Source organism: Triticum urartu, chromosome 4A (genome assembly GCF_056163025.1).
Source record: "Triticum urartu cultivar PI428250 chromosome 4A, HENAU_Tu73, whole genome shotgun sequence".
In the NCBI taxonomy this organism is placed as follows: domain Eukaryota; kingdom Viridiplantae; phylum Streptophyta; class Magnoliopsida; order Poales; family Poaceae; genus Triticum; species Triticum urartu.
The window spans coordinates 12,605,524-12,677,612 of record NC_141876.1 but is presented as its reverse complement, the minus strand read 5'-3'; the positions used below and the strand labels follow the sequence as shown (position 1 = coordinate 12,677,612).

Below are 72,089 nucleotides of genomic sequence, written 5' to 3'. Positions count from 1 at the left end.
CCCGGCTAGGTAGAGCATCTCCGGCACGGTGGGGGGGAAGCGGTAGGTTGGCCCGGTGTACTGCATGGCTGCGGCGGGCTGGTTCTTGGGGCTGTTTATGGTGAAGAAGAAGAAGGGCAGGCGCAAAATGCAGGTGGGAGAGTATGGGAGATGGATGAAGGGTGTGAGAGGAAGAGGAACATGATAGGTGGCTTAAATAGCCACCGTGGCAGTAATGGGGTCAAATGTGAACAAATTTCCCACCCACCGCGGCATCAGGAGTGTGCACGCGTGGGAAACTGTAGTGTGAATCAAAATGCGAAGTTTAAGTGCTGCCCTATATGCCATCGGTCGGGTCAACCGGGGACGGCTCTACGGCGCGTGCTCCTTCGCGTATGTGCACGCATGCAACATAGGCTGAAGCGGACGCATGCATGCAACCACATGCAATGTAGGCTCGCTCGGGCGCATGCAACGGCGGCGGACATCGCTCGGTCCAACGGGTGGGCTTCTTTACACAGCCCAATGACACGCATGCATGGCAGCCCACCCTCGAGCACAGAAAAAAATAGGTGCAGAAAAAAAACGTAAGTATTATATGATTTAGCGACATGAAAGCCCTAGATAATCCTTACAACGTCAAAAAGCTACAAAACTTGGCAATGATGCTAGTCATGTTGGTACAAGGTTGTTGGTCCACTTCAAGGATGTCGACAAAAACATGCTTCGAGACGGACCCTTCCCGTCCCGAAAGGCCTCCCATGAAGCAGGTTCAGAATGACACTGAATTTTGCCAGGATGTAAGTCCAATGAGATCAACACTTGTTCATGGTGGCCAATGTGGCACTGATCGTCGAAGGAGATAAAGATTGATACTTGTTCATGTGTGCCCATATTTTTTACATTTGGTGTCGATAGAACACAAAAAACAAACATGACTATATGCTTTTAGGTCTTCACCCTCCCCAATTTGTTGGCCAACTCAGCAGGTTTTTCCTTAAGATGCCACCTCTTTCTGTAAGCTGCAATTGTTGTGGTTTTGGAATGTTGGTTCTCTTTCCTGCAGAACAGGCATTTATAGCGACCGTTACGCCGGTACACAATCTTTGCAACCATGAGCCACTTGAAGATTTTCTTTCTGAAAGCTTCCCTCAGCTGTAGGTAGTTCTCCCATTCTTCCAAATCTGCAATCTGGTATTAGAAGAAAGAAAAATCTCATGCCAGCGAATTGTACATTATATCAAAGGCAGGCATAAATGGATTGTTTTTTCTTTGTATTGGTTTCCTAAAACTTTGGTTATATGAAAGACAGGCATAAAATGGAATACAAATGATCCATTCATCTAAATTTGCAAACCCTAGGACTGATAACCGTACGATTAATCAAAAAAAAGTGAACAGTACGATTGTCTATACGAATAGCGAGGAATAACAAGAGAGCAATTTCTAGGGTTAACCTCGAGAAGGAAAATTCTAGGGTTAATATCTGCAGACACTAACCGATTCGGCGTCGTTGGTGCAGTGTTGGACCAGCTGCGGCTGTGAATCGGCGGCGACGACATCCTTGTCGACCAGTTCTTTCATGGGGTCCACATCCGCCGCACGGAGTGCACCAGCCACGCACCCTCCCCCGACAGGTAGGATCATCCTCACCGGCAAGAATGTGGGCTTTTTGGCGGCGGCGAGTAGTGGGCGGCGACGAAGACATGGGTGGATAGGCAGAGGTGATCGAACGATGGAGGCGGGAGCAAGATTTAGGGAGTGAAAATTCAATTTGTTTGGGAGAGAGAGGTCAAGGCCGCGCACAATTCGTCACTTTTGAAATTTAGGTAGAAACATGCACGTATACGGCATCGTGCACACCCAGAGATTTGCCCGAACCAACCAATCAACCAACTAAGCAAAAGAAAAAGTGCACAATGTCAGTCCACAAACGTGGCAACATAAACCGAGCACCAAATAGTGTGTTAAAAACAGCAAAATAGGAGGGACATTTTTTTGTTTTGCGCAGCACTACTAAATACTAGAAGGGAGAACTACTGAAAAAAATACTAGAAGGGACAGTTGGCACATTTAATTTCACATGGCATCTAGCTTTTTTGTTCATCGTTGGCTATGTTGTACCAATTAGGTAAAAGGAATGGATAATTATTAAACCCTAGCTATTGTCAAGGTTTATCAGTGTGTGTCTACGTGGCCAAGTGTGCTTGCACGGTGTGGGTCCAGGTGAGTGTGATGCACGGGACGGACCTTTGTGGTTAGGGCCCACATGAAGCGGCACCAAATTTTGAGGAAAGTGAAGGAATGAGCCCCACACACCGTCCGCATGACGGACTTGTTCCCTCCCATTGGCTAGATCCAACATGCGATCTGGCCTCGTTTACACTTACCCCGCGTGAGGGTTTATGCATGCCCCTCTCGGTGTTTGACCATACCCTTCATGGGTCATATGATGAGACCATGCCAGGTCCCGTGATGCACCGCCTAGGCACAAACCGGGCGCGTTACCTCTCGGTAGCTAGATCCAAACCATGCACCCCCGCTGTTTAGACCCAAGTGGAGTAGCACCTAGACACATGACCCGCGACACTTGTGCCAACCCCCGAACCATGCATCCCTGCCGTGTAGACTAATATGTGGCCATGTGTGCATGCATGTTGTGGTTCCAGCTGAGTGCGATGCATGGGACGGTCCTTGGTTACTAGGTCTAACATCACGCGGCAACGAGATTTGAGGAAAATGAAGGAACGGGCCCCGCACTCCCTTCACAGGACGGATGCATTCCCACTCTGTGGCTTGATCCAGCATGGGATATGGCCCCAATTGCCCACAGCCTACGTGAGGGCCTACGCATGCCGCTCTCGATGTTTTACCACACCCTCTAGGGGTCGTATGATTACACTTGCGCTAGGTCCCGTGAATTTTCGGCCCCTCGATAATTTGCATGGATTATAACGGCAGCTGATGAGCATCATAGCCTAGAGAACGGCGTTGAGGCCACCCCTCCTTTTGGTAGCTTATGGTGCATATATGGACCAAAGAGCTTAACATGGGGCTTTCATCCCAATCCTTGCTATGATTTCATGTGGTCGCCGTAGATCTTGAACTTCCGATGTTACAACCCTAGAAATGCGGTAAATGTCCCGAATATGGGAGGGAGGGGGGAGAAAGGCCACACAATAAACTATCCCCATAATTTTATGTTTGTTTTATCTGGCAAGACAAACAAGTTTTTTAAAATAAGGATCTTTAGCATGTTTTAATAAGGATATTATAATTTCACATTATAAGGTGCTTATTTTTTCCTAAAACAAATGTGTTGTAAACGCACAAAGCTCCACATTGAGCCTCTCACCATCATGTTCACGTTGAACTCACCCTAAAATGAAGGAGAGGTAGATCGAATCTCCCCACGGGGGGCAACTTCCACCAAGTAGCTAAATATGGTTAGTTGAGAATTTCTCCCCAAGTCGTTTTTTGAGGCAAAATCACATTCTTTTTTTTCCTCCAATATTGTGGCGAAATACATGGAAGAAAAATCATGGGAGGCACGGTGGAACGAGTGCACCTGTTTTTCCCCTCCAAAAGTGCGCTAGTTGCCATATTGCATGTGAATGTGTCACCTGTACAAACAATTGAATTGGCATTTTTATTTTGTTAACAATTCCTAAATATTGAATTTCAGCATGCACCTACCCCATGTCAGTTAGGTCAAATTTGTTTTATCCAAGCTCCGCCAGCGACCGTGCAGATTCTTGTACCATGCACGTGCTGCTCCGGGCCTCTGGCGTCCGGTACCGGACAGGGGAATCTAGATGTGATGCAATACAATTCATGTTGACCCATATCATGCACCCTTAGCCAACCAAGCCGACAACATGCACCGCTAGCCACCTCGATCTAGACCATGCAGTAGTGTCCACAATGGGCAAAGATGCTCAGTTGGACATGTTTGTTGGCACTAGTGCATGATGCCCAATCTCGGTGTGCAAGACAGGTAGCCGTGTGTCGCTTTGACATACTTGGCTTACGGAGGGAGGGACACGTTGGAGAACTAACGAACCAAGATGGGGTCAAGGGTGGATGGATGGTGTGGGTTAACTTGGCTAAAGGGGAACGGTTTGAGGCCATTTGAACAATGTATGCCATGGCCATGGTCATGAGCTACCTCACTTGCCTTACCACAAAAATTTTCATAAGGAGACAGTGTAAACCTCAAAGTTTTGAGTTTTATTTTTGGATATCCCGTTAGTTACATTTATGGCACCATGTACAACAAATTTGGGGTTATTTTGGAGATGGTCAAAAAATCACTTCATTACAGACGGACCGTTTGGTCTCACTTAAGCGAGTTTTTCTAACAAGGTGGTTTTTTCGACCACATCCAAATCACCTGAAATTTTGTACACATGATCTCTTCATAAACATAGACAAAATTTGAAAGTTTTCCAATTTTTTTAGAATTTTATATAATTTATAGTGGCTCAGTGAAACTCAGGTACATACCTCTGACTTTACCTTAAGGGGATAGTGTAAGCTTCATTATTGCTGAATTTTCTTTGATAATCATGTTTATTACATGGATGTGACTGTGTAAAAAAATTGGGTGATTTGGAAAAGAAAAAGGCCACCATCTAACAGGAGATATCAAACCCCACGGCCTGCATACGACTAGAAACCCAACCATATGGGCCAGGATGCAGGCCCGTGGGATGTTGATTTCTCCTGCTAGCCTTGAAGCTTTCATGGTGATACACATTTCACATCTAACTGATTTTGTTTTAAGTTAATGCACATTCGTAGCTAACATATGACCTTCCACGTTCAGGATGAAGAAGACGGAACTGTTGCTGCAGCTTGCAAGGAGAGTGTCAAGAATGTTTCACAGCTTTATAAAGAGCTGGATGCTTCGCAGGGTGCTCCGAGTTTGGATTCGCGAAAGCATTCCAAAGCCACCACAAGCCTTGAAGCTTTCCTGGTGATGCACATTTTACAGTTAACTGGTTTTGTTTTTTTATTTCGCATAGATTGCAAGCTAACAAGTGCTTTATTTTGAATCACAGGATCCTCTGAATTTGAGGCACAATGAGAATGTGCAAAAGGCTAAAGAAAGAAGAGATCAAGATGATGAAGACGTCAGTATTGAGGTGGGGGGAGAGGCAGGTACCAAAAGCAAACACCAGTCTGCCAAGGCTAAGGCAATAAGGGAGCTGGAAGAGACCCATGTCTTCCCAGTTGATGAGGACAACTATGATGATTCTTTAGCAAAGTAGCGACAAGATAGTGTGGTTGATTCCATGCTACCAACTCGTGCGAGCATCCGGAAAAGAGTGGCATCTTCATTATTATGCAATGAAGATTATGTTCTGTACGATAGTGATAAGAAGAGAAAGAAAAACAGGACTCCGATCGGAGTCTATCAACGATTCCAAGGATACAAAGAATACAAAGAGGAAAAACCGTGCAAGCATTTTTAAAGATATAGACACAGGTGCTTCGAGGCTGGAGACCGACCTTGACAAGTTTCGACAGAATTACGTTGCCGAAATTGTCAACACCTCAGATCTTGATAAAAAATTGGTGGTAATTGATGACATTGTTCTGCTACAGAAGCATTTGCAATGCCTCACCATGACAGATGGAGTTTTAGATGACAAATGGTTGGGTGACGAAGTAAGATATTTTCCAAATTATTTTATCAATTTTCTTTTGGACAATACAATTAACTTGAATTTTGTTTTAGTTGGTTGATGCTGTGATTCAGATCATGTGTCATGATCATCCTAAGGACATAAGGGACGGGAAACTGGTTTACATTGAGAGGGTGGCCGGCGTTGCTATGCTCGAAAGAGATGGTAAGGTAGAGAACTGCCACGAGGCCGCTTTAGCGGGCAGTCATGGAACAACAAAAGGAGACAACTATCTCAGGCATGATCTGGTACCATCTAACCATGACATAAACACATTTATTTTTCTAATCATTATGCATGTTGATGTAATCATCTTTGTTGTCCAGGTTTTTCTACTTACGAACATGGCGAACACCCACTGGTTCCTTGTGGTCGTAAACCCCAGAAGGAGGGAGATTCAGATTCTTGATTCACATTTCAACTATGTAGTAACACAAGTGGTTCACGTGGTGAGATTTTAAACGTCTTTCAATATAACACAGGATTTAGCATCATACCTAACCATGAACCTTGAGCAACTTCTCATACCATGGACTTTGGCAGATACGTGGGGTGGAAGCAGATCTGAGAGCATCGCTGCAAATCAATGGGCCACAAAGCCATGCATGGCAAGACATTAACGTGACCCAATGGACAGTAAAGCATGTTCCAGTGCCAAGACAAGATGACAAGTCAGTCAACAGTATTAGCTTCTAAATATGTTTTTCATTGTTAATACGTGAAATAGTGCTAACAGAATTAATTGTTGTAGTTCTTCTTGTGCACTCTACATGCTGAAGAACATCGAATTCTTTACGGGAGAAGATCTTACGTTGCATTATGACCAAGTACGTAGAGTAACACCTAAAATTCTGTCAATTTTGTAAACATATGGAACGATGCTAACATATCCTCCCATGCAGGCATACATTGACAATTATAGAAGAGAGCTGCCTGTTGTCCTTCTTAATTCGCCCTACAACAAATTGAATTCCATGAAAAGGCTGAAGACGTACAATTCTAGCCTATCGGATGTAGCTGCGATTGAAGATCATGAAGATGCAAGCAGTTAGTCCAGCAGTGGTTGATTCTTAGATCTAGAGTGTACACTTGGTTATGAAGCAGTAGAGTAGGGTGTGGTTTGGTTTTAGTCCCGAAGGAGGTTTCCTAGCCATGTTCTTAGTATAGTGCGGATTAATCAAGTTGTAATATTTCACAGTACTGGTTCCAAATACTATTCTTGAAATAAATTTGCTCTGCATGGGAGACGCTGAAACATATATTTGCTTTTTACAACCAGAAATTTTGAAGCTTAGGAAGGTTAACTGAATTCTTAAATTTATATTTAAGTTTCGTCGGAGTCTGTACAAGATTCAGAACAATTACATCGCTAGTTAGAAGTCTCAGAATTTTTTTAACATCACTAGTTAGAAGTTTCAGAAAAATTTCAGCGAGTGCTGAAATTTTTTGGCCGAAATTCAGTGAGGCTGAAATTTTTTGGCTGAAAGGCAAATATTGCAGTGAGTGCTGAAATGAATGAAGTTCAGTTATTTCATCGAAATCTCACCGAAGTGAAAACCAGGGTGTCGTGCCATCTTGAGCAGCACCAGACATGGTTCAGTATTATTAACAAATTTTGGTCTCACATATACGAGGAAAAAAGGTATGAGCATGCGCATGCAAGATCGGATGGGCAATAAAATAGCTTCACAAGAGAGTAAAATACTTCACGTGTGAAGACTCAATCCTAGTTGACTTTAGAACCAGTTTTCATCCTAAAAGAGGTCCAGTGAACTACTTATAACCAAAAATAAAAGCGGTCCAGTTCTTTTCGCTGATTTTCAAAGAAACGGGAACTATATCTTTTTGATGATCGTGATTCTCAGGAGACCTACGTGTTGTTACACAACTTACCTTCGTTTTTTAAACCATAACTTACCTTTGCTAAACTCTCCACACGCCCCCCCTAATATTCAACCAGGTGGGTCCCTCCCTTGATTTCCTCCAACCGAAGAAATCTATACGTAGATATATGCCCGGGTTGTTACGATCCCTATAAATAGGGATCCTTTGAAACCTCGTAGATCATAGTTCGTCCTTCTGTGCCACCCAAACTAGCAAGACCGAAGGACGGAGCAACCCAGGAATCCAGCAAGACCGAACGACAGAGCCAAACATGAATTCTCTGGTAACTCCCCACGATCTCCTGCTACAGCCGCTGCTATTTTTCGTGGCACGATCTTCCTCCCATGATCTCTTGCTGCAACCCCACTAGATTGTTTGCATATTCATGTAACTCAGCATGTTTTTAAACAAATTAAGTTGGGGGCATTAGGGGAGGGCGCTAGGATTTGTTTCCTACCAGATTGGCAGTTCATTGATTAATTCCAGGCTAAATCTTAGCGTCTGGTCTTGTCGGTGCCAATTAGTGCAGCGGGCGCTTGCCTTCTTTTTTCCTTCCGCATGATTTATGGAAGGCATCGATGGCCCATGTTTTAATTCCATACTACTGACCATGATTAGCACCTAGAGTTGAGGAGGCCACGGTTGAATAGTTTATTATTTTCCAATCTTTATTTTATTTCAGATAAGTGCCTTGCAATGGAGATTACCTTATATGACCGTTCAAACGTAACCAAGCTGAATCTAATGATAGTATTTGCACATTCATGGAACTCAGCATGCTTGTACCTCATGCAGTAGCGTAGAGCACAATTTTTATGTTGGTATATATAAGTTTATTCGTTTGTATGAGTGTTTAAATTGTATACCATGCTGAATCTAATCACACTTGCACATCCATTGAACCCAGGATGCTTCTTTGCCGCCATATGAGGAGTTCATAAACGGATTAAACACACAGCAAAGGATGTACATCCAGTTGATAGGACTGGGTGGACTTCTCAAGACACCTAGCATCAAAATTAGACGTGTACTCTGCCTGGCCATCGCTAATTCATATGATGCAGAGTAGGATGCCTTTATCATCAATGGGAGACCATGTAGGATCACACTAGAAGATGTAGCGATATAACAGGCATGCCCTGCCATGGGAAGAAGCACGTCCCTTCAAATCTTGATGATAATATGGAGTTGTGGAAGAAACTGAAAGACCGTAATGACACCAAAATAACTTTCAAAGGATTGGTAGCAAAGATGAAAGTCGACAGCACACCAAATTTTTCAGGCCATTTGTCTTGTACACCATAGGCAAATATTTATGCCGGACAAAAGAGGAGTATGTGGATAACAAATATATTGGGATTGTTAGAAACGTTGAGACGATAAAGGGCACAAATCTTGGACAACTAATGCTTGACTATCTTATGGATAGCGTGAAGAATTTTGTAAATGGTGAGGCAATTCTGGAGGGGAATCTACCACTGCTGCAGGTAATTCGTAGTAGTACAATTATTAGTTACCTAACATACATTACATAATGTACGAGAATGTTTGTAAATTGTTTTTGTTGTCATGCAGATATGGTACTACGAGAAGTTCAGAGTGCACCAATTGGACTCTAGCATCTCGTATGAATCAAGGTTAAGGCCGCTGATCCAGAACTGGAGCAAGGAGAAGGCAAAAAAGGTTGACAATATAATCCAGAATACTTATCTGGGAGTTGGAGAGGTAAAATGTCAGCACATTGCCTGGATTATGTAGCATATATATTTTCTAAATCATACTAACGACACTAAACTGCAGTATGTTGAGGACCTGATGAGGCCTTTCATTCCATCACGAGATGGTACACTGGCCAAACCGAAGATTGGCGCTCAGGTAAATGAGTTACATCAGGCACAAATATATATTGTAACATTCCAACTAGTATGAAGTTATATGATTCTAACTGTTTCAAAGTCTCAGATTAAGGTACTCGTCGGACGTGCATTGACTGGTTTGCAAGAAGTTGCCTCCCTCGTGCGGGAGGCCAGTGCAGAACAAGTCCATAGGATGTGCACCCTTGAAAAGAAAATGGATGAGTGCCTTAGGCGTACCCAAACAAATGGCAAGCTCACGAAGGACCTCATCAAAGAATTGAACGTAAGCCTAGAATTATGAGATTAGTATATATAATTGGAATTTTACGTGTATAAGTTTTTTTAGTTTAGTTTACTATGAAAACACCCCAGACTAACATGTATTTTTTAAAGAAAAAACATGATGTAATATTTCCAGGAGTGGAGGACATACATCTATCTGAGCTCGGGGCACCATCACACCCAATGGAGGCCTCTGTTGACAATGCTGAGCAGGCTTCTGACCAGGGGAAACAAAAGGATGTCACGGAGGTCATTGCTAAGCACGATTGTAACCTGGGAATAAAAAATGATGACATGGAGGCCCCCATGAAGAACCTTGATGAAGATTTTGATGTATGCATGTTAACTTAATTATGAAACAATCATTGTCGTTTCAGAAATAACATGTGATCTTCCATGTACAGGATGAAGCATTCGAAAGAGCTGCTGTAAAAATCAAACAGGATCTCAGTGGTGTTCATAAGATTTTGAAAGAGGTGGATGATATCCAGGGAGCTCCTAGTTTTGATAAGCAAATGCATTCCAAAGCCACCACAAGCCTTGAAGATTTCCAGGTGATGCACATTTTACCTATAATTGAGCAAGAATCTGCTAAAGGCTAACACACGGTTTATTTCGTCTGACAGAATCCGTTCAATAGACGGAGTAAGTAGCACTCTGTGAAGGCTACGGGAACACGAGATCCTGAAGAGCCCCGTGCCTTCAAAGATGATGACAGCCATGATGGATCCTTTCAAAAGCAGCAACAAGTAAGTGTGGTTGAATCTACGCCACCAAATCATGGGGGTGAAAAGAAAAGGGTGGTATTGTAATTATTTAAGAATGACGAGTATGCTTCGTACGATACTGAGAAGAAGAAAAAAGGAAAAACAAGACTCCATTAGAATGTACAAATGATTCCGAGGACACGAACAGTAAAAAGAGGAAAATCGGCTCTAGCAACTTAAAAAAGAGGTCAGAAGTTCTTGAAACCCAGAGGGACCAGCTAGACGTGGTTCGACAGGATTTCGTGGCGTCACTGATCAACACTACAAATCGTGAAAAACAAATGGTCTTAGTTGATGACATTGTCGTGCTATCAAAGCATATGCAGAGCCTCACCCATAAAGATGAATCTGAAGATGGTGTATCGTTGGGTGACGAAGTAAGATAGTATTTCACAAATTAGTTTATGAATTTTCATTTTTGTACAATACAATTAACTTGATTATTGTTGTAGGTGGTTGATGCTGCGATCCAGCTCATGCGTCATAATCAACCAATTGACACAAGGGATGACCAACTGGTTTACATTGAGAGGGTGGCCGGTGTCGCTAAGCTCGAAAGAGATGGTAGGATAGAGGAGTGCTACGAGGACGCTTTGGCAGGCATTCCTGGAACAATGTAAGGCACCACCTACCTAAAACATGATATGGTATTTTAACCTGACGTAGAACAGATTTTTTTATTACTATGCACGTTGATCTAATTATGTGTGCACTCCAGGTTTTCCTACCCACGAATAGTTTAAACACCCCACTGGTTCCTTGTGGTCGTAAACCCTAGAAGGAAGGAGATTCGGGTTCTTGATTCACTTTTCCACTGTATGATACCCAGAGAAGTAAATAACATGATGAGAATTTCAACATATTTAATTATAAGAAAGGATTTAACATCGTATGTAAGTATTAGTCGTAGGCAACTTCTCATCCCATTGGGCTTGCAGGTACGTGGGATGGAAGCACATCTGAGAGCAGCGATGCGAGTCAATGGGATTGAAAGCAACAAATGGGAAGACATTAACGTGACGCAATGGCCAGTGCGGAATATTAATGTGCCAAAATCCGATGAGACGTCAGTCAACAATATTAGCTTTTGTTTTTGTTTTAGATTGTTAATATCTGAAATGCTGATCTAACAACATAAAATGTTGCAGTTCTTGTTGTGCACTGTACATGCTGAAGAACATCGAATTATTTACGGGAGTAAAACTGAGGTTGCAATATGACGAAGTACGTAGAGTAACACCTAAAATTCTGTCATTTTTTGAAACATATGGAACGATACTAACATATCCTCGCATGCAGGCCTACATCGACAAATTCAAAAGAGAGCTACCTGTTGTGCTTGTCGATTCACCCTACAACAAAATGAAATACAGGAGTAGGTTCAAGCAGTACCATGCTAGGCAATCGGATGCAGCTGCGGTTGAAGACGACGAGGACGCAAGCAGTTAGTCCAGCATTGTGGTTCATTCTTACATGTAGAGTGTACACTTGGCCATAAAGCGATAGAGTAGGGTGTGGTTGGGTTTTAGTCCCGAAGAAGGTTTCCTAGCCGCGTTCTTAGTCCATTGCACATGAGTCAAGTTGTAAAACTTCAATAATATTGGTTACTATATTTTTCTTGAAATAAATTTGGTCTCTACGGGATCTCGTAGAAATCTATATTTGTTTTTTACTACCATGTGACTGTAATGGTGCCTGGGGAAACCCTAGAAGAATAATGGATTATGATATGTCTATTTTCATACGAGAGAAAAAGGTATGAGCATGAGCATAGCCTCACAATAGAAGTCAAAAATACTGCCTAATTCAACATGCAATCCCAGCTATGCCTCGTAGGCAGGCCGCAAAGCCAAAAAAATAGAGCATAGGATAACAAGAGTAAAAGCACGTACCATAGGGGGCCTCTGCAGGTGCTGCAACGCTGAATTGAAGCGATCACCTTCTGGAGCACAGTGGTGTGGCCATGGTACATCCATCCTGCCTCAGGGAATCACATAGCATGTTCTGTCATAGCCCTGCAAAACAGAGGAAAAATTACTACTTGTACTAACCTTGTCAAGTGTGTGCATGTAACAAATGTTGGACATAACTAAACATGGAAGAATGAAATGCAACATATGGAAGAATGGAATGCTCATTCCTTTCTCTCTGCTTTTTGCGAGGACCATTACTGTCCCTTTAACAAGGCTAAAACATCATAATAAGACTTAACAACAATCTTGAAAAGGTGGATATCCCATGTGAATCTAATTTTTCATATAAAGCACATGCCAAGTCTGTTGATCCCAGTCCAGCAATTGCACAAGAAGAAGCGAGCATCATAAATATTGAGCAACATAAGCTATGAATTATTTATAGTACATTCCAAAATTAATAGCTTATCATCTCTATTGATCTCCAAATCTCACCTATCAGCCAAATTGAAATAATACATGTTGAATGCAATGATTGAACGTTCATAGATCATGCAGTCGGGGCTGGACGAATGGGGCTGGTGATGTCTACTACACAACCATCTTCTTGTAGACGTTGTTGGGCCTCCAAGTGCAGAGGTTTGTAGGACAATAGCAAATTTCCCTCAAGTGGATGACCTAAGGTTTATCAATCCGTAGGAGGCATAGGATGAAAATGGTCTCTCTCAAGCAACCCTGCAACCAAATAACAAAGAGTCTCTTGTGTCCCCAACACACCCAATACAATGGTAAATTGTATAGGTGCACTAGCTCGGCGAAGAGATGGTGATACAAGTGGTATATGGATGGTAGAGAATAGTTTTTGTAATCTGAAAATATAAAAACAGCAAGGTAACTAATGATAAAAATGAGCGTAAATGGTATTGCAATGATAGGAAATAAGGCCTAGGGTTCATACTTTCACTAGTGTAAGTTCCCTCAACAATGATATCATAATTGGATCACATAACTATCCCTCAACATGCAACAAAGAGTCACTCCAAAGTCACTAATAGCGAAGAACGAACGAAGAGTTTATGGTAGGGTACGAAACCACCTCAAAGTTATTCTTTCCAATCAATCCGTTGGGCTATTCCTATAAGTGTCACAAACAGCCCTAGAGTTCGTACTAGAATAACACCTTAAGACACAAATCAACCAAAACCCTAATGTCACCTAGATACTCCAATGTCACCTCAAGTATCCGTGGGTATGATTATACGATATGCATCACACAATCTCAGATTCATCTATTCAACCAACACAAAGGACCTCAAAGAGTGCCCCAAAGTTCCTTACGGAGAATCACACGAAAATGTGTGCCAACCCCTATGCATAGGTTCATGGGTGGAACCCGCAAGTTGGTCACCAAAACATACATCAAGTGAATCACGTGATATCCCATTGTCACCACAGATACGCACGGCAAGACATACATCAAGTGTTCTCAAATCTTTAAAGACTCAATCTGATAAGATTACTTCAAAGGGGAAACTCAATTCATTACAAGAGAGTAGAGGGGGGAAGATACATCATAGGATCCAAATATAATAGCAAAGCTCGCGGTACATCAAGATCGTATCATCTCAAGAACACGAGAGAGAGAGAGAGAGAGAGATCAAACACATAGCTACTGGTACATACCCTCAGCCCCGAGGGAGAACTACTCCCTCCTCGTGATGGAGAGCACCAGGATGATGAAGATGGCCACCGGAGAAGGATTGCCCCCTCCGGCAGGGTGCCGGAATGGGTCTACATTGGTTTTTGGTGGCTACGGAGGCTTCTGGCGGCGGAACTCCCGATCTATTATGTGTTCTGGAAGTTTTAGGATACGTAGGTATATATGGGTGAAAGAAGCACGTCGGTGGGCCGAAGGGGGGGGGGCACAAGGCAGGGGGCGCGCCCTAGGGGGGTGGGCGCGCCCCCCACCCTCGTGGGCACCTCCCTTCTTTCCTGACGTGCACTCCAAGCTTTTCCGGTAGCTTTCCTTCCAAAAATAACTTCTCCAGTTGATTTCGTTCTGTTTCGACTCCGTTTGGTATTCCTTTTCTTCAAAACATTGAAATAGGCAAAAAAACAACAATTCTGGGCTGGGCCTCCGGTTAATAGGTTAGTCCCAAAAATAATATAAAAGTGGATAATAAAGCCCAATATTGCCCAAAACAGTAGATAACATAGCATGGAGCAATAAAAATTGTAGATACGTTGGAGACGTATCAAGCATCCCCAAGCTTAATTCCTGCTCGTCATCGAGTAGGTAAATGATAAAAACAGAATTTTTGATGCAGAGTGCTACTTGGCATAATTTTAATGTAATTCTTCTTAATTGTGGTATGAATATTTAGATCCGAAAGATTCAAGACAAAAGTTCATATTAACATAAAAATGATAATACTTCAAGCATACTAACTAAGCAATTATGTTTTCTCAAAATAACATGGCCAAAGAAAGTTCATCCCTACAAAATCATATAGTTTAATCATGTTTTATTTTCGTCACACAAGAATGCTCTCATCATGCACAACCTCGATGACAAGCCAAGCAATTGTTTCATACTTTAGTAATCTCAAACCTATAAACTTTCACGCAATACATGAGCGCGAGCCATGGATATAGCACTATGGGTGGAATAGAGTACGATGATGGGGTTATGTGGAGAAGACAAAAAAGGAGAAAGTCTCACATCAACGAGGCTAATCAATGGGCTATGGAGATGCCCACCGATTGATGTTAATGCAAGGAGTAGGGATTGCCATGCAACGGATGCACTAGAGCTATAAATGTATGAAAGCTCAACAAAAGAAACTAGTGGGTGTGCATCCAACTTGCTTGCCCACGAAGACCTAGGGCACTTGAGGAGGCCCATTGTTGGAATATACAAGCCAAGTTCTGTAATGAAAAATTCCCACTAGTATATGAAAGTGACGAAACAAGAGACTCTCTATCATGAAGCTCATGGTGCTACTTTGAAGCACAAGTGTGGCAAAGGATAGTAGCATTGTCCCTTCTCTCTTTTTCTCTCTTTTTTTTATTTTTTTGGGCCTTTCCCCTTTTTTATGGCCTTTCTCCTTTTTTGGGGGCCTTCTCTTTTTTTATGGCCTTTCTCTTTTTTATTCCTCACTTGGGACAATGCTATAATAATGATGATCATCACACTTCTATTTATTTACAACTCAATGATTACAACTCGATACTAGAACAAAGTATGACTCTATATGAATGCCTCCGGCGGTGTACTGGGATGTGCAATGATTCATGAGTGACATGTATGAAAGAATTATGAACGGTGGCTTTGCCACAAATACGATGTCAACTACATGATCATGCAAAGCAATATGACAATGATGACGCGTGTCATAATAAATGGAACGGTGGAAAGTTGCATGGCAATATATTTCAGAATGGTTATGGAAATGCCATAATAGGTAGGTATGGTGGCTGTTTTGAGGAAGATATAAGGAGGTTTATGTGTGACAGAGCATATCATATCACGGGGTTTGGATGCACCGGCGAAGTTTGCGCCAACTCTCAAGGTGAGAATGGGCAATGCACGGTACCGAAGAGGCTAGCAAGGATGGAAGGGTGAGAGTGCGTATAATCCATGGACTCAACATTAGTCATAAAGAACTCACATACTTATTGCAAAAATATACAAGTCATCAAAAACCTCGGCACTACGCGCATGCTCCTAGGGGGATAGATTGGTAGGAAAAGACCATTGCTCGTCCCCGACCGCCACTCATAAGGAGGACAATCAAATAACACCTCATGTTTCAAATTTGTTACACAACGTTTACCATACGTGCATGCTACGGGACATGCAAACTTCAACACAAGCATTTCTCAAATTCACAACTACTCAACTAGCACGACTTTGATATTATTACCTCCATATCTCAAAACAATCATCAAACTTCTCCTAGTATTCAATACTCTGTATGAAAGTTTTTACTATTCTTGGATGCCTAGCATATTAGGATTTTAAGCAAATTACCATGCTATTTAAGAATCTCAAAATAATCTAAGTGAAGCATGAGAGTTCATATATTTCTTCAAAATAAAACTACCACCATGCTCTAAAAGATATAAGTGAAGCACTAGAGCAAATGACAAACTACTCCGAAAGATTTAAGTGATGATCGATGAGTAGTCGAATAATTATGCAACTATGTGAAGAATCTATAAATTTAATAATTTCAGATCTTGGTATTTTATTAAAACATCAAGCAAACCAAAAGAAAATGGCATTCTAAGAATGGCAAACATCGTGTGAAGAAGCAAAAACTTAGGATCAACCGAAACTAACCGATAGTTGTCGAAGAAGAAAGGTGGGATGCCAACCGGGGCATCCCCAAGCTTAGATGCTTGAAACTTCTTGAAATATTATCTTGGGATGCCTTGGGAATCTCCAAGCTTGAGCTTTTGTGTCTCCTTAATTCCTCTCATATCATGGTCTCCCTAAATCTCAAAAGCTTCATCCACACAAAACTCAACAAGGGCTCGTGAGATAAGTTAGTATAAACCATTGCAAAAACCTTATCATAATCTACTGTAGAAAATCACTAAAATTATTATTCAACATTGCATACTAAATGCCTCTGCATATTTAATATTCCTATCCTCAAATAGAATCATTAAAGAAGCAAACATATGCAAACAATGCAAACATAACAGCAATCTGCCTAAACAGGATAGTCTGTAAAGAATGCTGCAACATCCATACTTCCCTAGCTCAAAAAATTATGAAATAAAATTCCCACTGTAGTAAATTTACCAGATCTTGATATTCAAAAGGTTTCAACATTTTATCACATTCTGACTTTTCTAGGGAATTATTGCAACAGCGGTAAACTTTCTGTTTTCAAACAGCAATAGGTATACTTGTAACATAGGCATAGTGGAGGCTATCAATGCCACTTTTATTGAAATGAAAGATGCAAAACATTGTTCTAAATAACAGAAAGAAAATACTAACAAAATAAATTGATGCTCCAAGCAAAAAACATATCATGTGGCGAATAAAAATACAGCTCCAAGTAAAGTTACTGATGAACGAAGACGAAAGAGGGGATGCCTTCCGGGGCATCCCCAAGCTTAGGCTCTTGGCTATCCTTGAATATTACCTTGGGGTTCCTTGGTCATTCCCAATCTTAGGCTCTTTCCACTCCTTATTCCATAGTCCATCGAATCCTTACCCAAAACTTGAAAACTTCACAACACAAAACTTAAAGTAGAAAACTCGTGAGCTCCGTTAGCGAAGGAAAACAAAAGACCAATTCAAGGTACTGTAATGAAATCATTCTTTATTTATATGGGTGTTATACCTACTGTATTACAACTTCTCTATGGTTCATAAACTATTTTACTAGCCATAGATTCATCAAAATAAGCAAACAACACACGCAAAACAGAATCTGTCAACAACAGAACAGTCTGTAGTAATCTGTATCTAGCGCAATATCGGGAACCCCAAAAATGCTAAAATAAACTGATGGACATGAGGAATTCATATATTAATCATCTGCAAAAAGAATTAACTAAATATCACTTTCCAAATAAAAATGGCAGCAATTCTCGTGAGCGCTAAAGTTTCTGTTTTTTTACAGCATGATCAACAAGACTTTCCCCAAGTCTTCCCAAAGGTTCTACTTGGCACAAACACTAATTAAAAGCATAAAACCACATCTAAACAGAGGCTAGATGAATTATTTATTACTAAACAGGAACAAAAAGAAAGGAACAAAAATAAAATTGGGTTGCCTCCCAACAAGCGCTATCGTTTAATGCCCCTAGCTAGGCATGATGATTTCAACGATGCCCACATAAAAGATAAGAATTCAAATATAAAGAGATCATCAGGAAGAATATGACTAGCACATTTAAGTCTAACCCACTTCCTATGCATAGGAATTTTGTGAGCAAACAACTTGTGGGAACAAGAATCAACTTGCATAGGAAGGTAAAACAAGCATAACTTCATAACTTTAAGCACATAGAGAGGAAACTTGATATTATTGCAATTCCTATAAGCATATATTCCTCCCTCATAATAATTTTCAGTAGCATCATGAATTAATTCAACAATATAACTATCACATAAAGCATTCTTTTCATGATCTACAAGCATAGAAAATTTACTACTCTCCACATAAGCAAAATTCTTCTCATTCGGAATAGTAGTGGGAGCAAACTCAACAAAGTAACTATCATGGGATTGAAAATTGAAATCAAGATGACAAGTTTCATTGTTATCATTATTCTTTAAAGCATACGTGTCATCACAATAATCATCATAGATAGGAGGCATGCTTTCATCATAATAAATTTGCTCATCAAAACTTGGGGGACAAAAAATATCATCTTCATCAAACATAGCTTCCCAAAGCTTGTGGCTTTGCATATCATTAGCATCATGGATATTCAAGGAATTCATACTAACAACATTGCAATCATGCTCATCATTCAAATATTTAGTGCCAAACATTTTATAGATTTCTTCTTCTAGCACTTGAGCACAATTATCCTTTCCATCATACTTACGAAAGATATTAAAAAGATGAAGCGTATGAGGTAAACTCAATTCCATTTTTTATAGTTTTCTTTTATAAACTAAACTAGTGATAAAACAAGAAACTAAAAGACTCGATTGCAAGATCTAAAGATATACCTTCAAGCACTCAACTCCCCGGCAACGGCGCCAGAAAAGAGCTTGATGTCTACTACACAACCTTCTTCTTGTAGACATTGTTGGGCCTCCAAGTGCAGAGGTTTGTAGGACAGTAGAAAATTTCCCTCAAGTGGATGACCTAAGGTTTATCAATCCGTAGGAGGCGTAGGTTGAAAATGGTCTCTCTCAAGCAACCCTGCAACCAAATAACAAAGAGTCTCTTGTGTCCCCAACACACTCAATACAATGGTAAATTGTATAGGTGCACTAGTTCGGCGAAGAGATGGTGATACAAGTGGTATATGGAAGGTAGATAATAGTTTTTGTAATCTGAAAATATAAAAACAGCAAGGTAACTAATGATAAAAGTGAGCGTAAACGGTATTGCAATGATAGGAAATAAGGCCTAGGGTTCATACTTTCACTAGTGTAAGTTCCCTCAACAATGATATCATAATTGGATCACATAACTATCCCTCAACATGCAACAAAGAGTCACTCCAAAGTTACTAATAGCGGAGAACGAACGAAGAGATTATGGCAGGGTACGAAACCACCTCAAAGTTATTCTTTCCAATCAATCCGTTGGGCTATTCCTAAGTGTCACAAACAGCCCTAGAGTTCGTACTAGAATAACACCTTAAGACACAAATCAACCAAAACCCTAATGTCACCTAGATACTCCAATGTCACCTCAAGTATCCGTGGGTATGATTATACGATATGCATCACACAATCTCAGATTCATCTATTCAACCAACACAAAGGACCTCAAAGAGTGCCCCAAAGTTCCTACCGGAGAATCACGACGAAAACGTGTGCCAACCCCTATGCATAGGTTCATGGGTGGAACCCGCAAGTTGGTCACCAAAACATACATCAAGTGAATCACGTGATATCCCATTGTCACCACAGATACGCACGGCAAGACATACATCAAGTGTTCTCAAATCTTTAAAGACTCAATCTGATAAGATTACTTCAAAGGGGAAACTCAATTCATTACAAGAGAGTAGAGGGGGAAGATACATCATAGGATCCAAATATAATAGCAAAGCTCGCGATACATCAAGATCGTATCATCTCAAGAACACGAGAGAGAGAGAGAGAGAGAGAGAGAGAGATCAAACACATAGCTACTGGTACATACCCTCAGCCCCAAGGGAGAACTACTCCCTCCTTGTCATGGAGGGCACCGGGATGATGAAGATGGCCGCCGGAGAAGGATTGCCCCCTCCGGCAGGGTGCCGGAACGGGTCTAGATTGGTTTTTGTCGCTACGGAGGCTTCTGGCAGCGGAACTCCCGATCTATTGTGTGTTCTGGAAGTTTTAGGATACTTAGGTATATATGGGTGAAAGAAGCACGTCGGTGGACCGAAGGGGGGCACAAGGCCGGGGGCGCGCCCCCCACCCTCGTGGGCACCTCCCTTCTTTCCTGACGTGCACTCCAAGCTTTTCCAGTAGCTTTCCTTCCACAAATAACTTCTCCAGTTTATTTCGTTCCGTTTCGACTACGTTTGGTATTCCTTTTCTTCGAAACACTGAAATAGGCAAAAAAACAACAATTCTGGGCTGGCCCTACGGTTAATAGGTTAGTCCCAAAAATAATATAAAAGTGGATAGTAAAGCCCAATATTGCCCAAAACAGTAGATAACATAGCATGGAGCAATCAAAAATTATAGATACGTTGGAGACGTATCAGCTGGCCGTCGAGGCCGGCGGCCGGCTTCATCTAGTCCCGCAGAACATGATCCATACCCAACCACCTTGCCATCGGATGAGATGCATGGCCAGATCAAAGCTGCAGCCATGGCTGAGAAATGATATGTAGAGGACGCAAATAACCAATTGGGGTGTGGGAAAGAGGTTGCCTATAACCTTGTGGCTATAGGCACCCGCATGGAGGACTGGGAGGTAGGATGGCGCCGACTCTTCGCCGGTGGCCGCCGCGGGGAGGGCAGTGGGCCTCCTCTCGTGTTCATTGAAAAGGTGGTGCGAAATCGCAAGGGAATTGGGGTGGAGGAAGGGAGGGGCCACGTCGCGCGGCTAGATCCTGCCGGTGACGAGGGAGGGAGGGGTCGCGACGAGCGGCTAGATCCTGTCGGCAATGATTAAAACCATAGCGGCGGTGATGTCTACTACACAACCTTCTTCTTGTACACGTTGTTGGGCCTCCAAGTGCAGAGGTTTGTAGGACAGTAGCAAATTTCCCTCAAGTGGGCGACCTAAGGTTTATCAATCCGTAGGAGGTGTAGGATGAAGATGGTCTCACTCAAGCAACCCTGCAACCAAATAACAAAGAGTCGCTTGTGTCCCCAACACACCCAATACAATGGTAAATTGTATAGGTGCACTAGTTCGGTGAAGAGATGGTGATACAAGTGGTATATGGATGGTAGATAAAGGTTTTTGTAATCTGAAAATATAAAAACAGCAAGGTAACTAATGATAAAAGTGAGCGTAAACGGTATTGCAATGCGTTGAAACAAGGCCTAGGGTTCATACTTTCACTAGTGCAAGTTCTCTCAACAATAATAACATAATTGGATCACATAACTATCCCTCAACATGCAACAAAGTGTCACTCCAAAGTCACTAATAGCGGAGAACAAACGAAGAGATTATGGTAGGGTATGAAACCAGCTCAAAGTTATTCTTTCCAATCAATCCGTTGGGATATTCCTATAAGTGTCACAAACAGCCCTAGAGTTCGTACTAGAATAACACCTTAAGACACAAATCAACCAAAACCTAATGTCACCTAGATACTCCAATGTCACCTCAAGTATCCGTGGGTATGATTATACGATATGCATCGCACAATCTAAGATTCATCTATTCAACCAACACATAGAACCTCAAAGAGTGCCCCAAAGTTCTTACTAGAGAATCACGACGAAAACGTGTGCCAACCCCTATGCACAGATTCATGGGCGGAACCCGCAAGTTGATCACCAAAACATACATCAAGTGAATCACGTGATATCCCATTGTCACCACAGATACGCACGGCAAGACATACATCAAGTGTTCTCAAATCTTTAAAGACTAAATCCGATAAGATAACTTCAAAGGAGAAACTCAATCCATTACAAGAGAGTAGAGGGAGGAAGAAACATCATAGGATCCAAATATAATAGCAAAGCTCGCGATACATTAAGATCGTATCACCTCAAGAACACGAGAGAGAGAGAGATCAAACACATAGCTACTGGTACATACCCTCAGCCCCGAGGGAGAACTACTCCCTCCTCGTCATGGAGAGCACGGGGATGATGAAGATGGCCACCGGAGAGGGATTCCCCCTCCAGCAGGGTGCCGGAACGGGTCTAGATTGGCTTTCGGTGGCTACGGAGGCTTCTGGCGGCGAAACTCCCGATCTATTGTGCTCCCCGATCATTTTAGGGTATATGGATATATATATATAGGTGTAAGAAGTACATCAGGGGAGCCACGAGGGGCCCATGAGGGTGGAGGGCGCGCCCAGGGGGGTGGGCGCACCCCCTACCTTGTGGCTTCCTCGAAGCTTCCTTGACGTGGACTCCAAGTCTCTCGGGTTGCTTTCCTTCTAAAAATTAGTTCCGTGAAGTTTCAGGTCAATTGGACTCCGTTTGATTTTCCTTTTCTGCGATAATCTAAAACAAGGAAAAAACAAAAGCTGGCACTGGGCTCTGGGTTAATAAGTTAGTCCCAAAAATCATATAAAATAGCATATAAATGCATATAAAACATCCAAGGTTGGTAATATAATAGCATGGAACAATCAAAAATTATAGATACGTTGGAGACGTATCAGCATCCCCAAGCTTAATTCGTGCTCGTCCTCGAGTAGGTAAATGATAAAAACAGAATTTTTTATGTGGAATGCTACCTAACATATTTATCCATGTAATTCTCTTTATTGTGGCAAGAATATTCAGATCCATAAGATTCAAGACAAAAGTTTAATATTGACATAAAAATAATAATACTTCAAGCATACTAACCAAGCAATTATGTCTCTTCAAAATAACATGGCCAAATAAAGTTATCCCTAGAAAATCATATAGTCTGGCTATGCTCCATCTTCACCACACAACGTATTCAAATCATGCTCAACCCCGATGACAAGCCAAGCAATTGTTTCATACTTTTGGTGTTCTCAAACTTTTCAATCTTCACACAATACATGAGCGTGAGCCATGGACATAGCACTATAGGTGGAATAGAATGGTGGTTGTGGAGAAGACAAAAAGGAGAAGATAGTCTCACATCAACTAGGCATATCAACGGGCTATGGAGATGCCCATCAATATATATCAATGTGAGTGAGTAGGGATTGCCATGCAACGGATGCACTAGAGCTATAAATGTATGAAAGCTCAACAAAAGAAACTAGTGGGTGTGCGTCCAACTTGCTTGCTCACGAAGACCTAGGGCATTTTGAGGAAGCCCATCATTGGAATATACAAGCCAAGTTCTATAATGAAAGATTCCCACTAGTATATGAAAGTGACAACATAGGAGACTCTCTATCATGAAGATCATGGTGCTACTTTGAAGCACAAGTGTGGTAAAAGGATAGTAGCATTGCCCCTTCTCTCTTTTTCTCTCATTTTTTTATTTTTTTATTTGGGCCTTCTCTTTTTTTATGGCCTCTTTTTTTTATTTGGGCTTCTTTGGCCTCTCTTTTTTCGTCCGGAGTCTCATCCCGACTTGTGGGGGAATCATGGTCTCCATCATCCTTTCCTCACTCGGGACAATGCTCTAATAATGAAGATCATCACACTTTTATTACTTACAACTCAAGAATTACAACTCGATTCTTAGAACAAGATATGACTCTATATGAATGCCTCCGGCGGTGTACCGGGATGTGCAATGACTCATGAGTGACATGTGTGAAAGAATTATGAACGGTGGCTTTGCCACAAATATGATGTCAACTACATGATCATGCAAAGCAATATGACAATGATGAAGCGTGTCATAATAAGCGGAACGGTGGAAAGTTGCATGGAAATATATCTCGGAATGGCTATGGAAATGCCATAATAGGTAGGTATGGTGGCTGTTTTGAGGAAGGTGTATGGTGGGTTTATGGTACCGGCGGAAGTTACGCGGTACTAGAGAGGATAGCAATGGTGGAAGGGTGAGAGTGCGTATAATCCATGGACTCAACATTAGTCATAAAGAACTCACATACATATTGCAAAAATCTATTAGTTATCGAAACAAAGTACTACGCGCATGCTCCTAGGGGGATAGATTGATAGGAAAAGACCATCGCTCGTCCCCGACCGCCACTCATAAGGAAGGCAATCAATAAATAAATCATGCTCCGACTTCATTGCATAACGGTTCACCATACGTGCATGCTATGGGAATCACAAACTTTAGAACAAGTATTTATCAAATTCACAACTACTCAACTAGCATACTCTAATATTACCACCTTCATATCTCAAAACAATCATCAAGTATCAAACTTCTCATAGTATTCAATGCACTTTATATGAAATTTTTTATTATATCCCTCTTGGATGCCCATCATATTAGGACTAATTTCATAACCAAAGCAAATTACCATGATGTTCTAAAGGACTCTCAAAATAATATAAGTGAAGCATGAGAGTTCATTAATTTCTATAAAATAAAACTACCACCGTGCTCTAAAATGATATGAGTGAAGCACTAGAGCAACAACAAACTACTCCGAAAGATATAAGTGAAGCTCAATGAGTAGTCGAATAATTATGCAACTATGTGAAGACTCTCTAACATTTAATAATTTCATATCTTGGTATTTTATTCAAACAGCAAGCAAAACAAAATAAAATAAAAAGACGCTCCAAGCAAAACACATATCATGTGGCGAATAAAAATATAGCTCCAAGTAAAGTTACCGATGAACGAAGACGAAAGAGGGGATGCCTTCTGGGGCATCCCCAAGCTTAGGATTTTGGTTTTACTTGAATATTACCTTGGGGTGCCTTGGGCATTCCCAAGCTTAGTCTCTTGCCACTCCCTATTCCATAGTCCATCGAATCTTTACCCAAAACTTGAAAACTTCACAACACAAAACTTAACAGAAAACTCGTAAGTTCCATTAGTATAAGAAAATAAATCACCACTTAGGTACTGTTGTGAACTCATTCTAAATTCATATTGGTGTAATATCTACTGTATTCCAACTTATATATGGTTCATACCCTCCGATACTACTCATAGATTCATCAAAATAAGCAAACAACACATCGAAAACAGAATCTGTCAAAAACAGAACAGTCTGTAGTAATCTGGATCAAACGTATACTTTTCTGGAACTCATAAAATTCTCAAATAAATTGGTGGACCTGAGTAATTTGTCTATTAATCATATGCAAAAATAATAAACTCAATAGCACTCTCCAATACAAACTGGCAGCAATTCTCGTAAGCGCTAAAGTTTCTGCTTTTTATAGCATGATCACAAAGACTTTCCCCAAGTCTTCCCAACGGTTATACTTGGTACAAACACTAATTAAACACAAAAAACACAACTAAAACAGAGGCTATATAAATTATTTATTACTAAACAGGAGCAAAAAGCAAGGAATAAAATTAAAATTGGGTTGCCTCCCAACAAGCGCTATCGTTTAACGCCCCTAGCTAGGCATGATGATTTCAATGATGCTCACATAAAAGATAAGAATTGTAACATAAAGAGAGCATCAAGAAGAATATGACTAGCACATTTAAGTCTAACCCACTTCCTATGCATAGGGATTTTGTGAGCAGACAACTTGTGAGAACAAGAATTAACTTGCATAGGAAGGTAAAACAAGCATAACCTCAAACTTTAAGCACATAGAGAGGAAACTTGATATTATTGCAATTCCTACAAGCATATATTCCTCCCTCATAATAATTTTCAGTAGCATCATGAATGAATTCAACAATATAACCAGCACCTAAAGCATTCTTTTCATGATCTACAAGCATAGAAATTTTATTACTCTTGACACAAGCAAAATTCTTCTCATGAATAATAGTGGGAGCAAACTCAACAAAATAATTATCATGTGAGGCATAATCCAATTGAAAACTAAAATCATGATGACAAGTTTCATGGATATCGTTATTCTTTATAGCATACAAGTCATCACAATAATCATCATAGATAGCAACTTTGTTCTCATAATCAATTGGAACCTCTTCCAGAATAGTGGATTCATCACAAAATAAAGTCATGACCTATCCAAATCCACTTTCATCAATATAATCATCATAAATAGGAGGCATGCTTTCATCATAATAAATTTGCTCATAAAAACTTGGGGGACAAAAAATATCATCTTCATCAAACATAGCTTCCCCAAGCTTGTGGCTTCGCATATCATTAGCGTCATGGATATTCAAGGAATTCATACTAACAACATTGCAATCATGCTCATAATTCAAATATTTAGTGCCAAACATTATAATGCATTCTTCTTCTAGCACTTGAGCACAATTTTCCTGTCCATCATACTCACAAAAGATATTAAAAAGATGAAGCGTATGAGGCAAACTTAATTCCATTTTTTGTAATTTTCTTTTTATAAACTAAACTAGTGATAAAACAAGAAACTAAAAGACTCGATTGCAAGATCTAAAGGTATACCTTCAAGCACTCACCTCCCCGGCAACAGCGCCAGAAAAGAGCTTGGTGTCTACTACACAACCTTCTTCTTGTAGACGTTGTTGGGCCTCCAAGTTCAGAGGTTTGTAGGACAGTAGCAAATTTCCCTCGAGTGGATGACCTAAGGTTTATCAATCCGTAGGAGGCGTAGGATGAAGACGGTCTCTCTCAAGCAACCCTGCAACCAAATAACAAAGAGTCTCTTGTGTCCCCAACACACCCAATACAATGGTAAATTGTATATGTGCACTAGTTCGGTGAAGAGATGGTGATACAAGTGGTATATGGATGGTAGATAAAGGTTTTTGTAATCTGAAAATATAAAAACAGCAAGTTAACTAATGATAAAAGTGAGCGTAAACGGTATTGCAATGCGTTGAAACAAGGCCTAGGGTTCATACTTTCACTAGTGCAAGTTCTCTCAACAATAATAACATAATTGGATCACATAACTATCCCTAAACATGCAACAAAGAGTCACTCCAAAGTCACTAATAGCGGAGAACAAACGAAGAGATTATGGTAGGGTACGAAACCACCTCAAAGTTATTCTTTCCAATCAATCCGTTGGGCTATTCCTATAAGTGTCACAAACAGCCCTAGAGTTCATACTAGAATAACACCTTAAGACACAAATCAACCAAAACCCTAATGTCACCTAGATACTCCAATGTCACCTCAAGTATCCGTGGGTATGATTATACGATATGCATCACACAATCTCAGATTCATCTATTTAACCAACACATAGAACCTCAAAGAGTGCCCCAAAGTTCTTACCGGAGAATCACGATGAAAACGTGTGCCAACCCCTATGCATAGGTTCATGGGCGGAACCCGCAAGTTGATCACCAAAACATACATCAAGTGAATCACGTGATATCCCATTGTCACCACAGATACGCACAACAAGACATACATCAAGTGTTCTCAAATCTTTAAAGACTAAATCCGATAAGATAACTTCAAAGGGGAAACTCAATCCATTTCAAGAGAGTAGAGGGGGGAAGAAACATCATAGGATCCAAATATAATAGCAAAGCTCGCGATACATCAAGATAGTATCACCTCAAGAACACGAGAGAGAGAGAGAGATCAAACACATAGCTACCGGTACATACCCTCAGCCCCGAGGGAGAACTACTCCCTCCTTGTCATGGAGAGCACCGGGATGATGAAGATGGCTACCGGAGAGGGATTCCCCCTCCGGCAGGGTGCCGGAACGGGTCTAGATTGGCTTTCGGTGGCTACGGAGACTTCTGGCGGCGGAACTCCCGATCTATTGTACGTCAGGGGAGCCACGAGGGGCCCATGAGGGTGGAGGGCGCACCCAGGGGGGTGGGCACGCCCCCCTACCTCATGGCTTCCTCGAAGCTTCCTTGACGTGGACTCCAAGTCTCCCGGGTTGCTTTCCTTTCAAAAATAAGTTCCGTGAAGTTTCAGGTCAACTGGACTCCATTTGATTTTCCTTTTCCGCGATAATCTAAAACAAGGAAAAAACAGAAACTGGCACTGGGCTCTGGGTTAATAAGTTAGTCCCAAAAATCATATAAAATAGCATACAAATGCATATAAAACATCCAAGGTTGATAATATAATAGCATGAAACAATAAAAAATTATAGATACATTGGGGACGTACCAGGCGGCGAGGAATAAACCCTAGCGAACGGGATAAAGATCAAACCGAAAATAGCCCTGAAATTCGTACTGAGAATACCCTCGAAATATTTGGGAGGGAAAATCAGATCAGTTCGAAATATTTTTTCTCCCGAAAATGCCCCTCGGGGTCTGATATAATACACGTGACATTAGCGTATTGCATCAGATCTGGACCGTCGAATTCGCTCCGACGGACGGTCCATATCGTCCGGATGCACTGTAAAATGACTCTTTAATTATGGAGCATACTACTCATAACTGAGTTGTACAAATAAAATGCATATATCATTTATAATTATGTGAATACAATAGAGCCCTAAAAGGGCAACTACAGCATATGTGGTGTATGCATTTCTTTCCTCTAAGCACTCTCTCTCTCCTCTTAGTGAAGGTCTCCATACACTACAAATGTGAGCCTAAAAGAAAAATGCCTGACATGGCCTCCTGGTTTAGAGCTGCCTCCAAACTTTTGTTTCTATTAAGACAATCATACATTTCTACATGGCACCCCTTTTGTTGAGCCTCCGAGTTGCAAAGTGAATGGCATGGCAGCTTGATTAATTGTAAAAGAAAAATGTGGGACTGCTCTAGAGGTTATACTCCAATGTTATACATTGCAGTGTTTTTGGTTACCCTTAGAAACAACAATGTGAACCCCAACTTGGAGGCAGTGTTGCCTCCAAACACTTCAGGTGTTCTTACACCCACACCTACATTATATTGGATTTGGGTATATCAGGACCCATTTCCTATAACTTAGCAAATTATATAATTTTAGGGAAATGTTTGGAGTCAGCCAGCTGATCTTTCTGTGCGCGTCCACCGCCTTAATAATCGTCGGGTCTCGTTTGATCAGATGGCTCAAAAACAACTGATAACCCATATTTCAGGTCTACAACTTGGCCCCAGTTGCAATTACTTTGACCGCAACAAGGGGATTGTTACAGACTAGACACAAGGCCAGCCGCCCCACATACGTTCCCCGTCATCAGTGGAGACACCCTACTACTGGATTGGCTCAGTTACTTTGTCCTCACACTTCCGGAGAGCACATCTCCACTCCTTGTCGCCGGACGCACCCGATGGCTGCCGCGCCATTGCCGAATCTGGCCAAGCACGGCCACCCGCGAACGTCGCCGGATCTTAGCCAGACACTACCACCCAAGACATGTTGTCACTACATCGGCTCACCTAGGGACGCCCCTGCCGCCATGGTAGCCTCTGCAGCCGGCTCCGGTCGCCATTGCCCCGCGGCCCCGTTGCAAAAAAAATTGCAACAAGACCCATGTTGCACAAAGAAAAACTGTAACAAAACTTGTCTTGCAAAAAAAATCTACAACTTGACCTATGCTGTAAAAATTTCTGCAACATGACATTGTTGCAGAAATTTCTTGCAACAGGTCCTATGTTGCAATGATAGAAGATGGCGCTCGGTCGCTCAATCTGCTAGATCCGATGGCTCACGCGACGCGTAGCAGCGCCTATTTTTTATTTGAATATTTGAAAACTTATAAACACATTTTTTAAGGACACCGATAACTGTCACGCGTGTGGGTGTTAAGGGGTCTGCCCACACATTTTGTGTGGTGTCTAAGCGGATTAGCCCACACGCCTACGTGTGGGCAAAACAAGTAATGCCCACACGCCTTTCCTTTTTCCTCCCGGTCCTTCTCACACGTCTACGTGTGGGCGAAATAGATAAGCCCACACGCCCGTACGTCAGGCCTCCTGCCTCATGGTCCCGCACGCCCCCGACTGACATTCATCACGCGCTCCGCAGTTGCCATAGTCCGGACCTCTCTTCCATGTTCGTTTAACTGCAGTTGCCATGTCACTGAACTACAGTTGCCATGTCGGACAACTACAGTTGCCATGATTGCTCAACTGCAGTTGCCATCTCAGGTCAAGTGCCAGATGCCATTTTTGGACAACAACAACTGTTGTCATGTATAGTCTGGTTTACTATAGTTGCCATGATTTGAAAATTTTAGGAGTTGGCACCTAGTAACACTAGGCATTTGCCGTGTAGTGCTACAAAAGAGACGTGGTAAAAAAACATGTTCGGGTAAAAAAAAAAGTTGCCATCTGCTTACAAGCACACTAGGGCAGTTGCCATGTACTCTACAAAACACATGGCAACTGACATGTTCGGGTAAAAGAAAGAGTTGTCATCTGCTTACAAGCACACCAGGACAGTTGCCATGTACCCTGCAAAACACATGGCAACTTGCAGCTTTGAGTGTGGGAGAGGAAACGGGCGTGTGGGCGAACTGATAAATGCCCACACACCAGCCCCTGTGTGGGCGAACTGCTAAACGCCCACACACCGATTTCTCCGTATGATGAAAACGAACATGTGGACGACCGGATGAGAATGCCCGCACACCAGCCCAGTCCTACGTGGCACCACAAACATGCTAAGATTCGTGCAATCACAAACGGACGTGGATCCACGCGTGTGGGCAAGATGCAAACGCCTACACATGTGGGCGTTAGTGTTTCTTTTTTTAATTAAATTTTCACGAATGGCATGCATACCGCGGGGATACACATCTCCGGCGTCGACACATCCAGGGAAGCTCCAAAACCGCAAGCCGCAATCACGAAAAATCAATGGACTGACCAAATAGTTTCGGCTCTGTCGCAGCGCAACCTTAATAAATCTAAGGCTCGGTGCCATTGGCCGGTCGCCGTCCGCGTATGAATGGCGCCGCTGTAGCTACCTCGGCACTGCAGCCGGGCAGCGACAGCCGGCAGGTGGAGCAGAAAAACGGATGAGCTAACGAAGAAAGGCATAAATAATCCCATCTTTTCCGACGATAATCTGTTGTTGTTCGACGGTACGACGAGGCCTGGGCGGCTCCCATGTCCGTGAGGTCTCCATCGTCTGCAGTGCGCGCGCTTCATTTCTCGACGAGGTGCGGTGTGAACTTCTAGCTGAGGTGTGGTGCCTTTCCGAACTGCTGTTGCGGTATTTATTACCATCTCTACAGTGCTGGCCTTTTCTTGACAGCGAAAGGGTCATAGTGGCTGAAAGGCACCCCAGGGAAAGAAGTTTACACATTTGCCATCAGTTTGAACCCTAATTCAGCTTTTGCCATCGTGTTTTTTTGTTGCGGATAAACTGGGGAGTTTTATTCAACCACTGTAAGGTTAGAATCAGCCGACAAAAGCTCATTCGTACCCCCCGCGCGCATACGTTTAACCTACACCTTTTCTTTTTGAAAACGAGGATCACCTTCGACCTCTGCATCAATCGATGCATATCGTAACAAAGTCATGAGATCCAAAAAACTCATGAAATGAGCAGTAGTCGAAAGAAAATAAATCTAAAAAGCGCCACAACCGGTGATATATAGAACTGAAAAGTGCCACATCCGGCGATAAAAAATAAGCTACGGTGCCTATACACCTAGCCTATTATTAGCTCGCCACCCGAATCGGCTAAAAATAGAAATGAGCAGTAGTCGAAAGAAAATAAATCTAAAAAGCGCCACAACCGGTGATATATAGAACTGAAAAGTGCCACATCCGGCGATAAAAAATAAGCTACGGTGCCTATACACCTAGCCTATTATTAGCTACGGTGCCTATGCTACCGTTTTCCAACGGTTGCATCCAATAATCATAAGCTCTCTGAAGTCCACATGAGTGAGTAAGGACCACATACGAATTGCACCCAATAACCAACGTTTAACTTACACTTAGATTGTACTATCACACTTCTGAATATTTTTCATATTATATACTTCCTGTATTCCACAATGTAGCGCGCCCATGTTTTCCGAGATCTAATTTAGACCATAAATTTAACCAACGAGACCGACTGCAACAGGAGCAAAAATTATACCACGAAATTCGTATTTTCGATATGAATTCAATTGTATGGTATAATTTTTCCTCCCATCGTAGTCAGTCTTGTTGACTATCGATACAAATTTAGTGGTATAATTTTTGCTCCCATCACAGTTGATTTTGTTGACTAAATTTAGAGTCAAATTTAGATCTCGGGAAGCGCGGCTCGCACTACATTGTAGAATGGAGGGATTACATGCTATAGATGAGTGATTATGTTCGTATTTAGTATGTAGATTGAGCTTAGACTTTTCAATGTTGAAATATTTTTTCTTCATCAATTTTCATTTTTGGATGAACTAGTTGTGCATAAAATTCAATATAGTATCACGACCAAGAGATCTAAATTTACGACCTGTAGAAATACTAAATAAACTAACAAAACCACTAAAAATCTGACGTCAAATTTTTAGGCATGGAAAAGCTCACTTTTTCATGGCAATTTATATTGGCGTGATTATGGCAAATTTAGTTTGCAAGCACGGCAATTTTCGGCCAAAAAAAGAAATGAGGCGGATTTGCCATGCTCGCCCACTAAACTTGCCATCCTGGACGAACATAATTTTCCATGAAAAACGCTCGATTGCCACGGTCAAAAATCCGACGTCAGATTTGTAGTGGAGTCCATAAAACAACTGAGATTTATATCCTTCTAAGGTCCCGTCTAATATCTAAATACAATAGGACCGAATATAGTGGCTTGCCTAGCGGGTGCCATGACACACCCCGAATTTAGGGAAATTATTTACCATGTAGTCATAATTAGCTGATTTTTAAGGCCCATGCAAAGCCAATTGAAATGGACCTCAATTTTTTGTAAAGTGTGCACACCCTCCATTTTATCTCTGAGTCCGTTACTGCCCGAATACCCATTGAACGTCAGATTTCTAGGCATTGCAAATCAAATATTTTTCATGGAAAATTATATTCGCCATGGATGTAAGTTTAACAATGAAATTCTAGGGCATTTCTTAGGTTACCCTAATATGCCGTAGATATAGAATGATGGAAGTGTGTTATCAGAATCAAAAGGTCTCAAAAGTTTAAAACAAACCAACAAATATTTAGTAAAATTATTTGTGACCTTTTTTGCGAGAAAACTTTCGATCTATAATCTTCAACCATGACAGTACAATGAACACTAGAAATAATAAAAATCACATCCAGATCCGTACACCACCTAGTGAACTCTACAAGTATTGAAGTGAAGCGAAGGCGTGCCGCCGTTATCGTCCCTCCCTCGCTCGAGCCGGGCAAAACTTATGACCTTTTTATGTGAGTAGGATTGTTAAAATATGATATCCGATTGATGTGTGGGTTTTAGTATTGATGGTATGGTATAAACGTACAACCATTCCTTTTCTTGAATCACAATGCACTTAACAACAACAATTGTTCCCTTCCATTATTGACACCCCTTTCTTATCTGGATTACTGGCCAACTGTGCTGTGCCTGGATCTCTCTCTCTCTCTCTCTCTCTCTCTCTCTCTCTCTCTCTCTCTCAGCTTTTCCTTGACCTAGCTAGGGTCGGCCTGTCCTTCCGTTCCTGCACACTTAACCCCCTCGCTAGATAATTAGGATCAGCTAGAAGATAAGTACGCAAACATGGATCAGTTTCCCCTTCTTCCTAGTGGCTCCAAGGCCAACACCTCCACACCCTTGTACCTCACCTTAGACAACACAACCTCGGGGGCATCCACCTCACCAGTGCCGGAGCCGGCGCCGGCGCCGCCTGAACCTTCTAGACAATCCAACCATGACAGGGGAACGGATACAGTCAAAGCCAAGATCATGTCGCACCCTCTCTATCCTGCTCTCCTGACAGCCTTCATAGAGTGCCAGAAGGTACGTACGTCCTGGCCTCCCGGGTTCTAAGAACGCATGTAATATTGCGATTAATGGTTTGTTGCATCACAAAATCACCAGCGAGATTCTTCTTATTCTCTAGCTTTCTGTTTAAAAATTCTGTTCATCTCTGTACCTGTGCAAATTAGTGCTCCTTTATTTTGCCTTATCTAAGGTCGGAGCCCCGCCGGAGATTGTCGGCCGGTTGTCCGCCCTAGCCGGCGACCTCGATTCAGATCCTGGCGACCGGCGCCAAGACCCGGTGCCTGACCCAGAACTTGATGAGTTCATGGTAATATTTTGAAATTTCTCCATCCCAACTCTCCATTAGCTATAGGCATCTTAACAATCCACACTACTACCTTCCATGGAGGCTCGCGAGGAGAAGAGAATATATAACTTTCCATATGATACTAAGCTTCACCTCGCTGATCTGTGTGACTCAGAATCTACATGTTTAGCAGATGTAGCTACAGAATTCTATGAGACGAATAGTATGCCTGCACACGACATATCTATGTATGGTTTACAGATGAGTATGTTTGCTTTTCCCATGCACAGGAGACCTACTGCGATGTGCTGGTCAGGTACAAGCAGGAGCTCACGAGACCAGTCCAAGAAGCCGACCAGTTCTTCAGGGCCATGGAGGCGCAGATGGAGTCGTTTACGCTAGGTATATGCGCATTTGTTACAACTACTATTTGCTTTTCAGATTCAGAAATTGGGAACGGCAGTGCTGACTATTGCAGAGCAGGGAACCTAGTACACGATCGTTTGTCAATATACAGAGCAAATGCAAACAACAACCATGCATGTGGCAGTGAGTTATTCCTGTGCATCTAATTTACTAACAAATCTAAGTAGCACACGCATCTTTGCTTTTATTACAGTGCTGTGCTCTTGTTTTCCTGTAGAGAGAGGAGGTGTATGCATGCATCAATTTTGCTGGCACCATAATCATTATAAACTATTAGCATTCAGATGTTTTTATCACACAAACTGTTAATCTGATTAGCGGCATGTCTTCCTCACTGAGTTCTTCTCGAATTGAGGGCTTCGAGTTGTCATGTTTCGACGATTCTTTGTCGCCGGTAGCACTCATGTTATTGTACCTTGGTTGCCATGTTAGCATCAACCAGTTACCATGATAATAGTATTTGTTTACCACATGATAATTTATATGTCTAGGCATTGCAATGTTATGGAGATCTAGAGTGGGTATTCAAGTGTCAGCAAGTAATACATGATATCAGCTAATAACTAGGTAACCAAATTATTATATCATGGTAACCAAGTGGTTGTAATCTACCTATAACCAGCAAGTTAGTCACTCGAACCTAAAATTGCTCATAAAAAAAGTTGTCTAAATATCCTCAACATGGGATCTAATTTTCAAGATGATCTCGTTGCAACGAAGTCAATAGTACAAATGGATCGTCAATTGGATGCATAGATTAAGAGTTAAAGATTTTCAAAATCAAAAGAATCTTGCTCATATCATGCTTCGACTTAGTATAATGGAGTGGAACCATGTGGATTGTCAATTGGATGCATACATGTGTCCATGCATGTGCGGAAAAGAGAAGGGGTGGTGTCGAATTTAACAAATTTGATAATGGAGTGGAACCATGTGGACACCTCGACTTAGTATAAGCCACGAAACGAACCCACCATCCCTCTTCTCCGTATGCATGACATGTCACACATCTTCATCCCTTTATTATGCCTCCTCCCTGCCTCGCTTCCACCAGCATCATCCATTGCATTCTTCTTCTACCTACCTCTCTCGTATTGACTCATCGCCATTCCCTCCTCCCTCTACCACCACCACCTCATCCTGCTTAGGTGGCACGACAGTATTACATTTCCACCATTGGCACTGTCAGGTAGGTTCGCATTCACCCCAACTTAGCCATCATTTAGGCCTAGTGAAGAGCTCATTGCCTGTCATGTCCCAATCATAATTTCCTTGGTGGCCTCCTTGGTCGAGGTTATATCTCTCTCCTTTCTCTTTTCCCTCTCTTTCTGCAACCCCCCACCCCACCCCCACCCATCTTCTTCATTCTTCTCCTTCCTCCCATGCTCCTCCTATTACATCATTCGACGATGCAGGATTTTTCATCTCCTAAGACTAGCGGCCAAATGTTTGTTATGAATATTCTAAATTTGATAAATCTAGGTCAAAAGAGAATCCATCAAAACAAAACCAGTCACTATTATGTTATCAATTGAGAATCCTTTTGCTACCACCCTTTTGATTGTGTGCTAGGATCATTTAATGGTGTCATTATTATTCATTTCCAGTCAATGGCTAGTGCCACCATATAAATCATATATACATACATATTCCTCATGGTGAGTTGGATGCCACACTTCAATGGAAAAATGACTACACAATTTTTGCATTAGGGGACTCGGGAGGAGGTTGGAAGGGGAACTTGTGGAAGGATCAAGAGGTCGACTAGAGTTAGGTGGGGGTGAATAGAAGACTATAATATTTTTTAGCTTGTCTTAACAATTCTAATGATATGTGTGGATCAATAAGTTTCCTAGATTTGCAAGGAAAATCTAGTTACACCAGTTAAGCAAGAGCAACAGCTAGCTAGCAAGCACAAGCACAAAGTAAAGGAGTGGGAAATAGATTAATCACAAGTTGAAGACTAGGATGTATCCTGAAGTCCACACTCTTGGGAGAGTGCTAATCTAAGTTGGAGGGGTTCGAGGGTCAAAGCTCCCCGAATGCCAGAGTAGGCTCACCCTATCTCCTTGTGTCTCCCAGCAAAGGAAGGAACCCAATCCATTAGAGGTCGGTCTTGAGGTGACCACCAAAACCTTTAAAAACTTATCCGGAGCACACCATAACAAGGAAGCTTCCGGAAGGACTCCAGCCATCAAGGAGTCCCTAAAAACTCCATGAGTAAAATATCCACCAAGGATCTAGGGGGGGAGCTTCAATCCTTCCTTTGGTAAAACTGTAGATCAAGATCTCCTTTAGCTATCCCTAAAGTTTGAGCAAGATTGAGGCACTAGGGAAGGAGATCTCAAATATTTGAGATTCACATTAATAGAGGAAAAGAACTTGATTTGTTACCTTATTCATAGGAAAGAAGGTGGGCTTATATAGGTGGCCCCAAATTCAAAATGTTATGCAGTCATTCTACGTGCCCTGGGGCTCCAGGAAACATCTGAACATGCTTCGGGCTATCCAAAGAGTTACAACTCAGGAGTAGCATGCTTCTTGACAACCCAGAGATTTTGGAGCCCGGAGTTTTCGGGCGGTACCCGGGCAGGCTTAAGGCTTTTCTGAGAGCTGCAACTCAGGGGTAGCAAGCTTTTGGGTATCTCCGAGGCTGACCGAAGGTTCTAGGGTACATAGAACAGTTGCAAAACGGGGAATTTAAGGGCTCTCTCTTAGTCTGGGTGTGTTTCGTTGTGCAATATTCACATGAGTACGCGAGTTGATTCCAACCTCTTACTCCAAAGCTCATGCCCTCTTTAATAGTATGGCTTTCTTAATATCTCAAAGATGTAGAAATTCATTGGGAAGTCGTCTCTTTTCACTTTCCGAGGGGGGGGGGGGGCTCCGACCATTCTTGCTTACCTTACAATGTATCAACACACTATTTATAAACCCAAGCACTTGGTTGCATCACTAATCATGTTGTAATTAACACAAAACCACTTAGGAGCAAGTATGTCCTTTCAACTTACAGTTGAAAAATGTCAATGGATGCTAGGCATCCCACTGACTATGGTTGAGAAGAACACTAAATGTGTGATTTGATGCCAAAAGAGGATATAATTAGCCCGCTATCATTAGAAAGTGGCGTGCGATAGTGGCTAAGCTAGCAAAGAAGGTGGAAATGGGGTGGGTTTAATTATGACCAAAGAGCAGGTTTGATATGGAAGAGGCGCGATGGGAAATGGATTTGGGGAGAGAACACACTCACGGGGGTCGGTGGGACAATGCATTGGCTTTTTAGCTTAGGGACATTGCATTGTTGCAAGAGGGAATTTAAATTTGTTTACAAGGGTACAATGGAGTAGATATGAATCCATTCTATTAGACTAAGGTCTTGCAAGTCAAGGGGGTGTCGAGGGAGCCAATTTTTTATTGTTATTGATAAGGCCTACATATGAACTTGGCAGTCACTTGTTCTACACATAACTACCTAAAAAAACAAGTTCTACACCAAAGAGCCATAAGATGTTAGACATATAGAGTGAGACTTCTGAGGACACTCCCAATAGCTAGCTTGTAACTAGAACTTGCATATAAAGTTCACATAACACATTCAATGCGTAATCCATATTTCTTCTACTCATGTTATATTCATGTAGGTAGAAGATCAATAAAAAATAATTTTGTATTAGTTTATTTACATTTTGGTGGTATCTTGTTTAAAATACGACCTTCAACTCTTGCTTTGTCCTAGTTTTCAAGGTTTCGCGAGTAAAAGGTATATACAAGCACATCGTAAGCATTGTTTCCAGATCAAGCACTCATGTTTCAAAATAGTTAAGCACCTTGAAAAACATGCATGTTGGAACATTTAAATAAGTTAGGTACTTGCATGTTCTCCTTACAGTATTATCATGAGACTGGCCAAAGTGGGAGTAACTTCAAGATTAACATCGTGTCCAAGTCAGCAAATTTTCCTATATAGCAATGAGTTAATGAGGAGAGAGGTAAATTGAGTAACTTAGCTAGTTACTTCTATGAGTAACATCACATGTACCAAGACAAAATGAGTCTATAACCTAATAAATGAAGCTTTGCATGACACTACCCACTATAAAGATAATAACATAGTCTAGGATAGCATGTACTCCCTCCGTTCCAAAATAGATGACCCAACTTTGTACTTGGAACGGAGGGAGTATGTTACTAGTGTAAGTTACTCTCCACTATGACTAGTCTGATAGTCCTACAATACACGACAACACCGTGTTTAATCCACAAAGATGGCACGGGTCTTAAATTAGAGCCCCGATCTTTTTTTTCTAAACATGCAACACTCCTCCTGTCTTTGAATTAAAGTAGAACAAATGTTTTGTAGCTGCAGCGATCACAAAAAGTGAAAGGTTGCTAGCTGCAAGCTTGCATCAGCTAGCACAGTTAGGACGCATTTGATAGGCTGCATCAAGCCTAACCAGGTTCTAACGTGCTAATTACTCAGTTGTTTGGTTGCCTGGCCTGCATGCAGAAACTGACTCGCACGAAACTTAAAGCGCTTTCAGCCAGGCCCGTGGGGAACGTCCAGATCGGTCGTTTTCCCGGACACAAGTTCGGCCTAGTGCAATTTACACTACAAAGAGGATGCGACTTGGGCTTGATGCAGCCTGTATACACTGAAACATGCTCCACTGGGGCTGGCTCCATTGGGCCAGACTCTACCGAGAAAGTAACCAAACGCGTCATTAGTTACCCTACTATAGAGAGAGAGAAGAGAGAGATCCAGCTAATTTCAAGGGGTATCTGAACTAGCGTACATGGCGAGCCCACCAGCCGTGACAATTAATTACCCTACTAGTATGTGTGTGTGTGTGTGTGTGTATGTGTGTGTGTGTGTGTGTGAGAGAGAGAGAGAGAGAGAGATCCAGCTAATTTCTATCTGATGTAGCGTGCATGGCGAGCCCAGCAACCGTGACAAAGGTACGAGGAACGTACAGCGTCATGCAGGAGAAGGGTACAGATGGTACAGTAGATCCACCACGATTTCACTAGGCCTTGTCTGGCGCCTGCCTGCCGGCCGGTCGTCGTAGCCGTACGTCGACGACGACGTACGGGTTCATCAAGGGGGGACAGCAGTTAATTGCTCTGACTTGGTACGTAGGTTGGTCCGTAGGTGGCTACGCTTAGCCAGAGTCGCCAGTCGCCACAACAAGCGGTTTCCTTCTGCAATTGCATGTGGGCGCCTGATTCAGATGTTTGCTCTGTGGCGCTAGCTGCACGCGTCTGCCTTGATGTCCAATTACTCCGTGCTTTGTGACTTTGATTGATCCCGTGATGCGCTGGTTACATATGTGCAAGGACTGTGTGCAGCCTGGGGTGGGGCAACCACATGTTTTTGTGATTAATTCGCCATAGCTACCAGACGTGAATATACATAAACCAAAGAAACGTGTGGAGACAGGTACACAAACGACATCATCTTCCTCCCGGTCTTTGAAAAGGCATTCTGTTTCATGCATCTTGCAAGTTTTGGAAAATATATACTACTCCCTCCGTCTCATAATATAAGAACATTTTTGACACTAATATAGTGTTAAAAATATTCTTATATTTTGAAACAGAGGGAGTACATCTGTGGTTGGTTGTGACGACCACGCCAAGATGGGGATTTATGGGGTCGATCGTGCAACATGTTTCTAGTGTGTTGATGCCATCACCAAGGACGCTCTATTCTAACATATAACTAAGCTACACAACAAGCTTTACTCCTAGGATTCCCTTGTCTTTGGGCACTATATAACTTGTGAGAGCCAGGGGAACTAGCGAAACAAACGGTGGCGCCTTCTTGATTTGATGCGTCTAATTTTTCTAAGCAGCTAATATGTAACTCACTCTATTCAAATTACTTGGAGTTCTAGCTTTGTCATAAGTCAAACATCTTTAGGTGTGACCAAGCATACAGAAAAATATGCCAACATCTATCAACAACAAAAAAATTGTTTCACTAGATTCCCCATAAAAACATTTCTGTACTATATATATTTGATGTTTTATATACTAGAATATTTTTTCAATACACTAGGTACGTGCCCGTGCATTGCCACGGGGATCGAATTATTTTTATCTCAATAATTTTGTAGCCTGGTTCATGCATGGTAAGCAAATTAATGTAATCGAGCGGCATACGGGAAGCTGCGATGAAATATAGCGTGGAATTGAGCAACGTAATTTCATGTTATTGCAAAAGGTAAGTTAATTAAGATGGAGTTGATGTAGTGCTGTGAAAGGTAAGTAAATTAATTTGATTGAGCGGCGTACTTGGAAGGTGCGGTCAAATATGACACGGCGGATGAAAAAAACCGTTTGAGGGACATGGTGGGAGGGGGGACGGGTTGTCGAAGAGTTCAGCCTCGCGGGAAAAGGAACGCTACTTTTTTTTAGTAGAGACTTGATCAAATCTAACTTATTTTTCTTACGGGGAACTTAAAGAAGAACTTTGACTTAGAACAAAGGTAGCTTTAACTAATTTGAAATGCAATGAGTAGCTATTTAATACTGTTTTGATGTTTCTAAGAGTACTAGCAATACAAACAACTATTGCTAAGTTAGCTAAGTTCCACTCGATCTAAACAATGAGATTTATACATATGTATAAGGATCAAGTGGAAAATCACTGATGAGAAAGAGCTATTTCTAGGTCAAGTGAGCTATAGCAACTAGATGATACCCCCTGTGTAGCACCATGAATTAATTATAGTATATTTTAATAGGGTTTGATTGTATGAGCATGGATATTTGGATTAATAATGTATACATGATGTGTACCCTGATATTGGGGACACGCATGCATGCATGCAATTGAATGCTAAGCTAATTACGGTGATGTGTCAGTCCTGATGATGTGCCATAGTCCTAGTTGTATGTCCTCTAAAATAATTTGGCGTAGTTATTTAGATAGAGAAAATACTGGGTATATTATTAACTCCGAAGGCTAAACAACACTATGAGCTACTCGAATTTTCTCAGATCGGTTTGTATGTAGATTGTATTGTGATCCTTATAATATAAATAAGACATGTATTACCATGCAAAAAAAGTACTCGAGTTAATTAAGGTAAACATTGATCAGGTATGGTACTACAATTGAGATAATTAATTATGAAACAAGTACGATCAAATTTACAGTGTTAGATGTTTCACACACACAAAAACAGTGTTAGATCTATTCGGGAAGAACAAGATGCAAGGGCTGCTTACAATACAAGCATCTGAGATGACGGCCGCGAGTTCATCTGACATCCTTGTTTGCTGGATTGCCAATGTGACAAAGCAGATGACCACAGCTACGAAGGGGGCGGTTCCTCCGAAGACGAGCAAGAAATCGGCGACGTCGGCGGCCTGCCGGAGATCACGAGCCACTGCGCGGAGGACAAGGAGCTCAAGAGCCACCTCCTGAACAAGTACAGCGGCTACCTGAGCAGCCTCTGGAGGGACCTCTCCAAGAAGAAGAAGAAAGGCAAGCTGCCGAGGGACGCGCGCCAGAAGCTCCTGCACTGGTGGCAGCTGCACTACAGATGGCCCTACCCCTCGGTACGTACCTACACCGGTCATGCGTTCCACGTCGTTTTCTGTGTGTGTGTGTGTGTGTGTGTGTGTGTGTGTGTGTGTGTGTGTGTGTGCAAGATCTTTGCAGGAGTTAATGGCGTGCATGCCTCGGCAGGAGCTGGAGAAGGCGGCGCTGGCGGAGTCGACGGGGCTGGACGCGAAGCAGATCAACAACTGGTTCATCAACCAGCGGAAGCGGCACTGGAAGCCCACGCCGCCGGCCATGGAGTACATGTCGCAGCAACAGCACCCCTACGGCGGCCCTTCGAGCAGCTCTTCCGCCCCCTTTCGGACGACGGACGGGCATTACTTCGCCGGAGGAAGCGCGTATCCTCGTGGCCCCTGATGCATACATGGCAGGACGCCGTAGGTACGTACGTGTACGTTGGTATATGAGATGCACTGTGTGAGTGTGTGGTTTACTGGTGGCGTGTATACGTACAAAGCTAAATATATACACGGGAGGGATTTCAAAGGGGGATTGAGCAGCTCAGCTGAGTGCAGAAAGGCATTTTCGTGTAATGGTCATATATAGGGACCGGGATTTGTCATTGTATCCGTCTGTGTTTTGCATGTTTGTATAAGCGGCGGTGAACCCAAGGAGTCAATTCATGCTTTATTATTGAAGATAGATAAGTGGCATATAGAAGAAAAACGAGTGATCTTTATATAGTTGATTTGAATGATAAATTCTTGGACTAGAGGCTCTAATACACAACTTTCTGACTTTTAGTGCAAAGAAGTTTTTGTGATGTGTGACTTTGTGATATTTTTGTAACTTTGGGCCGGCTAGAATGCCACCTCAATGTTGACTAGTCAAATGAGCTGCAACGTCACACAAAACCACCTTCCCATCATCTCAGGGGGTAATTTAACCGACATTAAACACAAAGTGCAATGAGTCCTGAAAAGATGGCGCCGCCCACGCTCCTGTGACGCGCCGTCCCGGCGCTCGCAGCCACCCAAAGCGCCGCCGATGTGAGCCCTCCGGCTGCACCGCGCTCTCCCCCAACGCCGTCCTTCCCGCCTGGATTCGTTCAGGCCAAGTACGGGCAGGACGGGCTGGTGCTTGCCCTCTTCCCGCAGCTGGCGCAGAGGAGGCCAGATCTGGCTCCGCCGCTTCTTGGCCCTGCTGCGTCCGTCTCCTCCGCCATCCCGGATTCGCAGCCGGTTGTGGATCCTGCTGCGCTGGATTTGGGGAAGCGCAGAGTCAGGTTCGCCTTCAATGCGACCCTACTGGAGGCCACTCCGCCCGAGCCCATTCTTGGCGCTCACCGGCCCTGCATCAAATCAGCGGCAAATCGCTCCTTCAATGGGCTTCCCGTATCGAGCCCTAGGCTGCATGCGCCGGCCGCGGCCTCCGCGCCAAGCATTGAAGAGGCGGGCTGCAGTGATGAGGGCTGGCAGCTGGTGCGTCCGCCGTTCTGGTGGAGGAGAAGCCCTGCGTCCAACCACCAGCATTCAAGAAGAAGGCCAACTGCTCCCTTTTACTCCCCAGGCGCTGGCTTCGTCAAAGTTGAAACACAGAGTATGCCATCGATGCTTAGACAAAAGGCATTGTAAGGCCAGCTGCCGCAACTCCCTCAGGTGCCTCCGCTGTCGGCGGTGTGGGCACCGGGCGTGCTCCTGCTTCAGTCCTTGCTCTGTCTCCACATCAAGCTCCTCCGGCTACAGCTCTGCGTCAAGCTCGCCTGTGACCAGCCCAAGCTCCTCCGGCTACAGCCCTGCACCAACCTCCCCAAGCTACTCTGCATCAAGCTCCAGCTACACTTCCACAAGCCAAGACAGGATGCCGCGCATCGGAGACCCTTCTCTTCGCCCGGAGGAGCACCACGCCGTGGTCATCTCCACCCCGGACATGGACGCGCAGGCCGCTGGCCTGGCCAGCCTTGCGGCGTTCGTCTGGCTAGGCGGCAACCGTCCGCGGGTCAGCGCTGAGGAGATGAGGAGTGCCATCGCAGCTCACTTCCACATCGACCGCAACTGCTTCAGAGTGGTGCCGCATTACCCAGAAGACTTCCTGGTCAGGTTCGACTACCCCCATCACCGGGACCTGGTCACCGCGCTCCCAGGGAGGTTCTCCAGTGACAGCCTCGACATCCATGCGGCCAAGTGGAGGCTCAATGCCCATGCCGACGTCGTCGACGCTTTCCATCACGTCCACCTCTGCGTCGAGAATGTCCCCCTCAACTCCTGGAATGACGCCGTCGCTGTGACGCCCCCGATTCAACCGTACACTAATCATGCACGCAAATGTGTACGATCAAGATCAAGGACTCACGGGAAGATATCACAACGCAACTCTACAATTAAAAAAAAGTCATACAAGCATCATATTACAAGCCAGGGGCCTCGAGGGCTCGAATACAAGATCTCGATCATAGACGAGTCAGCGGAAGCAACAATATCTGAGTACAGACATAAGTTAAACAAGCTTGCCTTAAGAAGGCTAGCACAAACTGGGATACAGATCGAAAGAGGCGCAGGCCTCCTGCCTGGGATCCTCCTAACTACTCCTGGTCGTCGTCAGCGGGCACCACGTAGTAGTAGGCACCTCCGGTGTAGTAGGAGTCGTCGTCGACGGTGGCGTCTGGCTCCTGGACTCCAGCATCTGGTTGCGACAACCAGAATGAAAGGAAAGGGGGAAAAGGGGGAGAAAGCAACCGTGAGTACTCATCCAAAGTACTCGCAAGCAAGGAGCTACACTACATATGCATGGGTATCAAATGGAGTAAGGGTATCATATGTGGACCGAACTGCAGGATGCCGGAATAAGAGGGGGATAGCTAGTCCTATCGAAGACTACGCTTCTGGCCACCTCCATCTTGCAGCATGCAGAAGAGAGCAAAAGGTAAGTTCACCCAGTAACATCGCATAGCATAATCCTAACCGATGATCCTCCCCTCGTCGCCCTGTGAGAGAGCGACCACCGGTTGTATCTGGCACTTGGAAGGGTGTGTTTTATTAAGTATCCGGTTCTAGTTGTCATAAGGTCAAGGTACAACTCCAAGTCGTCCTGTTACCGAAGATCACGGCTATTCGAATAGATTAACTTCCCTGCAGGGGTGCACCACATACCCCAACACGCTCGATCCCATTTGGCCGGACACACTTTCCTGGGTCATGCCCGGCCTCGGAAGATCAACACGTCGCAGCCCCACCTAGACCAACAGAGAGGTCAGCACGCCGGTCTAAACCTAAGCGCCCAGGGGTCTGGGCCCATCGCCCTTAGCACACCTGCACGTTGCGTGGGCGGCCGGAAGCAGACCTAGCCTAGTGGCGTTCCAGTCCAATCCAGCGCGCGCCGCTCCGTCGCTGACGTCAAGAAGGCTTCGGCTGATACCACGACGCCGGGATACCCATAACTACTCCCACGTAGATGGTTAGTGCGTATAGACCAAATGGCCAGACTCAGATCAAATACCCAGATCTCGTTAAGCGTGTTAAGTATCCGCGAACGCCGACCAGGGCCAGGCCCACCTCTCTCCTAGGTGGTCGGAACCTGCCCTGCCGCTCCGCCTCAAAACTCCACTCGCGGGTGCTCCTCAAGCCGACCCGTCTTTAGTCACCACATGTATCATGTATAAAGTATATAGTATTTACCCGTGATCAACTCCCGAGTGATCACGGCCCGATAGTATAGCATGGCAGACGGACAAGGATGTAGGGCCACTGATGATAAACTAGCATCCTATACTAAGCATTAGGAGTGCAGGTAAAGGTAACAACAGTAGTAGCAAGGACAGGCTATGCATCAGTATAGGATTAACGGGAAACAATAGCATGCTACACTACTCTAATGCAAGCAGTAAGAGAAGAGTAGGCGATATCTGGTGATCAAAAGGGGGGGGGCTTGCCTGGTTGCTCTGGCAAGAGAGAGGGGTCGTCAACTCCGTAGTCATACGGGGTAGCAGCGGCGTCGGTCTCGGTGTCTAGAGAGAGAAGAGGGGGAAGAAACAATAAATATAATGCAAGCATATGCATAGTGATGCATGACAAGACAAGTTACGGCGTTAGAGGTGCCCTAACGCGGTAGTAGGTGATACCGGTGAAGGGGGATAACATCCGGGAAAGTATCCCCGGTGTTTCGCGTTTTCGGACCGGTGAACCGGAGGGGGAAAGTTGCGAGTTTGATAGGTTAGGGATGCGTGGCGGACGAACGGGCTGCGTATCCGAATTCGTCTCGTCGTTCTGAGCAACTTTCATGTACAGAGTATTTTCATCCGAGCTACGGATTATTTTATATTAATTCTTAAAGATTTTAAATCATTTTCTAGAATTAGCATAATTAAATTAATTTAGAAATTGCATTTATGATGTCAGCATGACATCAGCATGATGTCAGCAGGACCAAAGGTTGACCAGGTCAACCCTGCAGGTGGGTCCCGTATGTCATAGGTACAATAACCTAATTAATCTATTAATCAGTTTAATTACTTAATTAGGTACCTAATGTTTAATTAGTTTAATTAAACAGGATTGATTAAGTTAATTAAGTCAATTAATTAATTAACATTTTTATTTACTTATTTATTTATTTATTTAATTTTAAGTTCCTTTTTTTTAATCGTTCTGGGGCGGGGCCCCCTTGTCATAGGGCCAAGGCCCTTAACGGGCATACGGGTAGTGGTTCTCAGCGCAGCGCGGAGGCGGGCGACAGCCCACCCAACAGGGCGATGTGGCCAGCGGGGAAGGGGGCCGGCGCGTGACCCATCGCCGGCGACCGTGGCCGGAGCGAGGCGGTACGGCGAGGGGTTGGCCGCGGCGCGGGCCAGCAGCGCGGTTGGGGGGCGGCAGAGCCGCGGCAGCACGGCAAGAGGAGGGCTGGGGCTTGCCGAGGCCGTGGGCGGTGCGGCCGGACCAAGACGACCCGAGCAGGGGCTCGTCGACGCAGGCAAGAGCGCCACGGGTGCGGTGGTCAGAGGGAGTGGGGAGGCGCCGGCGACCTCGTAGGCGGAGCGCGGCGATGCGGAGCGGTGGCGATGCACGGCAGGGGCGCGGGCAAGCAGCAGCAGGGCGTCGGCCACGAGCAGAGGCAGGCGGGGTGGGGGTGTGGCAGCACGGGCCGGTGGCCATGGCGAGCAACGGCGTACAGCAAGGGGACGGGGGCAGCGGCGACAAGCGCGAGCGCGCGAGAGAGAGGGAGGGAGCGAGGCGCTGCTCACTGGGGCCGTAGGGGACGGGGCAGTGGGCTCGGGGGCGGTCGGGGAAGACCGGCGAGGAGGATGAGGAGGCGGAGTCCGGCGAGGGCGAGGGCCGTTGTGGATGGGGACGGGGACGACGTCGACGTGGGGGAGCAGGCCGGTGGGGAAGGGCGCCGGCGAGGTCCAGGCGGGGAAGGGGAGGCGACGGCGTTCGGCGGCGATGAGGGCGAGGCGGCGGCGTCGAGCCCGATCCGATCTGGATCGGGGGGAAAAGGGGGCGCGTCGTGAGGGGGGGAAGTGGTTGGTGGCCGTTTAGGGTTTCCCCCCTGGTGGGGGTTATGGAGGGGGGTAGCGGGCCAGCCGGCTGGGCCTGGGGGTTGGCCCAGTTGGGCCACGGCCCAGGGGGGGTTTCTCCTTTTTTTGGTTTTGTTTCCTGTTTTCCTTTTCTTTATTTCCTCTTCTGTTTTAAATCAAGTTAAATTATTTAGGCATTTTATAAAAATGTGTTTGCTTCATTATAATTACCCTGGCATTTAACTGCACACTCCGAACATTTTAGTTTAACATTTTGAAACTTTTATAATTTAACTTTATTTTAATGTTTGAATTTGACTCGGTTTTGGCCTAACGGTAGATTATCAATAGTAACCAGGGTGACGTGGCATGATTATCGTTGGATTACTGTAGCTTGATTACCCGGGCGTTACAAAACTCCTCCACTACAAGAAATCTCGTCCCGAGATTTAGGAGGTAGAAGGAAACAGTGCGGGGTATTCATCACGAAGACGATCCTCGCGTTCCCAGGTGGCTTCATCTTCAGAGTGATTCGACCACTGGACCTTGAGGAACTTGATCGCCTTCTGACGTGTGCGGCGTTCAGCTTGGTCGAGAATGCGGACCGGATGCTCTTTATAGGAGAGGTCTTGTTGCAATTCAAGCACTTCATGATCCACTGCTTGGATTGGGTCCTTGAAGCAGCGTCGAAGCTGCGACACGTGGAACACATCGTGAACCTGAGAAAGGTTCGGCGGAAACTCCAGTTGATATGCCACCTTTCCACGCCTTTCGAGAATAGTGAAGGGGCCGATATAGCGAGGAGCTAGCTTGCCTTTGATCCCGAAGCGGTGAGCACCCTTCATTGGTGTAACTCGAAGATAAGCCTTTTCGCCAGGTTGATAGACCATGTCTTGGTGATGACGGTCATACTGACTTTTCTGACGTGACTGAGCAGCCTTGAGATTCTCACGAATAATGCGAACTTGTTCTTCGGCCTGTTGGATAATATCCGGACCAAAGAGTGGACGTTCCCCAGTTTCTGACCAGTTCAGAGGGGTTCGACACTTTCGTCCATATAGCACTTCGAAGGGGGACATCTTCAGACTAGCTTGATAGCTATTATTATAAGAGAACTCGGCATATGGAAGAGATTCCTCCCATTTCTTGCCGAATGAGATTACACAAGCTCGAAGCATGTCTTCGAGAACTTGGTTGACACGTTCAACTTGCCCTTGTGACTGAGGATGGAACGCAGTACTGAACGACAGATGAGTCCCCATAGCTTCTTGGAAACTCGCCCAAAACCTTGAAGTGAATAAGCTGCCACGGTCTGAACTGATAACCAGTGGGATATCGTGAAGTGAAACAATTCTGGCCATGTAGAGAGTAGCAAGCTGACTAGCAGTGATTGTCTCTTTGACCGCCAGAAAATGGGCAACTTTGGAAAGCCGGTCAATGACGACAAGAATAGCATCATTACCTTTCTGCGATTTGGGAAATCCAGTGACGAAGTCCATTTCAACATGGTCCCATTTCCATTCAGGAATAGAGATAGGTTGCAGAGTTCCAGCAGGCCTTTGATGCTCTGCTTTGATTCGGCGACAAATGTCACACTTAGCAACATAACGAGCAATGTCCTGCTTCATATTAGACCACCAGAATCTTTGACGAATATCCGGATACATCTTTGTACTACCAGGATGGATGGACAGAGGCGTATCATGAGCTTCTTGCATAACCTTTTTAGTCTTATCCAGGTTTTTCTTCGAACATGGTACCACTAGGCGGCCTTTGAAATACAAGGCGCCATCGTCGGCGATCGTGAAGAATGAGGGCTTTCCCCTTTTGAGGTCGCGCTTAATCTTGAGGACTTCATCGTCACATTTCTGTATCCATTTGATGGTGTCCACAAGATCTGGTTTTGCAACCAGGGTATTGAGAGAACCCTTGGAAACAACATGGAGGTTCCGTTTGGGGAAAACTTCGGGAGGGGGAGCGAGTGATCCCGGAGGAACAATATGGAGGTTCAGCCTTCTAAATTCTTCGGTAAGCGAGGGCTGAACTTTATGAACCTGGAGGTGGTTGCAGTAAGACTTGCGGCTCAAGGCATCAGCCATCACATTAGCCTTGCCGAGGGTATATGATATATCCACGTCAAAGTCTGCAACAGTCTCCATCCATCTTTGCTGGCGTAGGTTCAAATCTGGCTGAGTAAACAGATACTTCAGACTTTGATGGTCGGTGAAGATCTCGCAACGATTACCGAGAAGGTAATGTTGCCACTGCTTCAGTGCATGAATGACAGCAGCAAGCTCGAGGTCGTGAACCGGGTAGTTTTCTTCGTGAGGGCGCAATTGACGAGAGGCATAAGCAATCACTCTGCGCTCCTGCATTAGGACACAGCCTAATCCTTGGCGGGAAGCGTCGCAGTAAATGACAAAGTCCTTCTTAGTATCAGGTGGTGCAAGCACGGGGGCAGAAGTCAACTTGTCTTTGAGTGCCTGAAAACTTTCCTGACACTTGTCTGTCCAGTCGAACTTGACACCCTTATGCAACAAATTAGTCAGAGGCCTGGCAATCTTGGAGAAGTTCTCGACGAATCGACGGCAATAGCTGGCGAGACCGAGAAAACTTCGGACTTGCTTCACATTCTTCGGAGGAGTCCAATCGAGAATAGCCTGAACTCGTTCAGGGTTGACGGCAATACCATCTTTGGAGATGACATGCCCAAGATAGGTTACTTCGGGAAGCCAGAATTCACACTTGGAATACTTAGCATACAGCTGATGTTCTCGAAGCTTCTCTAGCACAAGACGCAGATGTCCAGCATGTTCTTCCTCGTTCTTGGAAAATACAAGGATATCGTCCAGATAAACCACGACGAACTTGTCGAGGTAATCCATGAATATATAATTCATCAGACGAGAGAAGGTGGCGGGAGCATTCGTTAAGCCGAACGACATGACGGTGTACTCATATGACCCATACCGAGTCACGAAGGTGGTTTTTGGGATGTCCTCTTCACGAACACGGATCTGGTGGTAACCCAACCTCAAGTCGAGTTTGGAGAACACTGATGAACCAGCCAGTTGATCATAAAGATCATTGATCCGAGGAAGAGGGTATTTATTCTGAATGGTAGCTTGGTTTATAGGACGGTAGTCTTGGACCAATCGGTTTGTCCCATCCTTCTTCCTAACAAAGAGAGAAGGTGCTCCCCAAGGAGAGCAACTTGGGCGAATGAAACCTTTGACAAGAGATTTGTCGATTTCCTCCTTAAGCTCAAGGAGTTCATGCGGCGGCATCTTGTAGGGTCGTTTAGCTATAGGGGTAGTGCCGGGTTTCAAGTCGATGATGAATTCGACAGCTCTAGCAGGGGGAATCCCTGGAAGTTCTTCTGGGAATACATCTTGGAATTCACGAACGACGGGAACGTTTTCAATGCCCTCGAGTGGTGCAGCGTTCAACGCATTCAAGGCATAAAGTCGTGCCTCGGCGTTCTGAACTAGATGAGCTTGATAAGCTATTATTTCATCAGAAGGGTGTAGCAAATGGACGACCTTAGTGGCGCAAACTATAGAAGCAGTATGCGCTTTTAACCAATTCATTCCCAGAATGAGATCAATGCTACAGGACTTCAGTACGATGGGAGAGACAAGGAATTCCAGTCCTTCGATTTCTACAGGGACGTCGTTGCAAATCATGGAGGTTCGACATTGGCCCGCAGGGGTGTGTACTAATAGTGAAGCATCCATGTTCTCACATTTAATGTCGTGCAAGCATGCAAAACCTTCTGACATGAATGAATGCGATGCACCTGTATCAAATAAAACGGATGCTGGTACTGAATTTACGAGGAGGGTACCCATCACAGTAGCAGGCTGGTCTTGAGCTTCGCTCAGATCAACGTGGTTGGCATGAACACGACCATAAGACTTGGCATTGTTGCTGCGGGGCTGGTTGCTTCCACGGCCAGTTGCTGGAAGGGCCAGTTGATTCTGGTTCTGGTTGCATTCCCTAGCACGATGCCCTGGTTGTCCACACCTGAAGCACAATCCATTATTGGGAGTGGGAACAGGAGCTTGTGGTGGTGGAGCTGGGAGTCTTGGCCGCCTAGTCGGAGGAGTAGGCAGACGAGGTGCAGCATAGGTCTGCCTTGGGGTAGGTGCATCCGGCTGGTACAAGCTATTGGGAATCCATATCTTGCGCTTCTGCGAGGACGGGCCCGAAGATGAGCCTGTGTCACGGTTGCGCCTGTGAGAGCTCTGGTATTCCTGCAGACCAGTTTCGACATTGATGGCTTTGTTCACCAGAGTGGCGAAATCAGCAAAATCATGCACTAGAAGTGCGAGTTTGATGTCAGCTTGAAGGCCATCCCGGAACTTCTCCTGTCTGCGTGCATCAGTTGCAATGTCCTCTTCAGCATAGCGGGACAAGTCCAGAAACTCCCGCTGATAAGCTTCCACAGTTTTGTTGCCTTGGGTGAGGTTGCGGAACTCACGCTTCTTCTGGTCCATAACTCCCTGAGGAATGAAGCGAGCACGGAAGGCAGCTTGGAAGTCTGGCCAGGTGATGATTGTTCCAGCTGGCAGCGTACGCCTGTGGCTATCCCACCATTGAGCTGCGGGTCCCTTCAGGAAGAAGGAAGCAAAGGTGACATAGCTGGCAGGGGCTACATCAGCAGACTCCATCTCATAGGTGATGTCACGGAGCCAGTCATCAGCATCCAGAGGCTGAGTTGAGCTGCGGTACACTGTTGGGTTCAGGCGCATGAAATCCTGCAGAGTTACTGGGGTTGGCTGCTGGTTCATATTGGGGCGAGGAAACTGAGCCATCATATTCTCCATGAACTGGCGATTCATCTCAAGCTGTTGGATCATACCAGCCATGTACTCAGGCGGTGGTGGGGCGTTGCCACCACGACCACGACCACCTGGTCTAACCATCCTGCTAATATTTAACAGGGGTAGTTCAGCATTGAGGAATTGTAAAAACAAGAATCATTCATGATGAAACATGCACAACGAAAGCAGCACGATAGATACCACATAGTAGTCGGCATATCTTACAAAAGAGATCATGCATAGAGTTCGTTACACAGTGTTCAGTACATAGACTAAGACATCATAGGCGGCACACAGGCTCGCGGTGAATGCATCTAACACTAATAAGCAAGTCTACGTCAGTCCCATGCGGTACTGCGGAGCTAGGTGTAGCCCGACAGCTGGTAGTGACGCGAAGGGAAGACCTCCACGCGAGTAGCCTGGGGTCCGCGGATACTCTGGTGCGGAACCCGATGCGCAGGTGGCAGGAGAGGGCCCAATGCAGGAGAGTAGCCTCCCACATCTGGCCAGCCGACGCCCTGGGGCATCACGGTCCGGGCAGGGTAGATCGCAGAACGCGACAGATTACCAGAGCGGACAGAGGGGTGCAACAGCGTCAGAGCACGATACAGGTGCTGACGGGTGGTGTACAACTCGTGGCGAAGAGCTCGGTTAGCTCTATCCAGCCCATCAGCATGCAGAACCAGGTTCTGATGGTAGAATGGCTCTCGGGTGACAGTGGAGTAGGCAGCAGTGTAGTAACCCTCCGCACCAACATCGGATGCATTAGCAATGTGCCTGAAGGGGGAGGTATCCAACTCCTGATACTCTCCACGAAGACGTGTCAGAGCAGCATAAGCAGCATCGTGGACCGCCATATCGATAGTCACTCCAACACCATGAGCAGTGTGCAGCACGGTAGTGGAGTCATACTCCCGAGAGTAGAGGTGGACGATGGCACGGTACTGCTCCTGGTTGAAGTCCTGATACTCCTCATAGACGGTGTACTCAGGGTGCCAGCGATAACCCAGATAGGTCATCATCTCAGCTAGCACGGCAGGTGATCCCGAGGTACCAATGGCCGTCGTGTGGCGCACGACCTGCCTCATGGGTTCCATCTGAAAACAAAGATGTTTTCACAGGAGTCAAATGACAATGTGGATAATGTTCAAATACTACTCTAAAGAATAACTAGGGCTTATCCAACTTTGGGGTGAATGTCGTAACGGGATCCTAGTGTCAGAGTTAGTAAATTCGTTTAACCCGAGTAGGAGAGAGTTCAGAGTCCCAGAGTAAAGGTCGAGGAGTAAAAGATCCTAGCACCACCCGATGGCGACGTGGGCCCGTAAGGCACACAGCCAAGTTAGTAAAAGTTTTTGCAATGTCTAGACTCGACTTCGGCCAAGGAGTGTGGAAGGGGGGTTCCTACAGGCAGTCGGCTCTGATACCAACTTGTGACGCCCCCGATTCAACCGTACACTAATCATGCACGCAAATGTGTACGATCAAGATCAAGGACTCACGGGAAGATATCACAACGCAACTCTACAATTAAAAAAAAGGCATACAAGCATCATATTACAAGCCAGGGGCCTCCAGGGCTCGAATACAAGAGATCGATCATAGACGAGTCAGCGGAAGCAACAATATCTGAGTACAGACATAAGTTAAACAAGCTTGCCTTAAGAAAGCAAGCACAAACTGGGATACAGATCGAAAGAGGCGCAGGCCTCCTGCCTGGGATCCTCCTAACTACTCCTGGTCGTCGTCAGCGGGCACCACGTAGTAGTAGGCACCTCCGGTGTAGTAGGAGTCGTCGTCGACGGTGGCGTCTGGCTCCTGGACTCCAGCATCTGGTTGCGACAACCAGAATGAAAGGAAAGGGGGAAAAGGGGGAGAAAGCAACCGTGAGTACTCATCCAAAGTACTCGCAAGCAAGGAGCTACACTACATATGCATGGGTATCAAATGGAGTAAGGGTATCATATGTGGACTGAACTGCAGGATGCCGGAATAAGAGGGGGATAGCTAGTCCTATCGAAGACTACGCTTCTGGCCACCTCCATCTTGCAGCATGCAGAAGAGAGCAAAAGGTAAGTTCACCCAGTAACATCGCATAGCATAATCCTAACCGATGATCCTCCCCTCGTCGCCCTGTGAGAGAGCGACCACCGGTTGTATCTGGCACTTGGAAGGGTGTGTTTTATTAAGTATCCGGTTCTAGTTGTCATAAGGTCAAGGTACAACTCCAAGTCGTCCTGTTACCGAAGATCACGGCTATTCGAATAGATTAACTTCCCTGCAGGGGTGCACCACATACCCCAACACGCTCGATCCCATTTGGCCGGACACACTTTCCTGGGTCATGCCCGGCCTCGGAAGATCAACACGTCGCAGCCCCACCTAGACCAACAGAGAGGTCAGCACGCCGGTCTAAACCTAAGCGCCCAGGGGTCTGGGCCCATCGCCCTTAGCACACCTGCACGTTGCGTGGGCGGCCGGAAGCAGACCTAGCCTAGTGGCATTCCAGTCCAATCCAGCGCGCGCCGCTCCGTCGCTGACGTCAAGAAGGCTTCGGCTGATACCACGACGCCGGGATACCCATAACTACTCCCGCGTAGATGGTTAGTGCGTATAGACCAAATGGCCAGACTCAGATCAAATACCCAGATCTCGTTAAGCGTGTTAAGTATCCGCGAACGCCGACCAGGGCCAGGCCCACCTCTCTCCTAGGTGGTCGGAACCTGCCCTGCCGCTCCGCCTCAAAACTCCACTCGCGGGTGCTCCTCAAGCCGACCCGTCTTTAGTCACCACATGTATCATGTATAAAGTATATAGTATTTACCCGTGATCAACTCCCGAGTGATCACGGCCCGATAGTATAGCATGGCAGACGGACAAGGATGTAGGGCCACTGATGATAAACTAGCATCCTATACTAAGCATTAGGAGTGCAGGTAAAGGTAACAACAGTAGTAGCAAGGACAGGCTATGCATCAGTATAGGATTAACGGGAAACAATAGCATGCTACACTACTCTAATGCAAGCAGTAAGAGAAGAGTAGGTGATATCTGGTGATCAAAAGGGGGGGGCTTGCCTGGTTGCTCTGGCAAGAGAGAGGGGTCGTCAACTCCGTAGTCGTACGGGGTAGCAGCGGCGTCGGTCTCGGTGTCTAGAGAGAGAAGAGGGGGAAGAAACAATAAATATAATGCAAGCATATGCATAGTGATGCATGACAAGACAAGTTACGGCGTTAGAGGTGCCCTAACGCGGTAGTAGGTGATACCGGTGAAGGGGGATAACATCCGGGAAAGTATCCCCGGTGTTTCGCGTTTTCGGACCGGTGAACCGGAGGGGGAAAGTTGCGAGTTTGATAGGTTAGGGATGCGTGGCGGACGAACGGGCTGCGTATCCGAATTCGTCTCGTCGTTCTGAGCAACTTTCATGTACAAAGTATTTTCATCCGAGCTACGGATTATTTTATATTAATTCTTAAAGATTTTAAATCATTTTCTAGAATTAGCATAATTAAATTAATTTAGAAATTGCATTTATGATGTCAGCATGACATCAGCATGATGTCAGCAGGACCAAAGGTTGACCAGGTCAACCCTGCAGGTGGGTCCCGTATGTCATAGGTACAATAACCTAATTAATCTATTAATCAGTTTAATTACTTAATTAGGTACCTAATGTTTAATTAGTTTAATTAAACAGGATTGATTAAGTTAATTAAGTCAATTAATTAATTAACATTTTTATTCACTTATTTATTTATTTATTTAATTTTAAGTTCCTTTTTTTAATCGTTCTGGGGCGGGGCCCCCTTGTCATAGGGCCAAGGCCCTTAACGGGCATACGGGTAGTGGTTCTCAGCGCAGCGCGGAGGCGGGCGACAGCCCACCCAACAGGGCGATGTGGCCAGCGGGGAAGGGGGCCGGCGCGTGACCCATCGCCGGCGACCGTGGCCGGAGCGGGGTGGTACGGCGAGGGGTTGGCCGCGGCGCGGGCCAGCAGCGCAGTTGGGGGGGCGGCAGAGCCGCGGCAGCACGGCAAGAGGAGGGCTGGGGCTTGCCGAGGCCGTGGGCGGTGCGGCCGGACCAGGACGACCCGAGCAGGGGCTCGTCGACGCAGGCAAGAGCGCCACGGGTGCGGTGGTCAGAGGGAGTGGGGAGGCGCCGGCGACCTCGTAGGCGGAGCGCGGCGATGCGGAGCGGTGGCGATGCACGGCAGGGGCGCGGGCGAGCAGCAGCAGGGCGTCGGCCACGAGCAGAGGCAGGCGGGGTGGGGGTGTGGCAGCACGGGCCGGTGGCCATGGCGAGCAACGGCGTACAACAAGGGGACGGGGGCGGCGGCGACAAGCGCGAGCGCGCGAGAGAGAGGGAGGGAGCGAGGCGCTGCTCACTGGGGCCGTAGGGGACGGGGCAGTGGGCTCGGGGGCGGTCGGGGAAGACCGGCGAGGAGGATGAGGAGGCGGAGTCCGGCGAGGGCGAGGGCCGTTGTGGATGGGGACGGGGACGACGTCGACGTGGGGGAGCAGGCCGGTGGGGAAGGGCGCCGGCGAGGTCCAGGCGGGGAAGGGGAGGCGACGGCGTTCGGCGGCGATGAGGGCGAGGCGGCGGCGTCGAGCCCGATCCGATCTGGATCGGGGGGAAAAGGGGGCGCGTCGTGGGGGGGGGGAAGTGGGTGGTGGCCGTTTAGGGTTTCCCCCCTGGTGGGGGTTATGGAGGGGGGTAGCGGGCCAGCCGGCTGGGCCTGGGGGTTGGCCCAGTTGGGCCACGGCCCAGGGGGGGTTTCTCCTTTTTTTTGGTTTTGTTTCCTGTTTTCCTTTTCTTTATTTCCTCTTCTGTTTTAAATCAAGTTAAATTATTTAGGCATTTTATAAAAATGTGTTTGCTTCATTATAATTACCCTGGCATTTAACTGCACACTCCGAACATTTTAGTTTAACATTTTGAAACTTTTATAATTTAACTTTATTTTAATGTTTGAATTTGACTCGGTTTTGGCCTAACGGTAGATTAACAATAGTAACCGGGGTGACGTGGCATGATTATCGTTGGATTACTGTAGCTTGATTACCCGGGCGTTACAGTCGCTCAGCAGGTCTTCGGCCCCAACACCTTCCTCCACTACTTCGACATCGCCACTGTCCAGCGAGAGGACGCCTCTGCGCTCAGTCTTTGGGCGTGGTCGGCCAACCCTTCGGCCATCCCCAAGGTGGTCCATCTCACCGTGGGCGCGAGCCAGCCTGGTGGAGTCCTCGTCGTCCCGTCGGGGGCTACTGGGCGTCAAGGCCTTCGCCGCCGCGTCCTGGTGCACCTTGACAGGCACGAGGACTTCACCCCCAACGCCAACGGCAATGTCCCCTGGCGGCCACACTACTCCAACAAGTTCGACTGGCGATATGGTAGGGTCGACGGAGAGAGGAGCCCTCCTGACCTCCATGGGCCAGATCGCCGCCGTCGTGATGATAGAGACCGGCATGATGACGACGACGAACGCCGTGGGCGCCGTGACGGCCAGGAGGGCAGGAGAGCCTCTTGGCGCGAGCGCTTCTTCCGAAGCCGCTCCAGGGCTCCTGACAGGCGCCATGACGATGATCGCAACGACTTTAGGCGCGATGACCGGCGCGACTCACGTCGTGACGACCGTGGCAACAGCAGAAGGCGTGGAGTGGAGCTCGAGCTGCCTGACGCTCGTCGCATTGATGCTACAAGGGTGCAGCGCCTTCCTGATGGATCTGTCAACCAGGCCTCTGGGAGGCGTCCTCGTCACTGCTCGGCTGACAGCGTTCCTGGAGGCAGCCAACTGGGCCATCGCTTTGGCAGCCGTGGCCGCTCACTTCCTCCTTCGCCGCGCACCACTTCCTCGGACGTCATTGAGATCAACACTACCTCATCCTTTTCGTCCTGGCTGCGCAAGGCAACGTCCTGCTTTGGGGCACAAGTGCAGCCCTCTTCGACTCTTCAAGATCATGCAGAAACAAGTCAGCCTGAGGAACGCACACACCCTGAAGAGCAGATTCCAGCAACGCCTATTCACATGCCTCGTCTTATGCAGATGGCCTCCTCTCAGTCTGCTGCTGATCTGGGAGGAGGGGCTACTGACGAGCCACCCTTGTGCTCCCCTGGCATGCCTCTGTTTGTGCCGGTGCAGCCGGCTATCCTGCCTGATCCGGGCTCTCCACCACCCAGACCGCCAAGCAGGAGGAGGAAGACCCTGGCTGGGGTCATTGGTTTTGACCTGAGCCGACGGAGCCCACGCATCCGGGACAAGAACAGGGCAATGCCTATTGCCCAGCTGGCGGAAAAGCTCCTCTGTCAGAGGATGGGCATAGTTGGCGAAGGGGAGGAGATCACAGAGGAGGCTATTGGTCGTTTTGTGGCAATGTTCAAGGGTCAGCTGCCTGACTTGGCTGTTGCAGGGCTTCGAGCTTTGTTCAAGATGGACTGTGACCTTGCAACGGCGGTGGAAGATGCTCTGTTGCTGCATGGAGGCGAGGGCACGGCGGAGACGACACCTGCGGCTGGCGAGGCTGGGCTGGAGTAGACTGGAGCTCCATGTTATGATTAGTTGATGTAGCTAGTTTCCTATGTTAGTGAAAATCATCTATATCCTAGGCCTGTTTGTAGCTACTGTTGCTGGCTACCACCCCAATGTGCCATGGCAAGGCTGTTTATGTAATGTGATGAATGATGCTATGCACCTCCTGATGTTATCTAGTTTGCTCAATGACTAGTCTAAATTTAAGTGTGCTTAATTGGAATGTACGTGGCCTGAACTGCCCCAATAGAAGAACCACTGTGAATGCCACCATTGCAGCTTCAACATGTCACTTGGCTTGCCTCCAGGAATCAAAGCTTGAAGATGTGGATGCCTACACTGCTGCTTTTCTTGGCGGATATAGACTGAAAGGTTTTGCTCAGCGTCCTGCTGTTGGAACACGGGGTGGAATCCTACTTCTCTGGAATGAAGATCATGTCCGCGTTGAAAGTGTCCAGTATGGAGACTACACCCTCTCAGCCACTGTCACTATCATCAGCTCCAATGTTTCTTTCAAGCTAACCTCCATCTACGGCCCAACTAGAAACAACCTAAAAGAGACATTCTTCCAGGAAATGAAGGACCAAAAGCCAGCAAATAGTGTGAGGTGGCTCGTCACCGGCGATTTTAACCAAATCTATAGGGCTAGAGATAAGAATCGTCCAAATGCTAACCGTGGCCGAATTGTACGATTCCGCAACACCCTCAACTTCTGCGAGCTCAAGGAAATCCACATCCAGAATAGAAAATACACCTGGAGTAATGAGCAAAGCAACCCGACAATGTCCAAACTAGATGGGTTTTTTTGTAATGAAGAATGGGATATCACTTTCGATAAACACATCCTTCACGCCCTGTCATCCTCACTTTCGGATCACTGCCCTCTACTCCTCGCCAATGAAGGTGGGCCTCGGCAGCCGCGGACTTTCAGATTTGAAAATTTTTGGACCAACATGCCAGGCTTTCAGCAGGTCGTCCAGGAGGCGTGGAATGAGACGTCCGCACACAATGAGCCATACCAAAGACTGTTTCACAAGCTAAAAAAGACAAGTCAGAAGCTTCGCTCCTGGAGCAAAAGCCTTTTCTCTAATGCCAAAGTCCAGCTACATATGGCTCTGGAGGTCATCCTAAGACTTGATGAGGCCCAGGACCTTCGAGCTCTTAGTCCAGCGGAGTTGGATCTTCGGAAGCGACTCAAGAAAAAAGTAGTGGGCCTTGCAGTGATGGAACGTGCGTGGAAAAGGCAGACCTCGAGAATCACCAACATAAAAGAGGGAGACGCGAATACTCGCTATTTTCACCTTAGAGTCAATGGCCGGAGGAGGAAAAACCTTATTCACCGCCTAAAGCATGGCCAAGGTTGGGTGACAGACCATGATCACAAGAAATCTATTGTTCACTCCCACTTCAATGCGATTTTGAAAAAGGGCGCTCCACGCTCCAAGACCATTAACTGGGCATCCATCCCACCCACTGGCATTGACCTTTCAGCGCTTGGTGATCCCATTTCGGAAGAGGAAGTCAGAGCTGCTGTCTTTTCTCTTCCTTCTGACAAAGCGCCAGGCCCGGACGGATTCACCGGAAAATTCTTCAAGAGTTGCTGGAATATTATTAAGGATGATATCATGCTAGTGATCAACAGCTTCTCCAACCTAAACGCCGGAAATCTGCACTGGCTCAATTCGGCGAATATCGCCCTCATTCCCAAGAAGGATGGCGCCGAGGACATCTCTGACTTCAGACCAATTAGCCTGATTCATGCCGTGGCCAAGCTCATTGCCAAAATTCTGGCCACTAGACTGGCCCCTCATATGAATGCCATTGTCTCCACTGCGCAAAGTGCCTTCATAAAAAAAAGAAGCATCCATGACAACTTTATGTATGTTCGGAATCTGTCCAGAAAATTTCACCGCTCAAAGAAACCTATGCTTCTATTCAAATTAGACATCAAGAAGGCTTTCGACTCGGTTAGATGGGACTACTTGCTGGAGGTGCTAAATCATCATGGCTTCCCTACCCGCTTTCGTGACTGGGTCTCGACACTTCTTTCCTCCACGTCCTCTAGAGTGTTGCTAAATGGTATTGCTGGTGACCCAATCAAACACGGTCAGGGTCTCAGGCAGGGGGATCCGTTTTCACCGCTCCTCTCCGTGCTTGCCATAGACCCCCTACATCATATTCTCAGCAAGGCCACAACCCAAGGAAAGCTACATCCCTTGCCCGAGAGACAACCGGGGAGAATTCGTGCCTCGCTCTATGCTGACGACGCTGCCATTTTCTGTGCCCCCATTAAGGAGGATGTCTAATACCTTACCAACATACTTTCCTCCTTTGGTGAATCTACTGGCCTCTCCACAAACTGCACCAAAAGTTCTATGGTACCCATCAGATGTGCCAATGTGGACCTTGATGATGTTCTCCAGTCTTTCCCGGCTTGCCGCGCCTCCTTCCCGATCCGCTATCTTGGGCTCCCCCTCGCGGTCAAAAGATTAAAGAGGGTGCATCTCCAACCTTTGGAAGACAAGGCTGCGGGCAAATTGGCACCTTGGAGAGGAAGGCACGTTGCTATTGCGGGTCGTATGACCTTGGTGAAGGCAGTCCTTACGGCGGTGGCCATTTATCACATCACGCCGCTCGACATCCCGGTGGAGGTTATAAAAGCGATTGACAAGTTGCGGCGTGCCTACCTCTGGGCAGGATCTGACTCGGTTAGTGGCGGCAAGTGCAAGATTAATTGGGAGCATGTCTGCAAGCCAAAGGAGTATGGGGGCCTTGGCATTTTGCACCTTCGCAAATTTGCTGCCGCCCTCTGGCTGAGGTGGCTATGGCTTGAGTGGAATGACCCACCTCGTGCGTGGTGTGGATTGGGGACGCCTTGCACGACTTCCGACCGCGATCTTTTCGCGGTCTTGACTGAGGTCAAGATCGGCGATGGACAAAAGGCTTCCTTCTGGGAATCTTCTTGGCTTCAGGGCGTTAGGCCCAAAGATATTGCGCCAAAGATTTTTGATATTTCACGCAAGAAAGGTGTTACGGTTGCCACGGCCTTAAGGGATGGGCACTGGATAGCACAAATCAACATTGACGCTGGCCTCACTCTAGAACACCTTCAACAATTCTTGGCCCTTTGGGAGAAGCTAGCGACTGTGGCCATTCAGCCGGGTGTCCAGGACTCCATATTGTGGAAGTCAACCAATGATGGGCAGTACTCTGCAAAGTCTGCTTATTTGGCGCAGTTTCATGACCTCCCGCTCTCAAGTTTGGCTGCTGCGGTTTGGAAGGCGTGGGCTCCCCCCAAATGCAAATTTTTCGCGTGGCTCGTTATCCACAACAGAGTTTGGACGGCTGATAGGCTTCAGAGGAGAGGATGGCCAAATTGTGACAAATGCCCACTCTGCAGTCAGGTGCAAGAATCTGCAGCACACCTGATCTTCAAGTGTCGTTTCTTTGTTCGGATTTGGAATGCGGTCTTCACATGGCTCGGGCTTGCTATCCCCACGGCTCTGTGGCTCCTGTTCGATTCGGTGAAATCTTGGTGGGATGCGGTTCTCTCTGATAATACACTTCCGATGAAGGCCCTATCTTCCCTTTTACTTCTTGTGGGATGGGAGATATGGAATGAAAGGAATGCTCGTGTCTTCAGGAGCAAAGCGGCGCCGGTGGCGATTGTCATGCGACGTATCAAAGATGAAGTTTCGATTTGGGCCACTGCAGGCGCTAAGCATTTGCGTAATGTAATACCGCGAGAGTAATTGTTTTGTTTTTCCGCCGCTTGGCGATGTCTGTTCTGAAACCTCTTCTTATTAAATGAAAATGGCAAGTCTTTTGCCTTGTTTCAAAAAAAAAATTTAACCGACATTGCTAATTGAAGGGTGTAGTCTAACAGGTTTCATAATTTGGGGTTGTGGATGGAATAGTACTACCAAAGTTCAGGATTGAAAATATGCAGTTCTCTCAAAACATAAGCAGTTTGGGCCCTACCCAGAGACCTTTTAATAGCCTAGCACATGCTGACCCAGCATAGCCCCCCTCCTTTGCTCATTTGCTCGGGAGCTCCTGCTGCACAGTTGCCACTCCGACCATACGGCGGGGTATAAACCAAATGTGATTTCCTTATTTATCGCTTATTGCAACAAGTTGCAAGGAAAATTACATGAGAGAGTGACCAAAGCTAGCCACCGAGCCGGTTCAATTATCATACAGCAATAAACACAATTTTCGGTTATGGCAAGGTTTTGTGTCTGGTTTCTCGGTTGAAGGAAGGTTCTATTCGTGTTTGCATTTCTCTCTCTTTTATGTTGTTTTTATCGCTTAAAAAGTGCGTACAATTTTTTAAAAAATAAAAATTAAATAATTTAGAATTTTAGTAAATATTCACGAATTTTTTTAAGAAATAATTACATTATTTCCGAAAAAACACGAGTTTCAAAAATGTTCACAGATTTTTAAATAATGTTCGTGATTTTTTTAAAGCTCACATATACAAAAAAGTTTCCAAATTTAAGAAAATGTTCAGATTCCTTAAAAGCGGAAAACATTTAAGTATCAAACACATTTTTTTCCAAAAAAACATTAGAAAAATGTTTTATAGAAAATGAACCAAATACCGGAATAAACTGAAAGTGGAAAAGAAATAATTGTTAAACAACCATAACAATATAGGTAGCAACATAATACTAAATGGCCCACCAGCCATGGTGCAACACCCTGACAATCTGTCGCAAGAATACTATTAACTTTGGTGATAATGTTAACATAATATATTTATAATATTTCAAAATGTTCACAAAGTTTTATAAAATATATTTACCCCCCTAGAGTGAATAGCCCAACCTTAGTGATTTTTTTAATTGCCTTATATATTTTTTCTACTCCTCTTGTTGCGACAAATTGTGATTTAAGAGGATGTGCTTTCCCAGCATAGCCCCCCTCCTTTGCTCATTTGCTCGGGAGCTCCGGTTGCACAGTTGCCATTCGGACATAAGGCGGGCATAAAGCAAATGTGCTTTGCCTATTTATCGCTTATTGTGACAAGTTGCGAGGCAAATTACAGGAAAGAGCGACCAAAGCTAGCCACCTGAGCCAGCTCAATTATCATATAGAAATAAATTTTGGTTATGGGAAGGTTTTGGGTCTGGTTTCTCGGTTGAAGGAAGGTTCCATTCGCATTTGCGTTTTTCTCTCTTTTATGTTGTTTTTACCAATGGTTTTTATGTACTCCTTGCTTAAAAAGTACTTACAAAATTGTAAAATATATTTTTACAACTTAATTATTTACTAGTAAAAATATGTTATAGAAAACTAACCAAATATGAGAATAAACTGAAAGTGGAAAACAAAAAATTTCAGTGGAAAACGAATAATTGTTAAAACACCATAACGCTATTGGTAGCAACAGAATTCTAAATGGCCCACCGGTCATGGAGCAACACCCAGACAATCTATCACAAGAATACTATTAACATTGGTGATAATGTTAACGTAATATATTTACATTATTTTAAAATGTTCACAAAGTTTTACAAAATATATTTACCCCCCTAGAACAAACAGCCAACTTTAGTGCATTTTTCAGTTGCCTTTTATATTTGTCTATATTTATTTATTTATTTTTAATTATTATTTCATAGTTCTCGAAAAAGTGTTCACTTTGTCCAAAAATAATAATTTTTTTAAGAAATAAATTTTTTACAATTAAAATTATAAAATTTGATATAAATATTCGCCAATTTAAAAATATAATTATCTGAATTAACATTTTCAAATGGTAAATAATTTTCGTAATTATTTTGAAAAGTGCACATATACAATTTATTTTAATTTTTTCTAATATTCGGATTTTTAGAAAAATGACAGGAATTAAAGGAACACTTTCATTTTGCCGAAACAATTTATGTTATAAAAAATAATTTAATATCAGAATAAAACGGTAGAATTAAACAAAAAACAATAAAGTTATAGATAGCGACAGAATCCTAAATGGCCCACCGGCCATTGTGTGACACCCCGGCGATCTGTTGCATAGAGAGACAGATACCAGCCCCCCTAGAACACACGCACCAAAAACAACACCTCCCCCCCCCCCCTCCCCCCCCCCCGGCGCGACATGGGTTATCCACTCGGGCTTTGCATGCGGTTCCAATATGTTCTGCCCGATTTTAGTTTTTTTGGTGTTCTTGTTTATATTTTTTAATGGTATCATTTTGGTTTTAATTTTAATTTTTCTTTTAGTCCTGTTTACAATTGTTTTAATATGTTCCCACTTATAAAAATTTAGGAATATAACCTGAATTCATCCAGCTTTCAAATTCATGAAGATTTTCTAAATTCGTCTACATTTTTTATAAGGGTCAAGAAATTTTTTTATTATTTATCCTCGTAAAATTTTGAAAAATCAGAACATTTTCTAAAATTCTTGAAAAAAATCAAGATTTGCAAACAAAATTTCAGTGAAAGTCTTCAAAAGAGACAGAGGATTAAATTCTTCAGAAGCTGCAAATTACTTAAATTATACAGAGATGAAGAATATAGAACCTATGCAAAATTACTTAAGATTGTATACGATATTTTTTGCTTTGTTTTGGTTCATTGTCGGATGATTTATATACTTTATTCGCTAGCCATGTTTAGAAGAGTGATCTGCTTGAGGGTGTAGTGTGCACTAGTTTGCTCCTTGGGTTTAACCTTCCAAGTAATTTATCTCGGTGATAGTAAGAGAAAAAGGCTTGTATTCTGTTATTGTCACCAAAGATAAAAGTATAGTTGTCTGGATGATGAGCTAGAGGTAAAGATAATATATAAAGTATTAATGGCATCTATGTGGGCATCTCTGTCCCTATTCCTAATACTTAATTTTTATAAACAACTTACTTGAAGCCTCCAAATAAATTATGGATGCCGGGAGAGATCGTGAACTAGCTTACCCTTACGTGTAACTCCTTAAAAATAATTTGCTAATTTTCACCCCCTTTCATGTAAAAATATATTTCATATATAGTTTTAACATTATTATAAAAAAATAAAAGACCTTTCTAATTTGGTGCACTTGCGGAGATTCATTGAGGGTGAGGGGGCCAATGCCCTCCCATCCCCATATCATGTTAGCCGTGCTTCCCCTAACTTTATTGATGAAATACATGGGTTATTGACAGTTAAATATGGATGGCATACTTGTAAATGGCCAAACACTCACCACTGACATCTAAGTGTTTGGACCATCACCCGAACATTCTACCATTCTGGATTCAAAGTTGGTGTACCACGCAGACGGAGCGTATGAACCGTTTGTGCGATGAGGTCATATATCTTTTTATTAGCTATAGTGACCTACCTAATTCAATTCAGATGCAAGAAATAAAAAATCTTATGATTTATATTCATGGATAACATATGTGATCCCTTTATATGCACGTCTGTTCACTTAGATTAACAGTGAACTTTGTTTTGTTACTTCCACTAGATATGTTCCCTTCTTCATGGAAAGAAAGCTAACAATTCCTAACTAACTTGTGCAAAATTACTTACATGACTCCACTTTTGTGCTAACCGACAGTTTTGACTCCTCATTTCCGTTCATCAAACTATATTTTGCTTAGGTGCGGGTGGGGAATGAGGCTATAATGATGCTGCTACCACACAACTATTAGCTATATGTAAGTAACATAGCATATATAGTGTTGAATTACTTTGTGGTTTCCAATCTGGCACATACTTGTCATCCTTTCTACAACTTCCCATCTAGTAGATCAACCAAATTGAGTTGTGCTTCCCAGACGTGGTTTATTCAAAGTCACTTTTGTTTTAGTTCAGATTTTTGATCCAATACAACTATCTTGATAATGCATCATCAACTAATGCCTTTCTTATTTGTCGGCAAGAACATGTGGAACTTCATTGGGATAAGGGGGCCAATGTCCCCACCCCCACTATCGTTTCCGTGGTGCATCCCCTAACTTTCTTGAAAAATGCAAGAGTTATCACCAATTGAATCTAGATAACATGGTTGTAAATGGGCAGACACTCCCCGTTGGCATCTTAGTGTTTGGATCACCCCCAACATTCTACCTTTGTGGATTCAGGAATAACATGGATATACCTTGCATATGGGCCCTATGGACCATTTGATAGTGCAATGAGAGCATTCATCTTTTTATTAGCTATAATAAGAAACACATGACCTACCTATTCTCTTCAAATGCAAGAAATAAAAAGCTTATGATTTATATTCGCAGATAAGGGTTATGATCCCTTCATCTGCATGTATGTTCGCTAGGATCAATAGCTTTGTTGTTTTATGTCTACTAGATATTTTTTCCCTTCATTATGGAAAGAAAGTTTTTTTTTTGAGGGACATTATGGAAAGAAAGTTAATGAAAGGATCAAATCTGTCGACTATGGGGGTGAATGGAGACTACAAATTTTAACTTAATTACCATTTTTTGTGGAATGTTTGGGGGCCGTGGTGACTAGAGAGAAATCATGGGCTCGGGGGGGGGGGGGGGGCTAGACCCCATGGACTCGGGTCCGAACACTAGTCAGAAAAACCTAGGGTTTTACCCTAATTTCGATGTGGCTCAAAGGGGAGGCTTATGTATGATACTCCCTCCATTTTTAAATATAAGGCCATTTAAGAAAATACATTTTGCATCTATACAAGGCCACCAACAGTAATTGAGGCAAAAATTGATGATGTTGCCTCGTGCTAGCAACCCATGATTTAACTACTTGCATGCATGAAGTGGATGATAATGACACTCTCAACTACTTCCTCCCTCATGTCCACTCAATTTCCTCTAATTTGTGTGTGCCATATTAATTAAACCGATAAGCGAGAAGACAAGCTAGCTTGCAAAGGAAACATTATTTTTTACCTTGATACATGTAATTTGAGTTTGTGGCCTTGTATAAGTAAATAGAGGGAGTATGATCCAACCTTCCTCAAGAATATCCAATCCTCTTAATAGTGTGACTTTCCTATGACTAGAATAAAAATGAAAAACCTTCGAGTTAAATAGGGGGAAAATCGTCGCCAAAGTCAATCATCGAGAGGCCAGTGTCGTGACATACTTGATATCCAACATTAACACTCACTAACCATATTGTAGTTAACACCCAAATGACATTGGGATATAATTTACTTTCAATCTCCTCCTTTTTGGTGAATTGATGATAGTAAAATTAGATATGGCAAGATGGTAGTCAAAGAATGATGCCATGCAACCCTATCAACATAGGAAGAACCCCCCCCCCCCACCCTTGATGTGTGCATTTTTTCAAATAAGTTTTGAATACAAAACAAAACATGCAAGGAGCCCCATATCATTAGACAATTGCAATCATTAAATAAGGCGCATAACACATAGAAATATTGCACAACTAGCATAACAAAAGATAAATATTATGGTGCACATGTCGCATGCTAGAAGTGTGGTGTGAGAGCAAGTATATATGAGAAAATATGCAAGTGATGTCATGATATGAGCAATAGAAAGGTAATTAACAACAACTACATATCCATGAAAATTAAACACACACAAAGTCCCATACAAACATAAGAAGTAGCTCACAACGAATGCTACAGAAAATAAATAAAGGTATCACAAGCCCACATAAGGACCAAATCAAAGACAAGGGCATATGTTCCCACCAGGCACAAATACGATCCAAGAACCCCCTCCCCCTTGAAATATAGACACCAAGAGGGGAAAAGGCCATGCTAGCACTGATGGGGAACACCGTAATTCAAAAATTTCCCTACGATCATGCAAGATCTATCTAGGAGATGCATAGCAATGAGACATGAGAGTGTGTCCACGTACCCTCGTAGACCGAAAGCGAAAGCGGTTTATGTAGTCGAACGTCTTCACGATCCAACCGATCCAAGTACCGAACGTACAACACCTCCGTGTTCAGCACACGTTCAACACGATGACGTCCCTCGAGCTCTTGATCCAACCGATCCAAGTGCTTTATGAAGAGTTCCGTCAGCACGACGGCATGGTGAAGGTGATGATGAAGTTACGGGCGCAGGGCTTCACCTAAGCACTACGACGATATGACCGAGGTGTTGAACTGTGGAGGGGGGCACCGCACATGGCTAAGAGTTGTCTATTGTCCTTTGGGGTGCCCCCTGCCCACGTATATAAAGGAGGGGGGAGGAGGAGGCCGGCCAAGGGGGGGCGCCATAGGGGAGTCCAACTAGGATTCCCAGTCCTAGTTGGAGTCCCCTTCTTTTCCAAGAGGGGGAGAGAGGGAAGGAGGAAGAGAGGGAGACGGAAAGAGGGGGGCGCCGCCCCCTCCCTAGTCCAATTCAGACTTTCCATGGGGCAGCCACCCCTTGTGGCCCTTCTATCCTTTCCACTAAATCCCATTAAGGCCCAATACTTCCCCGGGGGGTTTCGGTAACCTCCCGGTACTCCGAAAAATACCCGAATCACTTCGGAAACATTCCGGTGTCCGAATATAACCTTCCAATATATCGATCTTAACCTCTCGACCATTTCGAGACTCTCGTCATGTCTGTGATCTCATCCAGGTCTCCGAACAAACTTCGGTCATCAAATCACATAACTCATAATACAAATCATGATCGAACGTTAAGCGTGCGGACCCTACAGGTTCGAGAACTATGTAGACATGACCGAGACACATCTCCGGTCAATAACCAATAGCGGAACCTGGATGCTCATATTGGCTCCTACATATTCTACGAAGATCTTTATCGGCCAAACAGCAAAACAACATACGTCATTCCCTTTGTCATCGGTATGTTACTTGCCCGAGACTCTTTACTCATTCAGTAATGCCTAGTTCAATCTCGTCACCGGCAAGTCTCTTTACTTGTTCAGTAATGCATAATCCCGTGACTAACTTATTAGTCACATTGCTTGCAAGGCTTATAGTTATGTGCATTACCGAGAGGGTCCAGAGATACCTCTCCGATACTCGGAGTGACAAGTCCTAATCTTGATCTATGCCAACTCAACAAACACCATCGAAGACACCTGTAGAGCATCTTTATAATCACCCAGTTACGTTGTGACGTTTGATAGAACACAAAGTGTTCCTCCGGTATTCGGGAGTTGCATAATCTCATAGTCAGAGGAATATGTATAAGTCATGAAGAAAGCAATACCAATAAAACTAAACGATCATTATGCTAAGCTAACAGATGGGTCTTGTCCATCACATCATTCTCCTAATGATGTGATCCCATTCATCAAATGACAACATGTCTATGGTCAGGAAACTTAACCATCTTTGATTAACGAGCTAGTCAAGTAGAGGCATACTAGGGACACTCTGTTTTGTCTATGTATTCACACATGTACTAAGTTTCCGGTTAATACAATTCTACCATGAATAATAAACATTTATCATGATATAAGGAAATATAAATAACAACTTTATTATTGCCTCTAGGGCATATTTCCTTCTGTCTCCCAGTATCAAATACCCAGGGACTACTATGAACACTAGTAAAGTACACATCAATAACATGTATATCATATATACTTTTGTTCACTTTGCCATCCTTCTTATCCGCCAAGTATTTGGGGCAGTTCCGCTTCCAGTGACCATTTTCTTTGCAGTAGAAGCACTCAGTTTCAGGCTTGGGTCTAGCTTTGGGCTTCTTCATGGGAGTGGCAACTTGCTTGCCATTCTTCTTAAAGTTCCCTTTCTTTCCCTTGCCTTTTTACTTGAAACTAGTGGTCTTGTCAACCATCAACACTTGATGATTTTCTTGATTTCTACCTTCGCCGATTTCAGCATCGCGAAGAGCTCGGGGAATCGTTTTCGTCATCCCTTGCATATTATAGTTCATCACGAAGTTCCAGTAACATGGTGATAGTGACTAGAGAACTCTGTCAATCACTATCTTTTCTGGAAGATCAACTCCCACTTAATTCAAGCGATTGTAGTACTCGGACATTCTGAGCACATGCTCATTGGTTGATCTATTCTCCTCCATCTTGTAGGAAAAATACTTGCCAGAGGTCTCATACCTCTCGACTCGGGCATGAGCCTGAAATACTAATTTCAGCTCTTGGAACATCTTATATGCTCCTTGGCGTTCAAAACATTTTTGAAGTCCTGTTTCTAAGCCGTAAAGCATGGCGCACTAAACTATCAAGTAGTCATCATACCGAGCTTGCCACACGTTCATAACGTCTGCATCTGCTCCTGCAATAGGTCCATCACCTAGCAGTGCATCAAGGGCATAATTCTTCTGTGCAGCAATGAGGATAATCCTCATATCACAGACCCAGTCCGTATCATTGCTAATATCATCTTTCAACTTATTTTTCTCTAGGAACATATCAAAATAAAACAGGGGAGCTATACGCGAGCTATTGATCTACAACATAGATATGCAAAAACTATCAGGACTAAGTTCATGGTAAATTCAAGTTCAATTAATCATATTACTTAAGAACTCCCACTTAGATAGACATCCCTCTAGTCATCTAAATGATCACGTGATCCATATCAACTAAACCATGTCCGATCATCATGTGAGATGGAGTAGTTTTCAATGGTGAACATCACTATGTTGATCATATCTACTATATGATTCACGTTTGACCTTTCCGTCTCAGTGTTCCGAGGCCATATCTGCATATGCTAGGCTCGCCAAGTTTAACCCGAGTATTCTGCACGTGCAAAACTGGCTTGCACATGTTGTATGTGAACGTAGAGCTTATCACACCCGATCATCACGTGGTGTCTCGGCACGACGAACTGTAGCAATGGTGCATACTCAGGGAGAACACTTGTACCTTGAAATTTAGTGAGGGATCTGAAAGAAATATGCCCTAGAGGCAATAATAAAGTTGTTATTTATATTTCCCAATATCATCATAAATGTTTATTATTCATGCTAGAATTGTATTAACCGGAAACTTAGTACATGTGTGAATACATAGACAACAAGAG

General features: G+C 44.5%; 2 protein-coding genes across 2 annotated transcripts; both read left to right on the top strand.

Moving 5' to 3' along the window:
- Positions 1-33,817: 33,817 nt before the first annotated feature.
- On the top strand, positions 33,818-43,016 carry LOC125553391 (homeobox protein knotted-1-like 4). Its single transcript, XM_048717178.2, has 5 exons — positions 33,818-34,082; positions 34,258-34,374; positions 34,644-34,755; positions 42,092-42,348; positions 42,479-43,016. Exons 1-5 carry the CDS (start codon positions 33,843-33,845, stop codon positions 42,707-42,709), a joined length of 957 nt encoding a protein of 318 aa, XP_048573135.1. The 5' UTR covers positions 33,818-33,842; the 3' UTR covers positions 42,710-43,016.
- A 1,136-nt stretch (positions 43,017-44,152) lies between these two features.
- Positions 44,153-59,159, top strand: LOC147974427 (uncharacterized). Its single transcript, XM_087520041.1, has 4 exons — positions 44,153-44,575; positions 47,103-47,105; positions 57,711-58,288; positions 58,400-59,159. Exons 1-4 carry the CDS (start codon positions 44,153-44,155, stop codon positions 59,157-59,159), a joined length of 1,764 nt encoding a protein of 587 aa, XP_087376167.1.
- The last annotated feature ends 12,930 nt before the right edge of the window (positions 59,160-72,089 follow it).

Coding starts and splice junctions, on each gene's coding strand:
- LOC147974427 (XM_087520041.1), top strand. CDS start 44,153: ATGCCGCGCATCGGAGACCCTTCTCTTCGCCCGGAGGAGCACCACGCC. Junction 58,289..58,399: donor AGCAGAAGGCGTGGAGTGGA/GCTCGAGCTGCC, acceptor CTCGGCTGACAG/CGTTCCTGGAGGCAGCCAAC.
- LOC125553391 (XM_048717178.2), top strand. CDS start 33,843: ATGGATCAGTTTCCCCTTCTTCCTAGTGGCTCCAAGGCCAACACCTCC. Junction 34,375..34,643: donor CAGAACTTGATGAGTTCATG/GTAATATTTTGA, acceptor TCCCATGCACAG/GAGACCTACTGCGATGTGCT. Junction 42,349..42,478: donor ACAGATGGCCCTACCCCTCG/GTACGTACCTAC, acceptor ATGCCTCGGCAG/GAGCTGGAGAAGGCGGCGCT.